Source organism: Thalia democratica, chromosome 6, assembly GCF_965202585.1.
Source record: "Thalia democratica chromosome 6, ktThaDemo2.hap1.1, whole genome shotgun sequence".
Lineage (NCBI taxonomy): Eukaryota > Metazoa > Chordata > Thaliacea > Salpida > Salpidae > Thalia > Thalia democratica.
In genome coordinates, this window is record NC_139170.1 from 48297246 (window position 1) to 48355767 (window position 58522).

General features: G+C 27.6%; 2 protein-coding genes across 3 annotated transcripts; both read left to right on the plus strand.

Moving 5' to 3' along the window:
* The first annotated feature begins 11850 nt into the window (after positions 1–11850).
* LOC145839562 (caspase-8-like) lies at positions 11851–13907 on the plus strand. The gene has a single exon (XM_082947168.1). The coding sequence runs from the start codon at positions 11874–11876 to the stop codon at positions 13623–13625; it is 1752 nt and encodes a 583-aa protein (XP_082803294.1). The 5' UTR covers positions 11851–11873; the 3' UTR covers positions 13626–13907.
* A 156-nt stretch (positions 13908–14063) lies between these two features.
* LOC145839512 (phospholipid-transporting ATPase ABCA1-like) lies at positions 14064–44824 on the plus strand. 2 transcript variants are annotated; one of them, XM_082947108.1, is made up of 46 exons: positions 14064–14201; positions 14980–15073; positions 15646–15799; positions 16344–16437; positions 16669–16815; positions 17233–17330; positions 17583–17674; positions 19206–19378; positions 19847–20020; positions 20367–20469; positions 22269–22377; positions 22960–23142; positions 24546–24660; positions 24942–25049; positions 26783–26892; positions 27091–27202; positions 27574–27755; positions 28199–28414; positions 28765–28995; positions 29484–29644; positions 30028–30132; positions 30481–30590; positions 31154–31292; positions 31652–31766; positions 33117–33250; positions 33739–33837; positions 34191–34226; positions 34780–34957; positions 35271–35423; positions 35680–35933; positions 36253–36370; positions 36721–36892; positions 37487–37650; positions 37867–38044; positions 39075–39236; positions 39600–39683; positions 40008–40146; positions 40484–40595; positions 41057–41272; positions 41499–41713; positions 42004–42200; positions 42515–42648; positions 43077–43139; positions 43561–43690; positions 43971–44084; positions 44497–44824. In XM_082947108.1, exons 1-46 carry the CDS (start codon positions 14133–14135, stop codon positions 44650–44652), a joined length of 6402 nt encoding a protein of 2133 aa, XP_082803234.1. In that variant the 5' UTR covers positions 14064–14132; the 3' UTR covers positions 44653–44824. The 2 variants fall into 2 exon arrangements, with proteins under 2 accessions (XP_082803234.1, XP_082803235.1); XM_082947109.1 differs by lacking the exon at positions 34191–34226.
* Positions 44825–58522: the final 13698 nt, after the last annotated feature.

Below are 58522 nucleotides of genomic sequence, written 5' to 3' on the forward strand. Positions count from 1 at the left end.
TTTTTTTTACAAAAATTAACATTGACTCTTATTTTAAAGCATAGAGTATGTTTTATAAGATAATTTTGATAGGAAAAAATTCTTTTAACTTTTGAGATATAACAAGTTTTGTTAAATATTTCAATACAACTGTATGGAATCAAAAAATTTCAAGTCGATTTTCTCAGAATTTTCAAAAGTTTACAAAAATTCTATCTCCACCTTCATTTTTAAAGCAACTTAATTCAAAATTTAAGGAAATGTACTTTTATCATAACAAACAACTTGTAAGAAGCGAATTTTTGAAAAAACGCCGTAAAAAATAATTATATCAAAATTTAAAAAATAAATAACTTTTTTTGTTAAATCTTTAAAAAATATTTTTCAAATCTGTTTCATACAAGTTGTTTAAAATTTATTAAAGATTAATCTGTAAAGGATTTAAAACAATTGCTCAAAATTTCGGGAAGACATAGATTTTTTGGATAAATAATCAATTGAACGCTTTCAAAAGTTACTTACAACTTTACAAGCGGTAAAAAGTAACAAGTGGCTTGTCTCTGATTATGTAAAAAATAACATTAGTTTTAAAAAAAAGTCTTTTATCCTCCTATGCCCTTAAGTTTAAAGCACGGTACTACTTTTTTTGTTGTCCCTTGTCTAAGAACTCATATTATGTACAAAAATTAAAGGTACTTAATGAACCCTATCGTGTATTGTAATAGTAAACTAATGTTTGGTTTGTATTCAATTTGCATGTCTAGTTAAATGTTTAAGTAAAAAAATGTTTTAAATTCAATTTAAGTGTTTAAAATTTTACTTATTAAATAAATACAAAATGACTAACTTAATCAACTTTATCTAATGCTAAGTAGCATATACTGTTGAGATTGTTTTTTGAATTACTATATACAGGGTTGCCAAATGTTTTTGGCAAACTTTCTCCAGGATATCAAAATTTCTTCCAGGTTTTAAAAATTACACGTTTTAGGGTCTACTTTTAGATTAAAAAAAAGTTTTGTAAAAAACTGTGTTAAATAGTATAACAACATTGAATAATATCTTAAAGCTCATTAAATGTTTTTATTAATAAAAAATATTTCTGATGATGACAAAAATTTTTAAGTCATATCGAAATTTTACTACTTAATATCTAAAAAGTGTTTAAAACTCCAGGTTTTTTATTTATTTTTTATTGAAAATTTCAGCTCATTAAATGTTTTTATTAATAAAAAATATTTCTGATGATGACAAAAATTTTTAAGTCAAATCGAAATTTTACTACTTAATATCTAAAAAGTGTTTAAAACTCCAGGTTTTTTATTTATTTTTTATTGAAAATTTCAGGTTTTTCCAGGTTATTTATTCAAAATTTCTTAAAATCCAGGTTTTTCCAGGTTTTAAGCCTAAATTGTCAAATCCCAGGTTTTTCCAGGACTCCATGTATTTTGGCAACCCTGTGTATAAGCCTTATACAAAACAGATTTTAAAACTTTACTTGTAATTATCTACTGAAAGTTGATGCTTGTTTTTCTGAAAGTTTATGCCTATGGCGAGTTCTGTATTTTATTTGATGTTTTTTGCTGGTTGTATGACATTGATGTGTGTACCAAAACTACTTTGTCTCCTACTATAGAAGGTAGCTAAACATATAACAAAAAGTACATAAAAACATCAAAATAGTGTTCTAAATTTCATATTTGTGTTGATTGTATAAAAAGTATTCTACCAACTTTTAACAATCATGCATTAACATTAATTCAAATTTTTTTTACTTCTATTTGTATCAGTGGTTCTGAAACTTTAATATTAAAGAGATCTTGCATGATTAAGACTTTCTGCTAGATTAACAATTAAAATAATAAAATATAAACTATTTCTAAAAGTTACAAGTGATTTTTAGATTATCTGTTAACTTTAAATCAAACTGTAACACTACTCTCAGTATTTTAAAACTGTATACAACATTTTAATAACAAAATACTTATTAACATACTTAACAGCTACATAAATAAGTTGTACACACTATACTTTGAAACTATGTCTACTCTTAAAAATCTTATATGACCTTTATGATAAACTTACTTATTATTGAAAAAAAAATTATATTAAGTTATTGAAAAATTTGACTACTGAAAAATTAACATACATAAAAGAGTAGTTATTAAACTTAATAAATATGATATATTCAGCACAGTTTACTTAAAGGCAAACATGTAAGCTTTAATTATAATTACGCTATAACTTGCCTCTTCAACATCATCTGTTTTTAGATCTGGTTTTTAGAAGAACATCATGGCCCGAAATTATTTGGGCTTAAGATGCATTTTTCTGACCTCTGTTGTGAAGAATATATAGTTTTAAAGTTATAAATTTCATATTTAAAATTATGACTGTAGCCTGCGTACACTTTTACATAAGGTGCGGCAAGCAATTTTTATTGGAAAAATTGGGCGCGACTTATAAAAGGCTGCCAAGCCCTGGCCTAGTGCATTAAATTTTGAGCACTAAATATACATTTTAAATTAAAATAATTTTTTATTACATAAGTCTTGTAACCAAAGTTTAAAAAAAAAAGTCTATCAATGTATTTATATTTACTATACACATATGATGAATTAACTAGTAAATAGAAATTTAAAAAATTGAAAAATTATTTTTAAAAACCAAATTAATTATTTTTTGAAGAATGAGTTTTGCATATAGTTAGCTTTTTCCATAGTTAGCCAACTATAATTATCTTTTTTAATACTTTACTTATTTACAAGCATAGAAGTTCATTTAGCCAAATTAGTGTTACAAAGCTAAGAAACAAACTTACAAAATATTAACCAATTGTGATTTCTTAATGTATACCATTACCTTAAAAGTAAAGAGAATAATTTTTCATTGAAAGTTTTTGTAAATGGTTAACAAGTAGGTATTTTAGAATAGGGACTTAAACATTATTTAAAAGCTCATAAAGGAACAATATTACTTGTTTTTTTACATTATTTTTATCTCAATTATAAGATACTTATTAAAGCTCAAAAAAATTAAAATCGGTTTTTGAGATATAAGAGATAAAATTTGGTGAGTTTAAATTGGTATTAGGAGCACAGTAAGTTCTCAACTGAGAGTGAATAAAGTAACTTAACGTCTTCTAAAAACTGCAAACATAGTCATATTTAGAAATTCAGCTTTTAGTATAGAGCAGGGTTTACCAAAATTTTTTCTTAAAGTCCCCTTAGAAGAAATAAAAAATGGCTCTGGCCCCCTCTGACAAGATTTCTCAAAAAATTACCTTTAAATACGCCTAAGACTTTTTTTTTACTCTTCAATCATCATCTCAAAAACAAGTAGTGTAAGTTTAGGCTTTTTGGCCCCTTTACTACTAAACCCCCACCCTTTAGCCCAACTTTAGAAACCCTGATATAGAGCTGATGTCAATATTTAAAAAGTACTTCTTTACCCTTTTATCCTTCTAATACAATCTTAGTTTATTGTATATTGAGCAGTGGTCTGTATTGCTAAAGCTTGTTAAATTTAAATTGCATAGCTTATTTATCTTGAGTATGTTATTTTCATTTTTATATAATGAATAAAAGAGTGTAAATCATGGTGGTTAATAGTAAAAATTAAAAAATCAAGACTACAGTAAAAATTGAAAACTTCAGTTTTAAATAGTAACAAAATTTAAAAAAGTTAATTAAAAAGAAAAAGAAAATTTATATGTTTAGAGGTTGACATTAAACTATAGATTTAAAATTATTTTTAGGACTTGAATGAGGAGAGGTTAATCAATTTTTTTACAACTTGATCTTTTTTTAGAGTTTTAACTAAACTACAAGTTGCTTTTACAGTTTTTTAATATTTAAAGTAGTTTATAAGATGTAAAGCAAACTAAAACCAAAGAGTACAAAAGATTTCTACAGGAGGGAAAACTAAAACAGTGAATAATTAAAATATACTAAAAATCTATCCCCTCAAATGTTTAACGAGATTATTGTTATTTTCCAATATTCCTTGTAATATTAATAAAAAATTATTAAAAGAAAATAAATTTAATTGGAAAACTAAAATTTGAGAAAAAAACAAAATTCTATTCTGTGCAACAAAAAAAATAAAAAATTCCTTACTACAGATTTTTCTAAATACAGAGTGGCCAGTTGTTTTTGAAAAATTTCTTCCGGATTTTCTGACTTTTTTTCAGGTTTTTTAAAGTACACGTTTTTTGGTCTAGTTTTAGTATAAATTAAGTTTAAGGTAAGAAACTGTATTAACCAGTATTTAAACATTAAAAAGACACTCTAAATGTGTTAAATAAGAAAAAAACATTTTGATGACAAAAAAAATTATATTTATATTATAGACCTTTAGTGTAAAATCAAAATTTTACATGTAAATATTGATTAAAATTCCTTTTTTTTCAGGATTTTTAGTGATTTTCGTACAAAATTCCAGGTTTTTCAGAGTAATTTATCCAATTCCAGGTTTAGTAGTCACCCTGGCAAGAAACACTTCAGAAAAATTTAAGGTATTAATTTCAAAAAAACAAGAAAATAGATTTTAAAACTTTAAATTTAAACAACTGTCTAATTTTATCACTGTTAGACTCAACAGAATAAGATCAAGTTGTAAAATAAGTATTAACCTCATCCCCCTAAGGCCTCAATTTGCACTGTTTTTAAGCTAATCAAAATGTAGTTTTAGAGAAAATTGGCCACTATTTTAATAATGTCTCTTTTAGCAATTTTCTTGTCCATTTTTAGTACTAATTAAATTAAAGGCAAAATAGTGTTGTAAATAGTAAACAAATATTGAAATGAAACAATAATTTTACTTTAAATATATTTGATTGGAAGTAAAATTCTAAGTAACACGAAAAAGTGTATTGTACACAATAGGTATTTAAAACCTTAATTAAATCATTTTACAGAGATAATTGTCTAAAACTTTTGGTATTACCAGGTTTTTAGTGATTTTTATTCCAGTTGTACAAGTTTCTTCAAAAAAATAACATATTCAGGAATTTTTGCCTTAACTTCCAAATTCAAAGTTATTCAGGATTCCAGATTAAATGGCACCTTATTGTTTGTAACCTTTAAAAAAGTTTAATTAAATAACTTATTTTTAAATTCTTAATCTTTATGAGCATCTCTCTTTTCATAACACCAGTTTTTACTAGACTTTTTTATTAAACAGTATATCAGTTTAAGAGGACAAGAATGGTTTATTTTGAGTGAATCTTACAAAATATAATAAAAATTACTATTTATAATTTTTTTCTGAATACTCATTACATAAACACATATAATCAATAATCATGAAATCAAAAATTTATTTTTATATGTTTTTACAAAGCATTAAAACTTGCATTTTAGGTTGCAATAATTAGTTAGTACATATTTATAAACAACTACAAAAATCTAAACCAGCCTCTATAAGAATAACCACAGCAGATCGATTTAAGTTTGATAAGTAATAGAAATAACACTTTGCATAATACTATTAGTAATACTTTAGTAGATTAACTGTTTAGTTTTTAGTAAAAATAAAGCACATATTAATTTCAAACAAATAATAGTTAAATACTATTTTTATAAAGATTATTTCACATGTTGTGAAAATAACTAAAAATTTTAAAAATCACTTACTTATTGGTTCTTAACTTCATTCCATAACCACCTGTTTATTGAATTCAACTGTTGAGAAAAGCATCACCATTGTTTACCCATGAATAAGTTGTTGAACAATGATTGCCTTGAGGAATCTAATTTGCATAAAACGAAATCTCAATCAATTTTTTACAAAAGTGTCTTTTAATCTTTTGAGTCACACAGCAAGCAGGTCTTTTAGCATTCAAGCTAAAAAAAATCTTAGACCTATTATGATAAACGTTTTTCTTTAAACATAACATTTTTTTCCACACTTAGTATAATTTTTTTAATAGTTATTTGTTAATTACTACTTTAAGATACGACTATTTTGACAAAAACTTAAGTGGCTGTACATATTTAAACTTTAATGTTAGTTTATAAAAAATGATGTTAGTTAATTTACACGCGTTTTAAAACTAAAAATAAACTGTAACAGAGATCAAAAATGTATTTACATTGAAAAATGTAAATTATGTTGTGAACAATGATTAAATCGAAAATATAACAAACTTTCTTACAATTATCTTTAATTTTATAAGACTTTTTTATCTTTGAAAAAGTATTTATTCAACAACTTTTGCACTAAATTTTAATGTATTCGTTGAACTCTCAGAATAAAACACAACTAAAATAAAAATATATGTGTTTTCTACTTAGATACAATGCTATAGAAATCAACCTAAAATTGTTTACATAAATTATTTGATTATTAAGCTGTACCAAATGAACGAAAATATACAGATTAAATATTGAATAAATTCTACCAAGAGTTTTATGATTTTATTAGATGTAAACGCAAATATCTTGTCACAATCTATAGGTTTGATATAAGGTATAAAGTTCAGGAATTAAAAATCGTTTTACTAATAAAATAAAACTAAGGGAACAATTCTTTTTGTAAGCCACTAACGTTTGTATTAACTCAATGAAAAACTTTATTTATTTATTAAACACTTATTACAATGGGAAAGTATCATAATCAACTTTGATAGCTACACAAGAATAAAAGAATATAGAGCTATTAACAGATATAATACTATGATACTTCTAGACTAATACTTAAGTTTCTCAAATACTTCTTTCTTACATATCCAATACTAAGCTTTCCTTGATTTTTGTCTTTTTCAATACCTAAATATAAAAAACCTAGAAATAATTTTCCTGCTTTTTGTTAAAAACTTAAGAGGAACAGCTCACTTTTAAAGCAACTAAGGTAAATTAACTAAATAAAAATTAAGCCCATTAAACTTAATAAGCATTTTATTACATTAGAAAGTTTCGAAATTTACTTTATTATTTTTCGCTCATTATTTTTTATCATTGTTAGCTCATTATAATTTTGATTAAGTTTGGGTATGCAACTCGATGACCGAGAGGTGTTTTTGCGTATCCAGCCAGGTCAATAAACCATAAAATTTTTGACCAATTTTTTTCATTTTTTTTCAATAAACTACTGGTATCTTTACAAGAATAATAAATTAAATAATGTAATAAAAATTGTGCTATAAGGTTTTTAACGTTTAAATTCTCAAATACCTCTTACATACTAATATTAATAATTTTTTTGTGATTTTTCTTTTGGTCTATTCATGAATATAGGAAAGTTCTATGTAAACAAGCGTATAAAAGAGTTTCATAATTTTTTATGAATAAAATAACACTCAATTTTTTTCATTTCAATATTTTTCGTCAAATTCTCTTCAGGGAAATTACAATTGAAACAATACAATAAAACACAACAAGTATGTATACAAAAATTTTACAAATTAATTAACAGATCAATTAAGTAAACGTATATGTAATCAACAAAAATTTAATCAACATAAACTTTTAAAATCAACACAAAATGGTCTTAACTAAATAAGGCTAAGGTGTAGTCAAATTCTTTCTTTTTGCATAAATTTGTTTTCTATAAATGTATTAAAACGGCTTCAAGTCTAATTGATTCCAATCTATTTGAACATTGTCGCATTACACTGAAATTAGATAATGCAAACTTTTTTCCACAACTTGGATTATTCACTAGGTGTTCTGTTATCGCAGATTTTTTATTGCATTTTTGACTGCAATACTCTTTTCTTCTTTTTTGTCTTTAATGTACGAAGTGATATACTTGGGAACATGTTCCTTTATTCTAGTTGTGAGGTGTCGAGAAGTTTGACCAATGTAGCTGCTGTCACAGCAGCATTTAACTTGAAAACTACTGTCATTAGGTCTTTTCCCGAACGTTGAAGTATTGGGTTTGACATGAATAGAACCCTTATATTCACGGCATGATATGTTTTACTTGTTATATCCTTTATTTTCTTCTCAATTAATTTCGATTTAACACCAATATATGGAAGTTTTAACAGTATTGGGCATTTATGTGGTCCATAAGGTTTGGCTAATAACTTTTGTATATATACTTGTTGTGTTTTATTGTATTGTTTCAATTGTAATTTTCCTGACGAGAATTTGACGAAATATATTGGAATGAATAATTTGAGTGTTCTTTTATTCATTAAAAATTATAAAATAAAGTCCGATGTTTAAATTACTAAAAAAATATCAGTCAACTTTGTTCTTTAAAACATAAAGATGAGTTAAAAATTTAAGTAATAAAAAATTATAGTTTTTAGAATTTTTTTTGAAATATAGTAAATAAAATCTAAAAAACTTTAATTTTATACTTGTAAAAAACAGTAACTAGTTTGTAACTTATTATAAATACTTTTAATTAGTTGCTATTAAAATAAAAATGAAGTTCTAAAGGTATAACATTTTATTTTTACTTCTACAGACATTATTTTTAACTAGAATTGTGGACTATAATAAGATAAAACTTCGGTTTAAGCAGTTAAGAAACCTTAATAAAACTATAAAGTATATATAAGTTTCATGTAAAATTATTTAAACAAAATATGGTTACTTAAAAGTTTTTCTAATGAATTTAGTTCAAAACCTATTTTTTTTCTTATTTAACTATTTTTAGTAAACATATTTTTGATTGAGTTTTAGTTTTGCCCTGTAAAACTTTTTCGACTAGATATTTAGTTAGGGAAACTCCCACAGGGGGAAACATGTTTTTTACTAGGAGAATTAAAAGCCAAACAATACCTAAATAAATTATTTTATTGCAACACTGTAAAAGTTTATTGAACCAATTCAGCTTTCGCATTTAATAGGATATTTTAAGATTTTTATAAATCTTGGATGATGTTAAACTTTTACAAGGTAAACCAAAAATCCAGCTTTGTTTTAAACAATCAATAATTAATGTTTTTAATACTTTGAAGTAAAGTAATATTAAGAAATACTTATTATACAAAAATTATACAAAAAGGTATTTAAGTTTGTTAAGCATATAATTAAAAAAAAAATTAACAAAACTTTATTTCAAAACATAGCAAATTTATTTTGTAACAAAAGATTTTAATGTTTTTAAAATAACGTTGAATAAACTTTGAAAATGGTAAAATATTTAAAAAATACTTAAAAAAAAAACAAAAAATTGTCAATATTAATTATAAAGGCTTTTATAATATATTTCTTACTCAATTTAATTAGTTGAAAAAAATATGCAGCGATAAAATAGAATTTTATACTGTTATTACTCATATATAAAAACCAAGTTCAATTCCAACAACAGAAGTTTCAGAAAAATAGTAATTAATTTTAATAAAAACTGAATACTGTATTTTGTTACAGGTGTTTGAATCAAAAATTTAGTTATTTTAAAAAACCTTAACAAGGTATACAAAGTGAATAAAGTCATTTTGCTTTAATAAAAACTTTACATTAAAAGTTCTTAAATATTTAAATATATATATAAAATTTAAAAATATGTGGTTAATTTTGATGTACTTTAAACAATAATATTAGGTGGAACACTTAGTTTTTTTAAGTATAAAAACATCAGTACTTTTTTTTATTTGCAAAAATAAGTACTTTAAAATAGTCAAGTAAGTAAATTAAATCATCTATAATTTTATGAAACCTTTTTTAAACAAAAATTAGTAAATTTAGTCAAAATTTAGATAACATTAAAACAAAGAAAATATTAATAAAACAAAAAAACAACTTCTCTAAAACAAATATCTGTTATACACGTTTCTAAAACCAACTACAACCAAGAGGATTATTCAGCTTATATAAAAAAAAAGATATTATAAAACTATTAAATTTTTTTATGCACAACATCACTGTGGCATGAATTTAAAAAAACTTATTAACTAAAACCATTAACTTATCAAAAAAACTTGGCAGTTGCTCACTGATAAAAGCTATTGTGCTCACTATTTTGCTAAGTATATATAAAATCAAAAAATTAACCTTATTATTGTTTATGTTGTCTATGTCTACTATTTCAAATAACAAAGAAGTTGATATTAGAAATTAAAATATGCAGTTTTTTCTGCACTTATCATAACTTTTGATGTGAACAGCAAAAATAAAATCTCACATGTAAAATACATAACTTTTGAAAAACTTATAGTCCTAGTCAAGACATAAAACTGTATTTGTGGTTAATGACTTGATAACTAATTTTTTTTACCAGGTACTTATATTAAACTTTTTGAGTGCTTTTTTGTTGTTCAAAGACTTGTAAGACTTATTTTTATGCTAATCATTTATATGTTATATCTGATTCTTGACAAATGTAAACTGTATTAATTTATTTGTAATTTAAACTTGAAGTGACCTTTTTAAAGTAAAATTAATTTAAACTTATAAACATCTTTATCAAGCTTTAGACTTTATCAATATTTAAAGTTTTATAGATATACAGTGTTGCTTAGGCTAACTTAAACTAGTTTGAACTTTTTTGAACAAATCAGAATAAATCAAAGTTTTTTTTTTGGTTTTGTAAAGTTATCCTTTTTTATTATTTTTAATTGTTTACATTATATGTCATTGTATTTATAGGTTATTTAACCAATAGACAAATTTTTTCAGTTATCAACACACTCTACATTTTAGAAATTTTTAAAACACACAGACTGACATTGCCTAATTAAAAAAAAACAAAGGCTAGTTTTTTATTGCTCAGAATTTTTGTTTCAATCAGTAGTATGTATGATATCTATTTATGTTTAAAAAAACAAAAAATCACTTAATTATAGATTTTGGTTATCTGGATATGTAACTAACTTATAATATGCTTATAATAATATGCTTATATGTTAATTAAATTAAATTAGTTTGATTTTCAAAACCACAAAAAAAAAACTTATGGACTGTAAGTTTACATTATACATAGTAATGTTTGAAACTGCAAAGCTGTTTTAGATTTTAATATATTGTTTACTAAAGATTTTCTTTAGATTAAGTGCTAGTTTAAAAACAAAAACTTAAGCTGTTTATAAAATGAATGGTAATGTTATTTTAATGACTTATTGTAAATTGTAATAATTTTAAATGAACTGTCAAAACAAATTTGGTGGTTACCACTTGTTGTTTACAAATGCTAATATGTTTGCGTATACAAGTATTATGCTTTGTCAACAAAGTCAGACCATTTGTAAATTATTTACCTAACTGCATAACAAATCTTGTGATGAAAAGTGTTGCAACATGAGATGGTAGAGAAATAATAAAAAATCATCTCCTTTTTTTTTAAACAAGGACTCTCAAAAGTTCTATTAATAGGTTTAACTTAAATTAAGTGACTATAAATTAGTTTTAGTTTTGAACTTTGTCTAACAATTAAATTATTTTTTTTTACTAGAAGTCTAGATTTAGTGTAAAATCCATTTAAAGCTAAGTCAAAGTTACTGTTTCAAAACTTTAAATGAATATATATTCAGATAATATAAAGAGTTAAAATGGGTTGAAAAAAAATCTGTTTTTATATCCTTTGTTTTAATGTAAGGGTAATTGAAAAAGTATTCAAATCTACTTTTTAATAAATAAATGTCTTAAATGTAGTATTAAAATTTATCTGTAATAAGTATTTTTTTTGTATTTTTTGTTGAAATATCATTAAAAATATTGTATATTGTTACAAGCAATATAAACTGTTGTACCTGAGGATCTGCTATAAAGAAGTGAAACCAAATAAGCGTTTGTTATCTGAACGTTTGTTTGTTATATTGTTATTATATTGTTACAAGCTAGAAATTTAAACAAGAAACCTAGTATATTTTCAAAGATTATTTTTAAAGTTAGAAAGTTGCTTAAAAATTCAAATTTAATAGCAAAAATAGACAAAATAAATTTAAGTTGCAATATTTTTTTATTTCAGGCTAGATAGATTAAAAGCCTTCCAATGTAATGAGTCACCATGACTTCAAGCTTCTGTTGCACCACATAAGCCAGAGCATCAGCCACCAAAATGTAAAACTGATGAGATTCCTGTGCAGTGATCTCATCCCCCAAGGCAGGGATTTATCTCAACCATCAGATTTCATCCAGTACCTGGAAGACCACGGCTACATTGACATTGATGACATGTCATTCCTGGCCGAAGTGCTGTACAGGGTGCACAGAAACGACCTGCTGAAGAAGCTTCCTGGTGTTAAGAACAGGCATGACTATGAAAGGAACTTCATGCACAACGGTGAAAGGTTGAACTTTTCACCGTACAGACTGGCTTGTTTCAAAGTTGCCACGCAGCTGACTTCATCGGAGCTTGCATCTTTGAGAAACTACTGCAAAAATGAGATGAGTGTTTACAACTTTGAGCGCTCAATAGACCCGGTAACATTCATCACAAGTCTGCAAGAAGAAGATCTTCTCTCCGACGATGACCTGGAGTTTTTCCATCAGGCTCTGGGCATTCTGACTAACAAGAACCACCAAAGAATCATTGATAGACTGAGAGGATCCAGCAATATCAGGTCATCACCGGTAGGTGACTTTCAGCATCTCACCATATCCCAGGCTTCCACTTCCAATCAGAACTATGTTAACGGGTACCGTTTTGTGGACACAGTTCAATCCACCCATGATGTAGAAGCCAATGAAGAAAATTGCAGGTTTTCAGTTCCTGTAACTGAAGCAGGATGCTTGCAAGAGTCTTCCAGCAGCTACAGTCAAGAACAAACAGCAGTCAGTGAAGCTACAACAGTCCCCATTCAAACTACTAGCCCATCACCCTACATACAAGCTGTGTCTAGTGATGAATCATTCATTGTTAGAAACATCAACCCAAACACTTTAGGCAGCCAAACTTTTGAAGACATGGTAGACAGTGATTCTTACACTATAGAAAAATACGGATACTGTGTCATCATAAACAATGAGAAGTTTGTGGATTTTAACTCTAAGGAAGAAGCAGCCAGATCTTTTAAGAATGAGAGCAGTCGTGTGCTGCCTAATGTTGGCCTGCAAAACAGAGAGGGAAGTAACAAAGACGTTGAAGCAATCTCAACTTTCTTCAATGGCCTAGGCTTCAAGGTGAGAGTGCATGAAAACTTGGACATAAAGGAGATGATCTCAGTTTTGGAGGAGTACTCAGAGTTTGACCACAGTGACAACGACTGCTTTGTCTGCTTCATAATGACTCATGGTCTTGAGGGCTGCGTCTACGGAGTCGATGGCAACTCAATTGGAATCCCAAACATAAGCAAGTTGTTCAAACCGGACAAGTGTCCATCACTGCTCAACAAGCCCAAGATCTTCTTCTTTCAAGCTTGCCAGGGAGAAAGCGTCATGGAGGGATCTTGCAAGACAACGTTGAAGGGAACCGACATTGAGCACGACTCCCCATCCTTCCACAACATCACAGACGTTCCACTGGAGGCGGACTTTCTCATTGCCCACTCAACCATGCCTGGTTATTTGGCCTACAGGAGCAAGTCGGAGGGGTCGTGGTTCATCAGCACGTTGATAGAGTGTTTGCAGAAGTACCACAAAGTTGAAGATTTATTGAGCATACTGATAAAAGTGAACAATCAGATGTCGAGGAGGCCTCTGAAGCAGATGCCCATGCCGGTTGCAACTTTGAGGAAGAAGATATTTTTGACTGGAAAATACAATGACTCTGAAAAAGTACTTGAAAGTGAGGTTTCTGCTGATGATTGAGTAACATAAGTTTTGACTATTGTTTTATTTTGCTATAATTGTTGCACTACCTAATACACAGTTAAATTTTATAGATCATTCAAATTTTTACATATATAAGATGTTTTTGCTAGTTTACTTTGTTTTTATTGCATATTTTAAATCAGTGTTAGTACTTTTAACAAAAAAAGGTTTATAAATTTTTAAAGTTTATTAATTTAGGCAGCCGTTAGTTGCGTCTATATTTAGTTTAAATGATTATTTTTTGTTCATAAAATGTTTGTTTTAAAATATTAATTAATATATACCACTAAAAATTTTTAGTTCAATTTTTTGTAATAAAGTGTAATATAAATTAGTTTTAAACTAACTTTATGCTTGAATTATGTAAAACAAGAATAATAAATATCATGTTATGCTTTAAATATTTGTATGTAATCAAAAGTTTTTTCTAATAGAGTTGAATTTTTGCTAATTTTAATTTAATAAGTAAAAAGTCCAAGAAACAAACAACAAAAAAGAAAATAAATGGGTAAGTTTTGGAAACAACTGAAGCTTCTTTTGTGGAAGAATTGGATTCTTAGAAAAAGGCACCCTGTAAGTTAAATGTACTCATCATTACTAAACTTTATTTTTAAAATTTATTACCGAAATCATAACACCTAATTTTTTGAAGTTATATAAATACCTGATATTTAAAAATAATTTTTATGCACGATTTTTACACGTGAAATTTTTGATTTAACTGTTTAAAATCATCTAACCTTTAAACTACTTCTAATAATTCTGTGTATTAAGAATTTACATTTTTAAACTATTATTTATTATTTTATTTATTCAACTAGTATTTAAAATGTTTTTATGGTCTAACTTTTAAACGTTTAGGAATACTTGAATGTATTTTGAAAACCAAGTTAAAAAAGCACTATAAATCAGTATATACTTTTGATAAATAATTTTAAGGTTTTATCTTTTGCAAGTCTAAAATTTACATATTTTCAAAGACATTTTGTTAAAAAAAAGATAGATATATATACAAAATATACTAAGTTTAAAAACGTTAACTAAAGTTATAAAGTAAAGGTATACATACGTAATACTAAATTATAGTGCTCTTTACAAAAAATACTACAAAAAATTAATACTTTAAAGACTAGAATGTATCTTTTGTTATTTGGATAACATTTTAATCACTAAAAGTAAATAAACTCTTAAAACTATGTGTTTAAGTTTTAAAATTATGAAGATACAAAAACTAGTTCAAATAATACGAACAAGTTTTATATTTTATAGATAAAAAACTAGTTAAGGTAGTACGACCAACATTTTTTCCAGATAAAATATTAGTTGAGTTATGCTTTTAACATTTTTTCAGATAAAAACTCTTATAGAGATAATATGGCCAACTTTTTTGTTCGCTGTTATGGTTGCCATAAGAAAAAGCGAAGAAGTTGCCAATGTTGATGAGTGTTAGTTTATTTAAATTTATTATTGTTTATTTAATGGATTTTATAAAAAAAAAATATTTTTTAAGAGTATTTAGTTTGATTAATTTTGTTTTATCTAGTTTTATATTTTCTTTAAGTTTTTCAGAGTGTTAAAGTTAGTGCTATATTCAAAATAAGTATTTTTAACTACTTGCTTGATTGAGTGTTTTTTATTGTGTTAAGGTAAATTTTACTTTTTTAAGTACTTTTATGTAATTTTAGAATTAACCGAGTAAAGTATTGTTTGAAAAACTATCCATATTAAATGTTTAAAACATCCCATAACTGGGTTCTTTTTAATGCATTTTTAAGTGATTATATTTGAAACTAAACTGTTTTGTTTACTTTAATTTTGTAACCACATAAAATCTCTCTACCTTTACTTATCAAAAGCTAAACATTTTGTCTGATACTTTGTTTTGTTAGTTTAAAAGTAAACGAGTAAAAATAATTGACTTTAAAATCAAACGAGTAAAAAAAGGGACTCCAAAATTCAGAAAAAGAAAAAAAATTGGCACAAAATATAATTTATCAAACTGATGCCCCCATTTCAGGTCACTATCCAGCGAGAGCGATGCCCAGCGCGGGGGTTTACCCTTGGATGAAATCGATCGTTTGCGACCTGTCGAACCCCTGCTTTCCCACCGAGGTACCTTCCGAAGTTCCCGGGCAAATTAACAACCCGCAGACGTCTGCCTACACCGATGGGTTTGAGATGTTTTTATTTTAATTTTTTTTTATTTACTGTGTTTAAAAGTTTGATAATATTTTTATTGTTTATTGCTTTTATCAATTGATCCAATAAGTTACTTTTTTTCTAAATTGCTGGGTAAGTTTAAAAGCACTTTTAGAATAATTCTTTACTTATATTAATTCTTTATTTTGTTATTTTTGACTGGCCTATCCACTTGTGTGATAGATGCTTGTATTTTTTTTAACAAAATTTAATCCTATATGTTCTAAAATATTTATATAAAAAAGTTATGATTCAGTTGATTTAAAGTAAACTTTTATTTGCTTGGTTAGTACGGAATTGTTATGTAAATAGGCATTTGTTCTGTATTATTTTTCCCGTATTTTTAAACTTCGACATTTACTTTTTTATTTCATTTATCTAAGTAAACCTCCATCTGCAATTTTAAGTGCTGGTTCAGTTAAAAATTATATATGTTGTTAGATTGTTCGTTTTATTTGCTCCTAATTATTGTTAAATTTACTCTATTCATAAATATCGTAAAACATTTATTTACAGATTAATTTCCTCTCTGTCTTTACTGTCAACTGATCCGTCTATGCTGGCTGATCTGAGCAAAATTCCAACAGTATTGGAAGAATTTCGCACAACGGTAAGTTTACTTGTTTCATTTGTAGTTGTTGTTTATTTCTGTGATTAACCTAGTTTCAACTGTTATTTATTTTTTTTATAGTTTAGTTAAAAATAAATTAAACTTGAGAGGTTGGTTATAAAAGAAAGTTCTAATAAAACATATAAACAAAACAAACACTTTAGAATGAAACAAAATATAGAAAAATATATTCTAATACATTGATTTGACAAAAATAAAAACAATTTACAGGGCACATTAGGCGCAGACGCGATCAGTTTGTTGGGTTCTTATTCGAGCATCACGGATCAAATAAGTCCCCTGATTGAAACTCTTTCAACTTGTTCTTCGGGATCCGCATCCGAGTGTCTGTTCGGATCCGGTCCTGACCCCTTCAGTGTGAGTTGTTGACTTAAATTTATTATGAAGTATTACTTGTTAGTATTAAGTATGTGCTTGTAAGTTTTCAGAACTGTTTTTTGTAAATTTTAAAGATTTTTCAAAACAAGTTAGTCGTGTGGTTTAGTGTAAAGTTGTAGGAACATTTTTAAGTTGGAAAGAATATCTTTTATTGCATTGTTTAAAAAAGAGTTTATTTAACACTATAAAATAAATTTAAACATTAATACTCTAGTTTTAGATAGTACGAAGCATTTAAGTGTACTTTGTTACCATATATTTATTTTAAATGAAAGCAATTTCAACTTAAAATATTAGCCATAAGGTTTATTTACTAAATGTTAAGGTAAGCTAAAAATGTTTAAGTTGTTTATTTATACAAAGAACTCTTTTAATTTGTTTATTTACAATTAACAGACGTTTTGTGGTCACCCGGCCAATTCTACTTATTCTTCTTTTACAAAAATGTTTACTAGTGAGAGTAGAGACAGTGTTTTGGATGTACTTCCTCCTATGTTAGTTGTTATATACTGAATTATGTTTTTTAGTAAATACTGTTAGTTGTTATATATTGAATTATGTTTTAAAAGATACATTTCATCTCAAGTAAATATCTGATGTGTTATTATTTGTATTTTAAAGATGCACACAAATGCAACACAATTTACATTTATAAACAATCACGCACAAATACTTCAATCTTAATACGTTAATCTTAGGTTTTCAAATCATCTTTTAGCAAATAAAAATTTCAATCAAAATTACAGCAATGGAAACTTTTGTACAAACTTGATTGGAAACCTATCCACGAATGAAGACACGAGGTTTTTTTGGGACACCTTTCAGCCTATCTTGTTAGGTTTGTACTTTTATTATTATTAGTTTATAGTCAAATAGATTTTAACTAAATAGTTTTTTTTGTAATATTTTCACGGTATAAATTTTGTTTAATTTAATTTAATTTTTTTAAATTTGAAGCGTTTTGATTATTTTTTTGAAATAAAAAGATCAAAGTTGTTATGTAACGATTTCGTTCTTATTTGTTTTCAAAGTTTAACGGAACAGTTTTGTTTGTTCAGATGACAATTAAAATAAATATATAAAGTTATAAAACTATTTGATTGCGATGTCCAACGCAATACAAAGCTCAAATATCTTTTATTATTTATTTGTATTTTAAAATGTTATATTATTATTTTTATCAAATCTGATACTTTTAACTTCTAAAAAAGTGCAAAGTAATTGGTGTAAACACTTTTTCGCATAAACAGTATACCTTTCAAAATAAATCTCACCTTAATCATAAATCACAATCTATTTTAAAATTTTACTTTAAATTAATTAATACAAACCCAAAACATATTGGATTAAATTTATTATTTTTTTTTTTCAAAACGTATTGGTTTCAATATTTTTTATTTATTTATTTACGCAGTAATTTATAATAACTCGGTAATTTAATTACGTTACATAACAATAAATTTCATCAAAGCTGTAATTAAACAAACATGCTATGACTAATACTAGGATGAAAAAGCACTTTTTTGTTAATCAAAAAGTATAAAAATAGCTTAAATAAGCTCTTATTTTTTTACGTTACAGTTGATAAATAATTTTTTTTTTTTAATGTTTAAAGACTATGTTTTTTTTTTTAATTAATAAAATTTACGAATAATTTCTCATCTCATTCACTGCACTTAACTTGAGAGTGAAAAACATACAATTTTTGCTTAAAAATAAATTTATACGAAGATATTAAATACAATAGAACAAAGGTGGCAGTATTTTACAAAAAGTTTGCTAAATTTACTAGAACATTTTTTTTTGAAGACACTTTTTAGAAAAAAGTTTTAATGGGTCGTTGTAATTTTAAAATATTTACTAAAAATTTGGAAAACTTTCTATGAGCAAACATGTGTAAATATTATATTACAATAAGCCATACTTTTAATAACATTGATTTAATTTGATTCATTTTACCAAGCAAACGACTTACAGGTGTAGCTCTATATAGATACACAGAATAACTAAAAAAGCCACAAATTGATTCGAATCTAAACATAAAATAAAAAATAGGTAAAGTAACGTTTGTGCAATTAAACAAAGCACCGAGCTCTCAAAGATTAAACCTTTTATTATTCAAAAACTATTGGTTTTATACATGAAGGTAAAATACGACATTCATTTTTATATACTTTTTAAACCTAAACTTTCAAAAGTGTGCAGCTAATGATATTTAAATAAATTATTTCAGTTACAATAAAAATAAAGTACCCACCTAGTTTACCCCACTCACCACACAGGTGACTTCTTACACGCTTTTTTATAGGTATTTCGCAAAGACAAACCTCTGAAACGCTTATCTGTAAGTGAAATAATATTTTTTTCAGGAAAAATAACGTACACGCCAGACACGCCGCTGACCAGGCAGATAATGAAGAAGGCAAACTCCTCCTTTGAAGCGATCAGCAGCCTCGCCAAGTTCGGGACCACCTGGTCACGAGAGCTCGCCCCCAAGTTGACAGAGTTCGTTGAATCGGACCTTGTCACGTCACAATTCAAAGTTTGTTTTTTATTCGACTTTGAGCTGATTGTCTGATACGGCAGCCAACCAAGTATAATTCGTAAGAAGTAAAATGCGGTATTTAAGTCTACTGTTACATGTAAAAATACAAGTTTCTTTATTAATATAGAATAAAATAAATTGTTAGGTATAAAAATTAAATTTAAAAACATCATTTATTAAACCTTGCTAATTTTGTAGTGTATTTAGCGGTATTATGCTATTGCAATAATACGAGTATGGTTTTACAAAAAGTATGCTATTAGTTAAGAAAACTTGATTAGCTTTTCTTTGTTTCATTAACAAATTTAAGTAAACAAATTTAATTAGATGTTGATTGTACTTTAGTTTTCATTACCAAAAATAATGCATAACAAAAATATTTTATGATGTTTAAAAAAACGAAAATCAAACACTAACTCTGAACCTTAAAAAAAAAACAACCACAAACACTACAATAAAAAACAGGATATGTTGGACTTGTTGCTAGACAACGACTCCATTAGACCTTTTTTGCGATCAGGCGTGCAACGCAGTCAGCTGGAACGGTTGCGGGAAATGTTGACCAATGAGGGCAGTGCTGAAGGGTTTCTGGCTTCAACTTACGCCAACATCAACCAACTGGTGCTCTTTGTCACCAAGGTGAGTTTTGAGTCACAAAGGTGGATGTAATAGTTCTTTTAATGAAAAAATAAAAAAGGGCTTTTTTACACTAAAAATTTTCATAGTGTTTTATCATTTTTTGTTTGAATAAAAATTTAATAAAAGGAAATTAAAATACACGTACAAAAATATTTAGAGCCTTTAGTTTCTTATTTATTTTCGCTACCAAAAAATAAGGTGTTTTAAAATTTTTGAGTCTGGTACGTGTTGTTCACTATGTATATTAATAGTTTGAATATCTACACTTTACTAATTCTATAAAAGTAACGATTTATAGATAACAGGCTTTTTTTTTTGTTTAGTTTACTTACATGTTAATTTTCAGATTTTAAGCTGTTTGGAGTTGGATAAGTTTGAAGGACACAAAACAGAATATGACATGGTCAATAGAAGTATGGCATTGGTTGATCAGAATGAACTGTGGGCCGGTAAGATTATTATATATATTATCATATTGTTTTATTTTACCTTAATACCTTGTGGGCTGGTTAGGTTTAGTTGTAAAGTTTTATACATGTTTTCATATTGTATTAATTATAAAATAATAAATTTGTTGGTAATTGTTTTTTAGAAATTTTTTGTTGTTTTTTTTTAAGAATCTTTTGATTTAAACTATTTAAGTTGTATAAAGATTTAATTTAGTTTTTCCACTTAAAAGAGATTTAAATAAATTTTGTTTAAATAAAGTGATGTTTTTTAATTTATAAAAGCTTCAAAAAAAGTCTTTTTGTTTACTAAAAACTTTTAACAATAAAACTTTATACAGTAAAAAACAAGTATATCTCTGTTGTTAAATGATGTTGTCTACGAATACAGTACAAGTGTTGAAAACTTACAACATACACAACTTAATTACATATATTTTCTTCTAAAAATTTAATTTATTCTAAGTTGAACTTCCTATATAAAGTCAAATTATATTTGTCTTGTAACGGTTACTCTATAAAAATTGACTTTTAAAGTTTAATAAACAACAAAGTTTATTGTCTTGTTTACTTTGGAAATGTTAACGTAAATTAAACTTCTGCGAAGCATTTAATGACAAGTTTCAAACTGTAAGGAAATAATACTGTTAAGAAACGATTTATCCAAATAAAATAAATCACAAGTTCTTCTAAAACTTAAAATAAACAAAATTTTATTACATCGTGTTTTATTTACTCTAGGAAGATCCACGGTAAATTTAGCTTCTGAAATATTTTGTACTTAGTTGCAAAGTTTACTGAAATATTTACTTAGCAAGATGTTTAGTCATCACCGTCATTTTGTTTGCTTTCCAGTTACATAACCAACGAAAAGTATCTCTCATCAAACAAAATGTTTTCGAACTTTTGAAATTTTCTTATCTCTGAAACAATATATTTGTGTAAACTTGTTACGACACTGTTGTATAATGTTTGTTTTACCTAGTTTTCCAGTAAACTTGTTGGAAACAACAATTCTTTGCAAAGCTTATAAAATATATGTGATATAATCAAAGCACACACACACAATTTACATACTGTTGTTTAAATGAATTATCATTGTTCAAACTCTCTTTTTATTTGGAAAATAAAGTTGAAGTTATAGCTTAGATTTTTATAACAAAAAAAAAATTTAATAATGGTAATGTAGTTTTATAAATTTTTAATGGGTACAACATTTTTAAATATAAAACGACTACAGTTTGTAATAAACTTAGTAAAGAAAATTTTTTAAAGTTCAAATTTGTTCAATATTTCCCTATTGTTTTTTTGTGCAGATGTTAGAATCTTTTATTATTAATATTTATTAACAATGAATTAACAGTGGTCCTACTAACTAAATTGTTTTAAGACAATTCAAAACTAATACCCAAGCTCTAAGTAATAATTTTAAAATTACATTAAGCAAATATGTAACACGGAAAGTATTCGAATGTGATTTTTACTTTCATACTTTTTTTTGTTAAAATCTTTATAACAGGGATAGTATTTTAATTAAAAATATTTTTACTCACATATTTACTACTTTTATAATCTTCATCATTGTGTAGTATTCAAATTATACAAAATTTAAACACAGGTTACATATATTTTAGAAATATAGTCAAACAATTACACAACAGGGGTAGTATTCAACTGAATGATTTAATATTACATTTTCATAAATATGTATTCAATTTGCAGTGAAACAAATATATAACAGGGTTATATGTGTTTTATTTACACTCCCACACATGATTATATTCTGAACTTTTTTATTACAGGGGTGGTTTTCGAGTTGGATGATTCGGACACAAGCCTTCCTCCTCTCATAAAATACAAGATCCGTCAAGACGCGACAACCGTCACCAAAACCAACTCCATACAGGGATTGTTAGTTTGCAGTACTATTAGTTTTAAAAGTTGAAGTTAGTTTAGAAAATGATTTTTTTTAGACTTTGAAGTTTCTTTGTTAGATTATTAAAAAGAAAGTCAAAATATTTTTATTAAAAAGTTTTAATAACGTAAGAGTCAATGAAGTTTAATCAAAAAATTCAAATAAATTTTTCTATTTTTAAACAATTGGAGTTTTGTTAAAATTTAATGTATTTAGACATTTAGAAAAGTTTAAAGTTAATTAACACTAAAGATAAGTTACACTTAGTTCATAAAATTATTTCTTTATTATCAGAAATTATTATTTTTTCTTAATCTTAAAGGTTTTTATGTAAATAAGATTCACTAAATTTCCACTTCACTACCATCTTTTTAAACAGATTAAGAAATCTTATCAAAAATTTACCCAGTATTCGCAAACCCGTGCAGCTTTACTATTAATAAATTGACTATTTTGTAAAAAAAAAAGAAAAATGTTGTTTGTAGATTTTATTGAAATACTTTTACAAACTTTAACTAGGAAAAAATACTATAATTGTTATTTTTTTTAAACCTACCCCTTTTGACCGACCCCTTCAGTTTTTGGAAGCCTGGGTCGCGGGCAAACGACCCAAGGATCAGGTACTACACCTCGGGCTTCCTGTTCGTGCAAGACTTGGTCGAAAGAGCCATCAACCGTGTCTGGATGGGGGATTCCCATAAAGTGAAACTTCCGGGCGTTTACATGCAGCAGATGCCCTACCCCTGCTACCGGAGCGACAGGTGAGAATGCGGCCGTTTTCGACGGCGAAATTCGGCGGGAAAATAAAAGCGGGTTTCGCGCGTAAATTATTCTGAATTGTCGGTGGTGCATATTGAATTAATAAATTAATATTGTGTTAAATTACTACGAAAATATTAAATAAAATATGCATCACCGCCAACTCAGATAGTTGAACAAATCAACAAAGACTTCCACAGGTTCCAAAAGATCCCTCCCAGTAGCCCCCTAAAAAAACCCCACTCAGGTAACAACTAACCCACCAACTAAAACAAATTATAACCCACCCCGTTGATCCAACACAGTTTCTGGGAACCTGGAAGCTTCAGCGACCAGCAGCAGTATTACCAGACAGGATTCCTCATGGTGCAGGATCTGGTGGACAGGGCTGTGACGTCACAATACGCCGACGAGCTGGGCGTTGCCGATGACTACCACGGGGTGTGGATGCAGGAGTTCCCCTACCCCTGCTACTCGCTCGACGAGTGAGTGTGACGTAACAGAGAGTGGTCGATGACGCAATTGTCGATGAACTAATTCTTTATGTTTTAGCCAACCAGACGATGAGAGTTGATTTGAACATGAAAACAGATTAATTCCAATAATTTATCAAGAAAATTCTAAAAGTTAATTAAATTAAATCGCAGTTAATTCGGCTAAACTAGTTGAAATATTGTTAATTTTTGTTTTTTTAATTGTTGTTTAATACTTTATTAATCTTGAAAAAATGAAAGTACATAGGCAATAAATTACTTTAATATAAGCTAATATAAAATTGAATATGGATAATTCAAAGATTTGATATTGTTTATGGATTATTTTTTTTAAATCTATAATTGTTATATCAATTTGGTTTTGTTTCTAATTATTATGAATTAAAAATTAGTTTGAAAAGTTTATAGAACGTTCTTTTTGATAAATACTGAACTAGATTAATATTTATTAAAAAAGTAATTTGCTTAGATCACTTAACTTTATTTTTTTTGATTTTTAGAATTTATCATTAATTTTGTAATTAAAGGTAATTAACATTTTACTTTTAATAAACTTAATAAAATAAATATAAACTACTTTTTCACTTGTAGAAACATTTCTCATGTATTTTTTTGAAAAAAAAAGTTTTATTAAAAGTATTTATGAGTTTGATTTTGTTCACTTTTACTTATAAAAAACACTTGTTTTATGTAATTAAACAGTTTGGCTAATTAACTTGTAAACACTTAATTTTTGCAAAATAATTTTTTTTAAGTTCTAAAAACACTTTCTTTAAAGAAATAACACTGGTTTTACTTCTATAAGAAGCTAAATGTTCTTAAATAGTAGTGAAAAAAGTTAATCTGTTTATAAATTCACTTTTTAAACAAAATATGCTTTTATAAGAGTCTAACTATGTAAATACATTCAGGTTTTTGGAATACCTTACGCAGTTACTGTCCCTTCTAATGACACTTGCTTGGGTTTATTCTGTTTGCATTATTGTTAAAAATATAGTCTATGAAAAAGAACAACGTCTAAAAGAAGTTAGTTGTTAATTATAGATGAAGAAAGTTGTGTTTCGAGTAAAATATCATAGAATTTTTCTTTTAAGGATAAATGAATAGAAAAGACTGCTTATTAAAGTAATATTAAATAGTTATTTAATAGTATATAAAAAATATGTACAAATTTTAAAAAATCAGTTTAAACTTTTTGTTTAACAAATATATTTAAAAGCTAATATTTTGTATAATATACAATGAAATATAAGTTTCTTTTTTAAACTTATGTAAATGTTAAATTTTAAAAACTGATTTTTTTAAAGGTAATGAAAATGATGGGCTTATCAAACAGTGTACATTGGGTCGCTTGGTTCATAAATGCTTTCACACTTATGTTTATATCATCTATATTATTGGTGATTATACTTAAAGTAAGTAATATACATACCTTCTATGTTACTGATTATTATATTAAAAGTAAGTATTGTTTACACCTTCTATATTACTTGCGATTATACTGAAAGTACAATTATTTGTTTGTTAGTTTTTTAATTGTTGTATTTAAAGTAAGAGTCTTTTTATATCATCAGTAGATTTTGTTGTATTAAAGATTTATTTATAATAAATTTATAATCTAATTTGGCAAATTGAATTTTTATAAACCGCAGTTTTAAAAATTCATGAAAACTAAGTTAATTAGTTGTTAGTATTAACTTAAAAATTCTCAATTATGTATTTAAACAAAACAAATTTAGTTATACTAAGTTTACTAACAGTCTCACTTGATTAAATTAAGTTTGCATTTGTTCATATGTGTTAACTATAATATAGCAATGTGAAATGTTGATCACTACTTTACAATGTTTTGAAATTTGTCAATTCTTTTTTATACAATGTGCGGAATAAAGTTTAGTTTTCTATCAAAACGCTTAAAAGGAAATAGATAACTTTTTAAAGTTGAGTAAAAGAACTGTTTTTCGAATATTATTGGGAACAAACCTGTATATTGTAAGGTATTGTATGAAACAAATATTAGTTTGACGTATAAGCTTCCTTTTAACGTACTTAGTATCATATGTTTCTATTTGTTTGGTTTTATTTTCCAGTAAGTATGAACTTTAATGTGTGTTTAGTATATATTTACACAGTTTAATCATCTTTATTTTAGAATAGTTAAAATAAAATCATAAGAAAATAGCACGGTATCAAGTAGCTAAAAAAACAAATAAACAAAGTTATTTATATACAAAAAATAAAAAAGTAATTTACTTTTGGTTTTGCTAATATGACTTTCGTTTTAAAGATTGTTTTGAAACAGCAATTTTTCTAGTATTTTTTTTCAATTTTTTTTATTTGAATAAAAACAAACTAGTACAAATTCAAGTGTGGTAAAACATACCACATATCCTTTAATATCATGTGTTGAATAATCAATAATAAAAAAAAAAGTTACTTTCTAATAAGTTTACTTAAATTTGTTTAATTATTATAAAAAACTGCACCATTTTGATAAAATTTATTATAACAACATCACTTATGTACTGCGGAATATACATGTGGTATTAATCATTTGACAATTTTATTATTGATGAACTGATTTTTCTACATTTTTAAATATTAGAGTATAATTTTGTCAGCATTCATCAAGAAAATTAAAACTTATAACAAGTAACTTAAAGTATAAATTCAAAAAAACTTGATTATATTACATATGCAAATTTATATTTGTTAGAATTTTTAAACAATGTCAACCAGTAAGTGATAAAAATAACTAAACTTTTAACCATCTTTAAAATGCTGTTATAGTTAAACAGACTTTATTTTTATATTAATAATTAGATTTAATAAACTGAACAAAAGAAGCCTTTATCCAAAAGTTCAGCGCTATTTAGTTTTGATACTTATTTATAAACAAAATTACTTCTTAACTCAGTTTTATTTTATTATTTTGCAATTCTTGTTATTTTTTATTGGTGGTTTATATTAATAATACATTTTTATATATTAGATTTTGTAAATACTAATGTATAATTATTCTCACTGCTTGTTAGCTGACTCTAAATCCAAATTTCTTCATGCTAATAAATTAAATAAATCAATTATATAAGTGAATAAACTTGCTCAAATATTAACAAAATTAAATAAAGTTTTATACAATTTACAGTGTGGCGGAGTAACACCGAATTCAAACGTCTTCATACTGATTTTGTGGTTGTCAGCATTCGCGTTTGCCACCATTGCTCAATGTTTCCTCATATCTTGCTTCTTCTCTAAGTTTATTTTATATAAATTGTGTGATGAAGAGAGTCTTATTATTTTTGTTTTGATTTTAATAGGCTATTGGCTAACCAATCATTTAAACTTTTAAACAAAACTAAAATAGTTTACTGATTTTATCAAACTACCCTCAGTAATTACCTCTTATTTTTTCATAGTTATTAATTATAATTTGATCTCATTTTATTATTTCAGAGCAAATTTGGCAGCAGCCTGTGCAGGAATAATATATTTTGTTTTGTACCTTCCATACAATTTGGTGTTCACGTTCAACAGTATTATGACGCAACCTGAAAAAATCACTGCTGTTAGTTATTCAACAAAGATTTACTTAAATATAGTAATAGGTATAAGAGAAAAAAACTCTTTCATTTACTTAAAATAAAAAACAGTATAAAATATCAATAATGAGACTTTATTTTCTTAATTTTTAAATAATGAAAATATTAAATTTATTCAAAAAATAAAAAAATAAAATTATATAAAAGTTCATTTAAACTTTTGAAGAAATAAATATTTCTAAATAAAGTTCCATGCTAAATTTCTTAGTATACCCTGTTATAATTTCATTTATTCATTTAAACTGCCTCAACTCACAATGACGTGTCTAATAAAAATAAGTAACATGTTGCATTTAAAGTGAGTATGAAACAAATTTAGTCTATTATTACGTCACAGTGCCTGTTGTCATCGGTGGCGTTCGGTTACGGGGCGGGGTACGTGTCTAAGTACGAGCAGGGTGGGACCGGTATCCAGTTCGACAATTGGGCGTCCAGTCCCGACCCCGAGGACGAGATGACGTTCCTCATCAGCTGGGTGATGATGCTGGCGGATGGAGCTATCTATCTGATCCTCATGTGGTGAGTTGTGATGTCATAATTGATGTTTAAGTGAGTTTATGGTTGGTAGATGGATCTAGTTGTTTGATACTCAATCAAATAATTGTACAATGTGGTTTGTGTTAAGCCATAACATACAAATTAATGTTGTGTTATATATACGGTGAGCGGTATACCTCGTCTTAATGTGTTAAGTATGACGTCATTATTTTTTTTTCTGATTTTACTTAATTTAACATAATTTTCAAACCTATTTATTAAACCTCAGTCACACACTAGTGATTGATATGTTCGTTTATGTTAAACTGTGTGCGAACATACTAGTTTTATTACTAATAATTGTTATGTACTTCATAAGTTTCTGAAACCCACAGTACCTTCACTAGCAGACAAACACACTTTTCTAGGGTCAAATTTTACTTTAATATTTTCGCAGGTAAAATTTTACTGTGATATTTTCGCAGGTACGTCGAAAACGTGTTCCCGGGTGAGTTCGGAGTCCCGCGACCCTGGTACTTCTTCGTGCAGAAGTCGTACTGGATGGGAGAAACATCAGAAGATCAGGATCACCATTTCGACGATCTGGAGGAGAGTTTGGAGGATGACAAGATAAAAGTTGAGGAGGAGCCGAAAGGCTATCCGCTGGGTGTCAGTATTGACAAGTTGAGCAAAACTTACGGGTTAGATATTACAGTTTGTTTTAAAATTAACATTGTTTATTAGTACAGAGTTTCGTTCATTTGTGTTTTTTTTAATTGGTAAAGTTTTGTATAACTTAAAACGTTAAAAAAATAAATTTATGATAAGTTAATAGAAATGATAAAATTAAAAACATTAAATATCACAAAATTTCAACCCAAGCAAAGAAGTAATTTGGTTCTTTGTGTTGATCGTTTTGAATAATTCAACATTTAGTTTTTATGACATTAAATCAGTTAGTTGCAGTTTACGATAAAAATTACACATTTTATTATTTTTGATAATCTGCAACAATAAAATCTAATTTATTTCTTATAATTGATCCACACAGCAACGGCAAGCAGGCGTTGGACAATTTGTCAGTGAAGTTCTACGAGGGACAGATCACCTCTTTCCTGGGCCACAACGGGGCCGGCAAGACGACCACAATGTCCATTCTTACCGGACTGTTTCCCGCCACTAAGGGGGGCGCGAGAGTTTACGGGGACGACATCAGGACCAACATGGACGGAATTAGGAACAAATTGGGGTTCTGCCCCCAGCATAACGTGCTTTTCGGAGAGTTGGTTTTATTTTATTGAAATTCATTTTTAATTAACGTAAAAAACAAACTTGGGTTTTGCCCACAACATAATTTTCTATTTAGAGTTTTTTTGATATTTTTTTATTTCCAATTAGCATAGGAAACAAATTAGAATACTACCGTCAGGCATAGTGTGTTGTTCAGAGAGTTGGTCAAGTTGATATTAAAATCTTAACATTTATTGACTTTCAAACCTAAACAAATGTTTACCATACCTTTTACCATTGCCTTTTAAGTTTTGCAAGTACAATGTATGCATAGTTACTTTTAGTTCTACTAATACTAAAGTGTTCTATCGTTTTAAGACACACCAACTTATTATAAACCACCCACATTTATTTGCATTTTTTTTCAGCCTTAAAGTATTATAACACATACAACTTTATCAGTATTTTATATATTTTTGATATTAAATTTGTTCAAGTTTTGCAGCACATGCAATTGTATAATATTTTTGTTTTTATCAGCCTCACAGTACTGGAGCACATGCAATTGTACGCGGGGTTGAAAGCAGCCAACGGCAAGTCACGTGACAAATATAAGGACGCGGATAAGCGAGAGATCGAACAGATGATCGAGGACGTCGGGTTGCCGGATAAGCGAAACGAGATGTCCAGAAACTTATCCGGTTTGTTTTAATTGATTGAGCATGTAATGTGAAAAAAAATTGAAAGCGTTTGTGAGGGATGAAAGAAGTTTACCAGTGCAAAATTAAATTCTTTTGTTTCCTTTATTTCAATTTAAATTATGACTCATTTGAAAATTATATCTATACTTGTTATAATATAAACTATCATCTACTCTCGTTTAGATTTTTTATTTAATCCTAAATAATTTTTGTATGTTCCTAATATTTTTGAGTATAACAAATGTTTTATCCACAAGAAGGTATGAAGAGAAAGTTATTAGTAGCAGTCATACATACTAACTTAATTATAAGTTATCTACCATAAAATTAACAATAGTATGATTTATTTACTTAATTTAACATCTCAATTTTCTAACCACTAGGTGGTATGAAGAGGAAGTTATCAGTAGCGGTCGCTTTCGTAGGAGGGTCTAAATGCGTGATTTTGGACGAACCTACCGCCGGTGTGGACCCTTACGCTAGGAGGGGTGAGATATACGTTTTATTTAATTAGTTTGTTATTTAATGTTTTACGGTAGATGAATTGTTTGTAAGATTTTGTGCGTGTAATGGAACTTGTAATATAAATTCAAACTTTAGAAGTGTGCATAGTATTTATATGTACTGATGTAAATTTGATATCTATAGTGTTAGGCTTATGGGAACTTTTATGTTTAAAATATAATGAAAAAATATAGTGTTTGTATGTATTATGTGTAAGTTATGCACTATTTTATGTATGGAATAGGTTTATATAACTTATTGTCGAAATTGAAGACTGGACTTAGTGTATTAGTATTTTTTTTTAATTTATTATTATTTAATTTTTATTTTAGGTATATGGGACTTATTGTTGAAATTGAAGCCCGGACGGACCATTGTCCTTAGTACGCATCATATGGACGAAGCTGATTTGTTGGGTGACAGAATTGCTATTATTTCACAAGTAAATAAATTTATTAGTGTATTTAATTAGTTTGTAGAGAGAAAAAACTGCTATTATTTCATATTAGTTCAGTGAAATCATTAATATATTAACGTATTAATGTATTTGATTAAGATTTAACTGATGATCTCGTTTGATTTAGTTCAAACGAGTGAAACATTGTTTCGTTAATAAAATTTGAAGATTTGAATTAATAAATATATCACACTTAATTAAAGTTTTTAGTGTTTTAATTGCTGCTATTTTACAAGTATATAAAATCATTAAGTTTATCTAATCATTCTCAAACTTTCTATTAACACATAATTAATAACAGACTGAGAAACACTGTAAATCAATAAAGTTAAAGTGTTTTAGGTGTCTTTCTGAAAACTTCTTTCTAGGGCTATTAAAACACAACTACTGTAAAATGTTATAAACTGTTTTCTTTATATCTTTAATATTTTATAACCGTTTATAAACAGTATTTGATTACTTAGATGAAAAAATGTTTTTCAAACACCTGAAGTATTTTATTATTTAATTATGAAAACAGTTTAAATTTATTATACTTATTATAATAGGGAAAACTGAAATGTTGCGGCTCGCCATTGTTTCTGAAAAGTTGTTACGGAGTCGGTTATTACATCACACTGGTGAAAAACAATAAAAAGTTGTCGGTTGCGAGTAAGATGGTGGAAGAGAAAGAAAAAGTTTCAGATGGTTAGTATACATAACTTTTATATAACCATTTCTTAAATTTGTCTGTAAGCATGTATGAAGAGTTCACCTGGAATTTTTCTGTTATTTAACAACGAAACCAGTTACAGAACAAAGAAAAAGTAACAGTGTTTATGAGGTTATTTTGGGAAAATATAAATTGTAATCTTTTTTATAATAAATTAAAAGGTAAATAACTTTATAAAATTCTTATAAATAAAATATCTTTATCGAAAAAAAAAAGTGATTTGTCTCATTCAATAAAAAAAAAAACAAGCAGGAAATACTCTGGAGGACTGATCAAGCTCGTACAACCTGTAATATTGAAAAAAAAAAGTTTATAAAAATGTAATTGATAACAGAATTAGAAGGAGGGTTGATGCAACTCGTGCAATCTGTAGTTCCAGTCGCCAAATTTCACGAGGAAACCCAAAGAGAGCTCACATTCATCCTTCCATACAAATCAATCGGAGAAAAGTATGCTTTGTACTTTTTTTATCTTTAAATTTTTCATTTTTACAATGTCTTAAAAACATTAGACAAAAAGTCAGGGTTGCCAAAAGACTTGAAATTTTGAGAAAAACCTGTATTTTCGAATAAAAATCACTAAAAAGTTTGGAAAACCTAGAGTTTTAAGAATTTGTAAATCTAAGAAATGAAATTTCGATTCGATACAAAAATCTTTCATATAAAATAGAATTATCTTCAATTTTTTTCATTTAAAAACATATTTTAACTAGCTTAATACTATCTTTTAATGCTTCTATTCTGTTTAAAACAGTTGGTTACCTAAAATTTTATTTTACACTAAAAGTGCCCCAAAAAACTTGTTTTTTAAAAAGCCTGAAATAAATTTCGAAACCTGAAAACAATTTTATAAAACCTTTGTCAACCCTGAAAAGTGCTTCGATTGGCAGAAGGATTTTAGAGTAAGTATATTTAATTAGTATATTTAAGTTATTTAGATTTAAGTAGATTTAATTTGTTAATACTTTCAACTTGAATTTGGTTTTTGAAGTTTTTTAGTTGTTTTATGTACCTAAATAAGTATTATATGTTTTGGTTTTAAGAAAACAAATAGAGAGATCTCAACTGCTGGAGGAGAAGTAATATATTTATTCTTTCAAAAATTTATTTTGCAAACTAAGTTTCGGTCAAAGACCTCGTCAGTGCTTAAATAAATCTTATTCAAATAGAATTCTATTTGAATAAGATTTATTTAAGCACTGACGAGGTCTTTGACCGAAACTTAGTTTGCAAAGTAAATTTTTGAAAGAATAAATATATGTACCTAAATAAGTCATGAATAAGAGTCCTGCATAAAGAAAAATCATTTGTTATAACTTTGTGTAATATGCTTTGGCTTAATTGAAACAAAGCTGTGGCAATTTATTAGATGAGCGTAATAGAAACATTTCTTGATAGACTTTTACTATATATACAATGCTTTTTACCTAAAGATTAAAAAATGCTTTATCTATTACAAGTTTTTCTAAAACTAATTTTAGCAATTTTATTTAAAAAACGAAGGTCATATTCTATATTTAAAAGTTTTTAGTTGTTGTTTCTAGTTTCTTACTAAACTTTTAACTTTATCTGTTAGAATACGCAGTTTTTATAGAGTTGACTTATTTAGGTACATATTGACTAAAAAATTTTATAATCAGCTGCAAGTTGATTAACATGCAAAAACTTGCATCAAACAAAACAGTTGTTTATCATAACTTCTATTGTCGAAATTCAACAACTTGGAATCTGAATTTAACTAAATGTTTCTTTTTGAATAGTTACAAGCTGATTTACCATCAATTAAATAATTTCATTCAGGTTTTCCTCACTGTTGTCTAAATTGGACGATCTTGGCATCGGATACGGAGTCACAGACACGAGCTTGGAGGAAATATTCCTCAACGTGGCGGAAAATCCCCAAGAGGAGGACAATGATGTTAAATCTAGCGGCTGTTAGTAATTAAATGTTTTTAATTGATATAAAAAAATATGGCTTAGCAACAAAAACATAAACCTTTACTGTTTAACACCACTTTTAAGTATTTTTGTTAAGTAAGATACAAAGTAAAGTAAAATGCTTCTAAAAAACATAATTAAATAAAGTATATATACAATCACTCATTAAAATAAAACCTAGTGCAAGTTTTTTAATTAATACAACTTTTTTTTACGGCAAGTAAAGCTTTATTGTACTTCAGAACTTTAATGGTGTGTGACGTAATAGTAAAATGGTGTAATAGTAAACGACAAATCATTGGCTTGTAGTTAAAAAGTGACTATGGTATTGAAATAAGTAGAAACAAACATGAATTTGTCATTTTAGTTACTTACTGAATCTTGCTTTGTGCATGCACAGGTTACAGTTGCTCTTCACAAACAACTGTTGAAACTCTAGTCACTAATTTTAACAATTTTGTAGTTTTAATTTGTTTCCATTCAGGTTGCAGCTGCCTCCCCACCATCAACAGGAAGAAGCGCCGAGTCGGATCAACATCGAACATCAGCTCGTCTCAGTCCGATTCCGCGTCTACTTCTTCAGGTTTTGTGACGTCATAACTAAAACATTGTGGCGTAGTTAGTTCAAATGAGCGTATTTTTTTTATAATTAGTTGCAAATGTTAATTGTTTTTATGAAAAAATATATTGAAGAAGTCAAATTAAATTTGTTTAAACGGAATGGCAGTGTTTTATACAATTTTGAAGCAAAACTAAAAAAAAAACTTTAATGCTTAATTACATTTAGAAAACTGTTTTAATTTCGAGATATAAATTTTGCTGTAATTAATTTAAATGCAATAAATTTTTTTTTAATTTTTGCTTAAATTAAAGCTGTAATAAAAAATGCAATCAATTACAAGTTAATTATAACATTGCATGTTTGTGTTTTTACAGAGCAAGTTTTGGAAGAGAGTCCTCTAATAAGAGATGGTTTGTGTGTTTTGTCGTAATAACAAAATTTACATAAATAGTTTTAAACCTTAAAGTTTGCTAAGTTTCACTAAATTGCATGCTATATATAAAAGTTATAATGTTTTATTAGTATAGTTTAAAAAAAATATAACGAAAAATATTTTAGCTTTCTAATCATTTTTGTAATTACAACCATTGTATCAAAACACGATTATCTATTTAAATTTATGTTTGAAAGAAAAGTTAAGTAATTAATATCATAATATAAGAAATATTTAAAATTAGTATTGATTATGAATTTATATTAAGTATAGTAGCGAAAAGCTTTAAAAAAACTAAAATAAAAAAGCTAATTTTCAGACTTTACTCAATAAAAACTAGTTTTCTAAGTTGTACAAATTAATATATGTGCTTTTAATTAGCTTGTTTTGTTTGTTTGCTTTTAAATTTTTTTAAATTATAAAAGCTTGATAAGTATTTTACATAACGTACTGCAATTTTTATGTATTTTTTGTAAATTTTCATAACAAGCTTCTATTCACTTCACTGAAAACATATTTTCAATTTGTAGGAGTGACCAACCCTGTATTTGCGAAAGAAAATGGTTTACCGCTTGATGATGATATACATCAAGGCATGCACGCCGCTTTCGATTCGTCGAAAAGCGCGGGAAGTTACATGTTGGCGGGAAAACAACTTCTATACCAGCAGTTCAAAGCCTTACTTACCAAGAGATTCCAGTATGCTAGGTAATAATTTTTATTGTTTTTTATTTAACCAATTGTCTTATGTCACAATCATTTAAATTTCGATCAACATATACTAGATAAATTGCATTATATTATCAAATGTTTATTGTCTTCCTTCAAATTACGTTTTTCTGTTGTAGCCTTTAAGTTTTATTTGGTAGTTTCTTAACTTTACTTATTTAAGTTTTACTAAAAAAATTTCTTATTTCTAAGCAGTAAAAGTGTGAGTAAGATAAACCTAAACTTAATTTCAACTATTTTGCAATTACAATTGTTATAAAAACACTAACAACTAAAAGCAAAACTCACTCAGGCGCAACCGGAAAGGAATAATCTCTCAAATAGTTGTTCCCGCGGTTTTTGTCGCCCTCTCTCTCGTGTTCACTCTGATAGTCCCGGATGTGGCTGATCAGAAACCGTTAGAACTTCAACCCTGGATGTACGGCGACACCAACTCTTTTTTCAGGTATTTAAAAGTTGTATCTGTTGTTTTCTATTATTAATATCCGTTTTATCCTTACCGTTTTATCCTATCGTTTGTCATAAAAGTTCAATTTTTTTAAAGACAAACAGTTTTCCATGAAATTGCTTTATTTAAAAACATATAAATTATATGAAAAGCTAATTATGCAGTAGTTTTATATAGCTTTATAGTTTGTATGTTAGAATATTAGTTTTAAGTACACAAAAAAATAAAAAACTAATAATATCTATTTCCATAGCAACGACGACCCAACAAGCGTGTTCACGTCACGCATGACCGACGCCATCACCTCGAAACCGGGCCTTGGCAACCGGTGCGTCCCCGACTACGACCCGACCAACTACAACAAGGACCCGGTTACCTGCCCCTCCGTGGACTCGTCCCTGATGGACTGGAACTTGGACGCGAGCGTGAAGGGACTGTCCAAGCTGGACGGGGACCGGGACACCTCTGTGTGCCTGTGTTCGGACCAGGCTAACATTTTGCTGGCCGGTGAGTTGCTGGCTTTGTTTGGTGAAAAAGTTAAAATATAGTTAACCTGGAAAAAGAAAGTATAAAGTTTCAAACTTGAATTAGTTAAGTTTCCTTAAGATACTAGTTTCCTTAAGGTTCAAACTACGTTTTGATTTTAACAATATATCTATTTTTTAGACACATTAATTTATCAAAAAACGCAAAGTATCTTTTTTAATACGTATATATATTTTTTAACTAAATTTATTTAAAAGTGTTTACTAGTTAAACAAGCAACAAAACATGTAACAGTTTTTCTTTCAAAAAACGTACTTTTAAAAATTTAAACTTAAAACAGAATGCGTTAATGGTACCAATGGTTCGCCGACGAGCAAACAAGTTGGTTGGACTTCGGACACCATCTACAACATGACCACCAGAAACGCTTCCGATTGGCTCGTTAAAACAGTTGACCAGTTAGTTCTGTTGTTTGATTGGTTAAAATTTTACTCATTTATTTCTTTCATTAGGTTAGTTAAAACACCTGGATCAGTTAGTTCTTTTATCTGTTAAAACAGTAGATGATTTAATTCTTTTATTTCATTGGTTAACACTTTAACCGATTTGTTACTTACATGGTTATTTTGTTTATGTATAATTTTTTATAGCTTTAGATTTTTTTATAGTTGTAGAGTTTTTTATAAGCACCAGTTGTTTCTACGATAAAATTTACTTTTGTACATATATAGTTTTATTCACATAAATATTAAAAAATGGACTTGTATACCTGATACAATATCATGTTGATAATAACATCTGTTTTCAGGTTTATCCAGGAAAGATACGGGGGAATATCATTGGGTGAAACCTACCATCCGATGTTGAACAAATCCCAATTGCAAGATGTTATAAAGATGGTTGAAGGTGTTTTGAATGAAACTTACACTGGAAGCTTGATCACTCAGTACGACGATTTCATCAAGACTGAAAACTCCAAAGTGAGAATTTGTTTGTATTCTGAAATAACATAAATGTAGTTTACTTTTCGAATTTTTAATAACTGCGGACATTCGATTATAGAAGAGCTTATTATGATTAAAAAAATTAATTAAAGTATTTTGAAAAACGGTTGTTGTTTTTTCTAGTTCTCCAGAAACATTTCCAGTTGGAGTAATTAAACACCTACAAGCATAACAGATAATAGTAGCAAACTTATTATTTTTCCCTTTTTTAAACTGTTGATGTTAAAGAATTGAGGAAATTATTATTTTTCAAACTTGCTCAGCATATTTTTAATTTAAATCACAAAAACTTATTTTCTTACCTGTCGAGTATATTAAACAAACACAAGTTACAAACATCCACAAATTAATATTCATTTGTATTTGTTAACGGTTTAAATTTGACGTTTTACCAAGTAATGGTTCGACAACAGTGGTTACCAAATCGAAATTATTAGTTACGAATTTGTAGAAGTATGTTTTGATTTTTTAAATATTTGCAAGGTATGGTTCGACAACAGTGGTTACCAAATCGAAATTATTAGTTACAAATTTGTATAAGTATGTTTTATTTTTTTTAATATTTGCAAGGTATGGTTCGACAACAGTGGTTATCACGTGATGCCGACTTGGCTCAACGTGCTCTCCAACGCCGCCTTGCGGGCAATAGTGCCAACTAGCGGTGAAAATTACGGAATCGTCGTCATAAACCATCCGTTGAATTTGACCGAAGCGAACGTTGACCTCGCTGCGCTGTTAGTATATTGACAATGTTTAAATATTTTTATGTTAAAGCTGTTTGAGTAGATGTGTAACACTTGCTATAATTAAGACCGTTTGGTAATAAATGCGAGTTAATTTTTGTCTAAAATTATGCATAAAGAGTTTTAACTTTTAAAACAGTTTGCTATGTTTAAAAGTTTGCTACGAAACCAGATCTTCTTTTTTTTGAAATCAAATATTTTCAACAGCACGCAGTCAATTACCAACACCCTAGTGGCCATCTCAATAGTGTTCGCCCTTTCCTTCGTGCCAGCTTCGTTTGTGCTCTTCCTCATCGAGGAAAGAGTCTCGAAAGCAAAACATCTTCAGTTCATAAGCGGAGTGAATCCCGCGAGTTACTGGGTTGCAACCTTCCTGTGGGATATGGTCAGTTTTATTTCAGTTAACTACAACTTTGATGATCAGAGTATGAATCAGGGTTATAATTTTTCAACTAAGGAAAGCACAGGTAGTCTTTGTATATAAAAAATTGACAGTAGACTCCGACTTTCACTAATAAAATTTTCCTATGGGATTCAGTGACTTTGATGTTTTGGTAGTGTTTTTCAGACTTATTTCCATTTTACTGTAAACTTGGGAAGGTCCTAAGTTCTTACTTTATTAAAGCGATTGTGTTTAAAAAAAAAATGTTAAATTTCCTAACACGTTAAAATGGAAAAATATATTTCTGAGTATCATAGGTAGTACGGTAGATAATGATTTTATGTAAAACTACTCGAGTTAATAGATGGCCTCTATAACAGCTCTCTGTATTATTAGAAAAACTTAAAGTTTCACGTAATATTAATAGTCTGTATTTCGTTACTTATTGAAGTATAAAAATATAAGTTGATTACACAGTACCTTTGTAACAACTTTGATGTATTTGTTGAAACATACTAATTATTGAAAATGTTAACATTTAAACTACACAAAACTAACTTTCATAACAGTTCCATAATAAGCTTTTTTATTGCTTATATTATTTTACCCCTTATAACATTTTATCTTTATAAATATTTTACAAATTTTTACAGATAAACTACACAGTCCCAGAGTTTATAACAGTGTTTATTTATTTGTTCATTTATGTTTACTTACATAGATAATTATTTATATTGTTTTACTTTTTACACATATATAATTATTTATTAATTTTTACAGCTAAACTACACAGTCCAAACGTTTATAACAGTGTTTATTTATTTGTTCATTTATGTTTACTTACATTGATAATTATTTATATTGTTTTACTTTTTACACATATATAATTATTTATTAATTTTTACAGCTAAACTACACAGTCCCAGCGTTTATAACAGTGCTTATATATTTGTTCATTTATGTTTGCTTACATAAATAATTATTTATATTGTTTTACTTTTTACACAAATAAATATTTTACAAATTTTCACAGCTAAACTACACAGTCCCAGCGTTCATAACAGTGCTCATATTCTTGTGCTTTCAAACCGACGCATACGTGTCTAGTGACAATCTACCAGTGCTTATTTGCTTGCTGTTGTTATACGGGTTTGCCATAACCCCCATGATGTACCCTGCAGCATTTTATTTCGATGTAAGTTTTTAATATTTTTATATATTCTAAATTTTTTTAAAGTTATTATTTATATTAATTGTACATTATGCTGTCTTCTATTTCGGTATTCGTTTTTAGTTAATTTATTGGAAGTAACTAAATTTAAATTTTAGAATCTGTTTTTTTTCGTTCATCTTTTAATTGAAATTAAACGAGAATAAAAAAATGTATAAAGTATCTTAATCGTTTTTTTAATATAAGCTCTATAAAAATCTTAAATATTTAAGTGCTCATGTTAAAAGTGCAGCATGAAAACCTTTCATTAAGAAAAAGTTATCTTTAGTATTACATTACTATAGTGTATGTAAAAACTTGTAAAAATTGTATATATATATAATATAGGTACCAAGCACAGCGTATGTTGTTCTAACTTGCGCAAATCTGTTCATTGGAATCAATACCAGTATTGCCACATTTGTATTAGAGGTTTGTTTTAAGTGTTTGTTATTAAACAACTAAAGTTATTTAGATCTTACTAAGTTTCCACTCATGTTAAAGTTGTTTTTGTTTTAGAGCTGTATTAAAGTATGATAATATTTTTAAATTTAAATTAATATAAGCACTTTTAAATAATCATGATTTGTAACATTCTAAGTTACAAATAGTGCAAAAGTGTGGAATTTTCTGAAGTACTATTTCACAACAATTTTTAGATACCCTAGCATGTTTTTATATAGTTATGTATGTGTACGAAACAATTAATTAAGCTCCTTCGAATAAAATAATAAATTAATATTGTAACAAACACAGGCTTTGGACAATGAGCATTTGGAATATGTGAACACTTATTTGAAGAAGGCCTTCCTAGTATTCCCACAATACTGCCTGGGCAGAGGTCTGATTGACATGGCATTGAATCAAGCTTATGCTGATGCCTATGCTCAATTCGGTTCGTTTTTAATTATACGGTTTAATTGCTGAATAAAATAAAGATTAATAATTTTCCTAGATATAAGTTATTTTTTTAAGTTTAAAATTTTTCAAAGAATAATTTTTGTTGTTAAAATGTGAATTTACAGGCTTCAAAAGCTTAAGAAAAAATTTGGATAAATTTATTTTATAAAAGAAACGTTTTTTAAACGTTTTTAGGTTATTATAAATTAAGACAGGTATCGACAAGTTTAAGTTTTTAAGTTTGAAAATGATCATAAGTTTAAATAAATTTTTTGCTAAAAAAGTTTATTCTAAAGTTTATTGTTTTTATAAAACAATTAATATTAACGCAGGTATCGATAAGTTTAAAGACCCGTTTTCAATTGATTTAGTCGGAAGAAATTTGTTAGCACTCGCTGTAGAAGGAGTTTTCTTTTTTATACTGGCATTGCTATTCCAATACAGGTACTTTGAAAAACTTATTTATTATGTTGTTATAATAGCCGTTATAAAATATTATATTGTATTTAAAATTTTACCTTTTGTACTGGCCTAATTCTTTCAGTACGGGTATTTTTTGAAAAACTACTTGGTAATTACTACTACTTTGGTTTGAAATTTAACTTTGACTCAAACAATAACGTGTTTTGTTTTCTTCTTTACTTTAAGTGTTTGGTTTGTTTAGCAAGAATTTCCAATTAATTTCTACACAAGGTAAAAATGTACTAACATATTTTCAAATTGTTAGCATATTCATTTATTTTAAGCTATCTCTTTTTATTTGCTGTCTGCTAAAATTACTTTTTTTTTAATCTTTTCATTTTATAAAAGTGATTTAGCTCAATTTTATTTTAATTTCTTAATTTAATTAACAATAAGACATCTAAAATATAAATTTTGTCCAAAAATAATATCAACTTTTTCAGATTCTTCCTTCCACGCAACGATCGATTTGGGGGAAATTTCGCCAAACAAACTTCGGAGAGGGAAATTTTGGCGGGAAGTTTGGAGGATGACGACGTCATCAATGAGAAGAGGAGAGTGATGGCGTCACAAGATGGCGACGAAGTGCTGCAAATAAAAAAACTGACGAAGATTTACACCAAGAGAGGAAGCAAGGAACCGCTGGTTGCCGTCGACAGGTTTGGTGTTTTATAAGTTTTTTATTATTTTGTAATATTTAAGTATGTGAAAATTTAAAATTTTCTTTTTTGTCTAGAAGTATTTCATTTATTTTTTTTGTATAATCTTTTAATTTGTGCAATATTTAAATAACTATTCTATTTTATTTCTTAAACAACACTACACTTAAGTTTAAATTTAATTTTTTTGTATTAAAATTAAAACAAAAAAATTTCTCCCCAACAGCATGACAGTAGGTGTGCCGAAGGGTGAATGCTTCGGACTACTCGGTGTGAACGGCGCCGGCAAGACCACCACTTTCCAGATGCTCACCGGGGACACCACCCCCTCTGCCGGCGACAGTTATGTGTGCGGACACAGTGTGACGTCACAGTTGGACGACGTAATGAAGAACATCGGTTACTGCCCCCAGTTCGAAGCGTTGAGTCACATGCTCACCGGTGAGAGTTTTCGTTTTTTAATCAAAAACATATAAAACTTTTTTAAAGTGTTTTAAATGAAATTTTTACTTTTTGAAGAGTATATAATTTTTGTTATACATTATTAAAAATAAGTTTATATATACAAAATAAGTTGAAATAGTTGTTTAATATTTTAAAGAAGCAAGTTAATCTTTTTTAATGAATTTTGTTTTTAGTTAAATTTTAAGTTAATCGGTAGCCGCATTAAATCATGCGGGTTCTACCACTTTTTTATTACTTTTGTTTTAAATTTATGTATTTTTTTTCAGGTTACGAGCACATGCAGTTGTACGCTCGGTTGAGGGGGGTTCCGCCGGAGGAGGTAGAGAGAGTGTGCGATTGGGCGACCCAGAACTTCGGGTTGGCCCACTACAAGGACAAGCAGGCGGGAACGTACAGCGGGGGTAACAAGAGAAAATTGTCCGCTGCCATCGCGTTCATCGGCAAACCTTCTATTGTCTTCCTTGTTTGTTTTATTTATTACTTTTAACTAATACTCTTTAAATTATTATTTTCTTTTGTTAAACTTGAACTAGTTTAGTGTTTGTGTAAAAAAAATCGCGTTCAAACTTTACACTGAACATTAAAGAATAAACATTTTTTTCAATAAGGAGTACCCTAATTAAAAGCTTCATAGTTTATTTACATACAGTGTTGTGCTAATTTAACAAAGAAAAATGCAATCAAGTTCGTACAAATTTCAAACGTCAAAGCACCGAACAATTATAAAAACAAAAATAAAATAATTAAAAGATCAGCAACACAATAATTTCTTGGTAGGACGAACCGACGGCTGGCATGGATCCCCTGTCAAGGAGGTTTTTGTGGTCACGCATTGGTGAAGCCGTGAAGGGTGGTCAGTGCGTCGTTATGACGTCACACTCCATGGAGGAATGCGAGGCGTTGTGCGGAAGGTTTGTGAATAATATATATATATATATATAATAAATTGATAATTAATTATATATACAACTAATATCTACAACTTCTATCTATTTTTTTATATCTATCTATTTTTCTATGATAATTGTTACTACGTCACAATTATCATAAAAAATTTCAAAATCTAAATTTCTGTTTACTATTATAATAAACTGTAACTTAATGAGGAGTACATGAAACTTTATATTTCATGTATGAAACAGCTGTATAAATTGTAGATTTTATAAAACTTTTTATAAAACCTTTAATATATATATATATATACATATAATAAATTGATAGTTAATTAGTTATTAAAAGGTCGGCAATTGTTATGTAAAGTTATTACTAATTACAAGGTTAATATATTAAAAGGTTGAGAATATTATATGTACTGCGATTAAATATATTCAATTTACAGGTTGGCAATTATGGTGAATGGAAGGTTTAGGTGTATAGGAACTACACAGCACTTGAAGAACAAGTTCGTCTTATATATATATATATATATATATATATATATATAAACTTACATTTACATATTGAAACCGTAGAAATTTTTCTTTGAAAATAAGTTTAATTAGTAGATTTCTAAATAGTAAAAGTAAAGTTTTAGTTGAATGAAATCTGTTACAATTAGAATAAAATATTCAAGCTATGATAAGCTAGATGGTTTTTTTGATATAAAATATTTTAAATTTAGATTAATTTTTAGTATAACTAAATAGTTTTTTATATTTGAAAAGTTAGAATAACTAAAAGCTTAAGCTTACATTTAGCTTTCAAGACATTTTCAAGTTTTTATTGTGTTTTCGTAATTTTTACAAAGTTTTTAATTATTTTAATAATTTGAAAAACATTTTTTTTTTGTAAATTTCAATAATTAATTACTGTTAAACACAAAGGTATGGAAAGGGCTACACGTTTTCGATAAAAGTTAGAAGTGAAATCGGTAGTTTGAAGGAAATAAAACAGTTTGTATCAAAATGCCTTCCACAGGCTTATGTGAAAGAAATTCACTCAAATATGATCATTGTTTGTTTATTTTACTATCATTTATTTTATGTACCTTAAGTATTTATTAAATTTCAAAAAACTTTTAAGTTTGGTTTTTTGTTTTGTAGAAATTAGGTTTTTAAAACTATGTTTTAGCTTAATTTACAGCTGAAAAAAAATGAAGTAAATTTTGTTACACGTATAAGTTTTATCAAGTTTGAATATTTTGAAGTCCAAACTCAGCCTGGTGACCAAATACTAGTATTAGCTGCATCTAATTTGTAAACTTTTAATTTTCAGAGTTAAATGACTTTTTCAGTATCAAATTCCATTGGAGGGTATGAAGTTAGCTGGTCTGTTTGATTTGATTGAAAAGAATAAAAACAAACTGGCAATAGAAGAATATTCAATCAGTCAAACTACTTTAGACGAGGTAAGACACGAAAGAATAACTAAATGTTATAATTACAAATTTTAAAGCTTAAACGTATTATTTATTTGTATTTTGTTAATTTTAAAACTTAAAATTACAACTTACTACAACTATCTCTTTAGTCAAATCCTAACAATAAAATACAAAAAGTAGAATTTTGTTTTACTACGGATAAATTTCATTCTTGTTTAAGTTTTCAACTGAACTTAAGTAAAGAAAAAAAAATTAATCTTTCTCACTTCAAAATCTACATTTTAAGTTACCTACTAATTTTCTCTGTTAAAGAATACTATAATTTAGTATGACGTAACAATATTTAACTAATATAATTTATAGTATACCTGCTAATTGTTATCTTTACTTTTGAAAGATTTACTTTCTCTTTGATAAAAAATCAATTATGACGTAACAGGTGTTTGTCGGGTTCGCTAAGACGCAAACCGACGGGGAGGAGATAGTTGACGTCACAGAGGACAATTCTTCATCCTCTATGACGTCATCAAGCAACGACGAGTCGCCGCAAATTGAAATGAAAAACATGAAGAAGCCGCTTTGTGAGGTCATGTGAAAAAAACAAAACGGAAAAATTTTCTGTTTTTAAAATCATGTTTTTCTGACTAAAAAGTTCAGTTTTTTTTTGTTTTATAAAAAATATATTTAGATTATTAAAATCATGTAGTTCTTACTCGAAGAATTTGGAATTTAAATTTTTTCTTATAAAAAAAAAAAAATAAATAAAAAAAAGCAACAAATAATAAGTACATCAATAAGCAGTTATGTAATTAAGCTTAAGCTTATTTTATTTTATTAATATCATATCTTCTTAACTAAAAACTATGGTGATATGTTTAATAAATACGTAACTGCATGCATACGTATACATATTTACAACTTTCATTATAATAAATTTTTATCGCTTTTTAAACCACTTAATACTTTTTTTAGTCCATCAAACTTTTTTATTTGTTTTTTTAAAGCTTTATTTGTAATAGTTACTTATTGCTTTTTTGCTTATTTCAATGATATGTTTTTTTTATCCTTAACCATGTTACAATTTTTTCTACCACTTTATATTACTGCTGTGAATTATTTTAATTTATTTAATCTGCCCAATCAATACTTACTTACGAGCAGTCTGCCATTTAATAATAAAAAAGATAATTGAGATTTTAATCGACAGTGTTTTGCAATCACATTCGTTTTAGTATTTTTTTTTAGTTCTTTTATTTCTAGTTTCTAGTGAACTTTTTCCCGTGAGTTTTAGACAATTTTTTTAAATGTTTTTGTACACAATAAAACGATTCTATCATATGTTGTTAGAATTAGTATTTTTTGTAATATAGGATAGTTTAGCTAATTTGTTTAGAATTAAAACATGTTTAATTATAGTATAATGAATAATTACCAAAGTCTTATAAGATACATTTCAAACTAATTCCCGTCGGAACTTTATTACGGATTTTAATTGTTTTATAACACAGTTCATACCGCTGAAATCATCAGAGGTCTTGGTTTTATCAAAAATATCGTCAATCTACAAACCTCAGCCTTCCAGCTCGTGGTCTAATGGTCCGAGTATCAAATATTAACTTGTGCTTGTCTCACACTAATGAGAGTCCAGGCTTAGGCTTTTGTTGATGTTTTCTTTACATTTTTATAATTTCCTATAGTATATCTTTTTAAATAGTGAGCACTTTGACCTTTTTGGACCTGTATTGATTTCCAGCTGGTTGTTTTTATAACAACCGTTTCTCTAGTAGAAATATTGTAGTTCAACCAAAGCGGACTTTTAGACGTTTCATACGCCTCAAGTCCTAGCTTGGCTCTGACTTCAGTAAGAATAGGTGAGGACTAAACAAACGCTAATACATTTAATAAAAGTTGCCTTGCAAACAAACCATCGAGCTCTGACTTGCATGCGTGTGAGTGTTATTTTTTATCGCTTGTTGTTAAACATTGTAAAATAAATTTAATGTGCCGAATCTACACTTTTAGTATTAACAGTAAAAAGTAATTAATTAAGTGTAATATTAATCTAATTAGTGTATCGTATTTCGTTTCTCTATAAAACTGTAGCGAAGTATACGTTGAAATCATTAAGATTAAATTAAGGATTTACTTTCTAGTCTAATTTAATATTATATATTAAGCAAATATTAGAATCTTCGTAAACTAAGTTAAGTAAGTACGATAGTTAATATTAAAAGTTGTATAAAACGTTTTATTAAGAATATCTCAAAACAACTAGTTAAAAGTAGATACGATCTAGTTGGTTACAAATAAGATATTCTATTTATAGTAAGCTATGAGTACTACCAGTAAAAAGCCCAAGGCGCTCTCGGCCAATAGCCTTACAAAGCTAGTTAATAAGCACGCTACGCGTGCCCAACCGGCCGAGAAGATATCAGGTACTAGTAGCAAACTCATAAAGGTAATCCCGAGCTTGATGCAGTTCCTGACCAACACGATGTTTTATCAAAACCAACTGTAACAGCAGAGGATTATAACCTTGATAATTTTCGATAAAGGTTGTTCTTACATCAGGTCCTACACCAAATATTTTGAGCGCTTTTTTTCGCTCAACAAACTATAATACAGTTTCATATAATAGTTCATTTTATAATATCACAAATTAGCTAATAAAAACTAACAACATAATTGTAATAATTTAAAAGATAAAATTTTAAGTACTTTGATCAAATAATTTGTACTTTGTAAAACCTGGAAATTTTTTTGAAAAAACGAGTGGCAACTCTGTGCTGAACAATGATAACTTGCCGATCACACGATGCTTAGTTGTTACTTAGTTACGCGAACTTGGACATTAACTGACTTAACGCGTTATAACAATATCGGTAACGGTTACTTAAATGTTGAGAATTGACTTAGCAAAGTTATTTAGCTAAGTCGACTTATGAAACGCGAACTAACTTAGACTATCATTTAAGCTTAGCCTAATTGATTAGTAAGATTGTCAGAATGCTTAAACTAATAGTATATAAAGAAATCGAGTCTTAGAAATAAAAAGCTATATTACGATGAATAGAAAATGCGATAACAAATACAACAAACTGTACAAATAAACTACTTCAATTCAAAAGTTCATATAAAAAACAGTCGCCATCGTACAAGTGTGCGATGCGAACACAACACTGGCAAGAAGAATGTTATCGCTAAGACACTAAAAACTAACTCACTAAAACAAGCGCGTTAATGAATTTAAGCGGTTTGAATATTTTGAGAGAAAAGAAAGTAAGAAAACTGCTTTCGACTGAGAAGAACACTGTTGAAGTGTTACAATAACCAATTATGATTTGTACTTAAATTTATATTCAAATCTATTAATTTTTAGTTATAAGTAAAAATATATAGAAATAGGGCAAGTTTAATGTACCTAAAAGACAACGAAAGAAAAAGCTTATTTTAAGTAGAGTCTAAGCCTTAAACTTTTGAAAGTAAAAAATAATTTATAAGAATATGAAGTACTACTTTTTACCCTAAAGTTATCAATATTCAAACATAAATGTCCATAAGTTAAATTTCAGTAGTCTACTTTTAGTTGCAAATAAAGATTTTATTTTAGAAGTTGGGGACTCTCGTGCAAGCGACGCCCTTACATCTTCCGGGCATGTGAGCAGCTTTCTCCCATTGCTCCTTCTCCATATCGTACGCCACCAAGTGCTCGCTGTCGTCCTGAAAAACGAAAATTTTCCCGCCGATCGCGTGGGCTTCCACCGACTTCGACCAAAACACCCGGATGGACTCGGGAGGCGGCTTGAGAGCGACGAACATCCGGGTCACGGGATCAAAACACTCGCCGGCGGGCGATGAGGGCAAGCGGTTGCGGCACCCGCCAACCACGAAGATCTTATCGCCGCGAACCACCGAACCGTGACCGTTTCTTCCTTCGATCATCGTCGCACCAAAATCGGACCACCGATCGGTGTGAAAGTCGTAACTTTCCAGCGTCCTCCCGCCGCTTCCGCCCGACACCAGAACCTTCCCCTCGTACAAGACGCACGAGGGCAGCAGACGCACCTCGCGCATGTCGCTGATTGGCCACTGCTTCAGTTCCGCCATCGGATCCCCCGATGAGAAAAATGTGGCCCAGGAGGGCGGTGGCGCAAAAATGATGCCTTTCTCCAGGCACGTAAGCGACCAGGCTCCAAGTTTTAGTTTCAAAAGAATACTTACTGACCGACCGGATGAACGTGCCATAGTAATATTTGTTGTAGCGGCCGCCTAGGACAAAAAGTTCCCCTTTCGAAAAACTGCTCGGTGGCAGTAACGGTTGATTTTCATTGGTGGATCCTTATGTTTTTTGGGCGCTTCGTTGCTCGCGTCAAACTTGATTATGCTTTTCAGCGACCTCCTACGGCGAAAATCGGCGCTGTCGAGCGAACCACCGCTCACGAGGACCGAGAAATTTTCTTGCAGGCAGCTTCTGCTCGTGAAGTACCTTTTCTCCCGATAAAAGTTTTCCTTGTTCGTAAGAAACCGTTCTATCAACGCCGCGCAATCGCCAACTTCGCGCAAAGAAGAAGACTCGGCCAGAATGCGCCGGATGGCGTGATCCGATATGAGCGGCAGTCTGACGCTCATCAGAAGATCTTCACCGAATTTGGCGCGCTCACTCAAACAGCGGGTCATCCACGCATCAACGCATTTGAACACCTCAACTTCGGACGTTATTTCCAGTTGAGGGTTTCTTATTATTTTTATGAAAAACTCAAAGTCTAGATCTAGAAATTCTTTGCTGTCAGCTATCATGCTGAAACACCTGACTATGTACGAAACATTTACCTTGTGGAAATTAGGTAAATAAAAAATGCTACTTAGCATGTAGTTAAACACAGCATTTTTTATGTTTTGTTTTGTTTTTTTGAACTTTTTAGTTATTTTGTCTTCGTCTTTGTTGTTCAGAAAAATTTTGTTCTTAAATTAAAACGGAGATTCCATACCTTTTGTCTCCTTCCACATTTTTTAGTGCTTCTGTAAAAAAATTACACAAATTATATTAATTAAGAATATTTTACATCAAAATTTAAACAAAACTGTAAATTAAGTTATTATGAAAGTTTCTTTAATAAATCATATAATAAGGAGATAATAAAATACACACATTCTAGTTTTCAGCTGAAAAAAATGTACATTTTAAGAAAATCACAAAATACTTTGTTTGAAATTTTACCTGCTTCGAAGTAGTTTTCACCGAACTTTTTTTAAATAATTAAAATGGTCGAAAAATTACCCTTATGCAGTAATTTTTAATACAGATTATAACAAAAAAAAATTTTTACTATATTATTTTATATGTTTATAGGCATATCATATTTTTTCTTAATAAATTAGTTTTAGAGCTAAATTACGCATAGTTTACGCTGTCAAAAAACTACTATATGTTTTTGTTTTTATTAGAAGAAAAAATTAGTGGTTATAACTTTACTTATAGCTATAAAAACATAATTTTATACTCAATTTTAGTTGATGTTGAAAGATTTGTATTTATATTTTTTGTATTTTAGTATTAAATTAACACAGCTTACTTTCTTCAAACTTATTGTGTAACTACGATATACTGTTGCCACTTAAATATGTGTACTTAAAACGTTTAAGGTGGTAGTTTATACTTTTTTTCTTGTAATTGTTATAAAATTTTTCAATTTGAATATTTACACAAGTTGTTATATAAAAAAGTTACTGTTTTGGAACTTATTTAAGGGTAGTATACACTACTTACTTAGAAATTATTTTATTGAGGTAAGTTTTAGTCGTCTATAACTTGAGAATCATTTAAGTTAAAAACTCAAAATACTAGTTTTTACACATTAAATAACGTTTAGGAATCTTTTCAATGCGTTTAAAATATTGTTTGTTTTAGAATTAGTTGAGCTTTAAGTTATTTCTGCTTTTATGACGTTATAATTATATAAAAAAATAGTAAAATGCAGATTAAAAGAGTTGTTTACTGTATTTTTCAAAATTGCTTCTAAATATGAACTACAAACTTATATAAATTTTTTAGTTTGTGTTTCAATCATATGTTGTTTTAAAACTAACAGCTAAACAGTCATCATTAGCTCTTTAAAATTTTCAATCAATGTTACACAAAAATTCATCTAAATCAACTCAAACTTATAACTAACTATTCTAAATTTCCAAAGTTTGTTTAAACTGAAAACTTTATAGAATGTTTTTTGACAGCACCCGATTATTAAGCGAACATAATTATCTGAACAGTAAGGCGTTTATACATACGCCGAACTTTTAGTTTTTAGCTGGAAAATGGTTTAAATAAAACAAAAACATCATGCGCAAAATTTTAGCTGGTTTAAGAAAGTTTTTATATAGACTTTATTATATACTTTCTCAATGCAAACTGTTGGGATCAAAAAAATTCGACATTAGAGTTTTTAGCTGATTTTTTTTTCACATGTGGCTGATTATTAAATAAACACATTGCGCATAAATTTAGACGATTTAAAGAAAGTTTTATGAAGGCGCTTCTTGACTTTATGTAGTTCCTAACACTTTTTGTAAGTTTTCATGAATATTTGGTTCTTTTTTTTCGAAAAATCGAGAAGCGCCTCAATAAAAATTTCTTTAGACTGTTTTAAATTGTGCACAATGTGTTTATGTGATAATTGGCTACAGGTAAGTTAAAATCAGCTAAAAACTTTAAGGTCGAATTTTTTGGTTCCATACAGTTTGCATTGGGTTAGTTTTCGAAAAACCTAAAATAGGCTCTATAAAATCTATTTTTTAATTCGGCTAAAATTTTGTACATAATTGTCAAGTGAAGTGTAAGTAAAAATTCCAGCTGAAACTCAAAGATCGCCAAGTTTTTAATTATCTTAATTAATAGTCACCTCTCGCAAATCTTAGCACATTGTGTCCACAGCAAAAAAGAGTAACTAAACGGAGAAGGTAACTAAAAGAGAGGTAAAAATATATCAATTATATTGACTGTTTTCTAATAATACATTTAGTTAAATGCATTTTTAGGACTTAATCACTCTTTTAGTTTAAAAAAAAAGTTTTTATTCTAGTTAAACATATAATGAAAAAGTTTTTTAAATAAAAACTATTCATGTATATACAACATTTTTCTGTTTTACTTTTTTTTGGCCAATAAAAATTAAACTTGTCTTTCATGGAATTAGAGAAGATCGTTATCGTATCAGCTGTGGACACAATGTGCGTTGATTCGCGAGAGGTGACTGTACTTCAAAATTTTTAAATACTATTTTAAATTAACGAAAAGAGCACATTTCAAAAAACAATTTTTTCATTCAAAATTAGCCAGTCAAAAATATTTCAAAAATCCTTTTATATAATTTCAAGGGTTTCATTTCGAATAAGATTACTTTTAATAAAATATAGTATTATTTTTATATGTTTAACGTTAGAAAAAATGTGGTTTTCAATTTATTATCTTCTATCAAGTAAAAATATAAGAAGTAGTAAAATATTTATTCACGTCTCTATTAGTTTGTTTTCAAAAATAAATTTTTTGACTTAATTTTGATTTTCGGCTAAATTAATTTACATAGAACTTTTTGACTCAAAATTTTATTTACATATCATTTAATATATTTTTCTAATAATAAGACTAGCTAAATAATAATTTTGATTTGTACTTATTTTTTTTGCTTAATTTTTAAAAAATCTGTAATATTACTGTAATTTAAACAGATTTCGTAACACAGTTTAGCTTCACAATGTAAGGCAAAACTTTCACGTTGTCAATAATAAAAGAACTTAGATTTAGTTTTTAGATTATCTTTCTAAAAAATACAACATAAGATTACATTCAAGTTTTAAGCATTCTACTTTAGTAGCCTTTATTTTAAATTGGTAAGAATTTAGACATTTTTATGTAGCCGAGAAATTTTTAAACAGTTGTATAAACTTCTTTATTGTATACTAAAAGCTACTACAGAAAAAAATATATTATGAAGCAAAAAAAAACAACTGCAACCTCACGGAAAAGACACGCCCCTGCTAAGTAATATTTTAAGTTGAACAAGAAACTTTTATGGTCTCAATCTCATACTGACTCCAATTTAAATTAACATTCATACAACTGTGAGTGATATTGATAAATTTTTCTAATTTTCCTTCTTAATTGTAAAATAAGATTTTTGTATTATGTGTTGTATACTTAAAGTTTGTTGAAATATGGAACCAGCTTAAGTCAGCATTAAAAAAAACTTTAAAAAAAAGCTTAAAACTGGCCTTAGTAGCCTGATTGTGTAGCAATCACTTAAACATGGTTGCCACTGATCAAGCTGAGAAAAATTTCCTGACTTTTTCCTGACTTTTTACCAAAATTTTCCTGACTTTTCTCAATCAGTTTTACTTATATTAATTGTTCACTTAGTTTAATAAAATATTACCCAAACTATTTAATATAAAATCCTTAAATTAAAAATCAATTAAAAAAGAATATACTTAAGTAACTGTGTAAAAAAGAAATAAAAAAGTAAACTATATATCTGTTGTATAAAATATTTCCTCTTATCATTTAGTATAAAATTTGTAACAAATAAATATACTCTTATTTACTTTAAAAACTTAAGTTACTCTACAAAAAATACAAATAATAAGTAACCTTGGCATATACCTCTCTTAACTTATTTTATAAATTTAAACAACTTTGAAAAAATTATAAAGAGGTAAAGTATACACATTAACTTGTTATATAAAATACTAAATTAACTGCTTAGTTATAAAGAACTCAATTATTTAAATAAAAAACACATTGATTCTAAAATTATGCTAGATAAACTTTTGTGTATATATCACAGTTTCACTATGGAAGTGCCCTTGCTACAGATCAACAATACTAAAAAGCTTACAAAATCTGCTTGTTCAAGTAGGGTACTTGTTCAATATGTTAATAGAAAAATTTTGCAGTTTCTAAAAGATATTTTACTAATTTATACCAGGTGAAGGCATCGGAAATAAAATTAAAAATTTTTGTAAATTTTTGGATAATTTTTCTGACTTTAATGTACTTTTAATTAATTTTTACCATTTGAAGGCTTTGGAAAACAAGGAATTTTGTAAATTTAAACTGACAAAATTTGATTTTTTTTTTAATCAAATTTCCTGACTTTTTTTCAAAACCCCCCATTTTTTCCTGACTTTTGTCAATTTTTTAAATTTTTCCTGACTTTTCCTGACCGAGTGGCAACCCTGCTTAAATGTTTTTAGAAAAATTAGATTTAACAATTAATAAACACAATTGCTGTATTTAAATTTAAAGAATGGACCAACCATATTTATTAGTTTTTTAGCCTTTTAAGTCTTTTTTGAGCTTGAATTATCAAAGATCTTTAGGGGCTACGATATTTAGAAAATTTGTACTTATAAATTAAACAAATAATTGTTTTTTAAAACCAAAGTTATAATGAAACGACCATTTAGTAAGAAAACTTTTGTTTAAAATTTTATTTATTCATTTTGTTTTGAAGCAGTTATTTTCAAGCTAAAAAAATTACTTTGCGGACAAGAGACATATTTGGTATGCCATAACAAGCCTTAAAGGTATATTTTGTCTGCTACTAAATCAACTTATTATTATAGCCAGAAACACTAAACAAATATATGTCAAGAGTTTTATAGTAGAATACATAAGTATTCTATTCATAAACGTAAAAAAAACAGTTTTGGTTTCACTTACCAAGCACATTAACAACTATAAGGTAAAGTTAATGAGCAAAATTTAAACTGATTTAAGTGGTAATAATTTGTTCAATAATTATTATCAAAGATTGATAAAACACAATTGTATATGAGTATAATAACTGGCAATCATAGAATAAGACAAACAAACAGTCGTTAAGAAACAATATAAAAGTAATGACAACAACTTTATACAGTAAAAAGTTTAAGCGAAATAAAAAATGATCATTTTGAGTAGTTCATATAATAAACAGTTTTGTTATTTTTTGATTTTTAAACTTTAGTTCAAAATTTTAAATAGTATGAACAATTCCTTAAAGTATTGTTAATAAAACGTTGTTGATTAAACGGGTAGTTGTCAGAAAATCACAGCGTCACTTTAGCACGGGGTGACACTTTAGCACGGGGTGACACTTTAGCACGGCGTTACTTTAGCACAGAACGACACTGTGCTAAAGTGTCACCTGTGCTTTTCTGACCCGTTCCCTAATTAAACGTTACCTTTAAAGTAAAAAGTACACGATTCGAAACTTAATTAAAGTTTAAATTTTACCATGAATTCAATCTTAATACTTAATATTTTTTTTGTTTTTAAGTAAAAGTTATTTTTCAACTAAAAGTTTTTATAAAATGAATTCAAGAAAAGTTTAAAATCTATTAACTACATTTTTATTTAAGCAATGTTTACTTTGAATATGTATTAACTAGAAGAAAAAAGAAAGCTAAATACAGCTTTTATTATTACTCTTGTTGTTATATTGATTTTGAAATTTAACTAAAATTCTACCATAAATTCAATCTTAATATTAAAGTTTAATTTGTTTTGTTTTTAAGTAAAAACTTTGAGTAAAAATTTGTTTTTACTTAATTGTTTAAATGCTTCTTTCAATGACTATTAAATACCTTTTTAGATTTATTTAAGCGATGACGAGGTCTTTGACCGAAACTTAGTTTGTAAAATAAAATCTTGAAAGAATATATTCATAGTTTAAATAAGTTAGATTTGTATAAAATTGTGGTTTGCATGTCTTATATTATGACTTAAAATTGTTTTTAGGTAGAGGATGTAAACAATTAACTTAAAATCTTTAAACAAAAAGTTACTTTATTTCATATTTACAAAACAGCTAGAAACTTGTGTCAAATAGTTCTAACAAAAACTTTTTTTCAATGTCAATTTTAAAACACATAAAATTTTATAAAAGAAAGATAAGCTTTAAACTTAAATGGGTATCACCACGCTTAAAGAAAGAAGTGTTTGTTAAAAGATGAGCTACTTTGTTAGCAACTTGAACAGACCTGCAAAGACTTATAAAATAGCTTGTAGACTTCTAAAAGTAGAAATACTTTGCGAAATAAATCTTTTTGTTAAAAAAATTTTAAACACTTTTTTTGTCAATAGTTTTGTTTTCTAGTTCTACTTGTTATGCACTGCTTAACCAAATTTTGCCAAAGATGACCTACTACTGATTTTATTGATTACTTGCTTTTATTTTTGTTTTAAGTTATGTATCTCAAAAGTTAAAGTGATTTTTATGCTCTGAGAAAATTAAATACTTTTTTGCTTCTAATAAATTTTGTTTTACCAGAATTTACTTAAAGTTAAATGCTGTACAGAACAGGGATTGTCAAACTATTAAATCTGAGCTATCAAACAAAAATATATGGCAAAAAAGTTAATTTTTAGCTAAAAACTTTATCTTTCATAAAATAAACAAAATTAAATTCCGGTAAAACTTAAAATTTAGTTTCTTAACTTATAAATTAGTATTTACTTGTTGCTTTTTATGGCTTATTTTATCATACTTTTGCTTTAAAATACTTTTTTTTCAAATTTTACAGTATGTACTGCCCAAGAGTAGCTTATACTGTAGAAAAAGTGACTATGACTTATAAAAGGCTTCCTACCCCTAGCATAGGACAAGGTATATTTAGAGTTTGTTTTAGGTCAATGTGAAAAACTAAAAAATATGATGGTTTACAAAAATCTAGAAATGAAAACTAGATAAAGAAACCTGATAAATTATAAACCAGTTTTACAAACTAATAACAATATAATTGTTTTTTCACCAATAATGAAGCTACCTTTGTATAGGGTTGCAACTATTTTAAGCTAAATAGCCAGTCAGAGACGCAAAAAAACTCAAACTTAACTTATTTCAAACAAGCCTGTATTGACCTGAGTTAGCCCAAGTAAGCCTGAGTTTGTGACTACTCTGTTTGTACTAAAACACTTACTGAGAGATAAGAAGTTTTAAATAAATATTTAAAAACACTACAAAGCAATGTAACACCTTGACGAAAAATCCGTACAACTGCCTGAGCATCTAAATTTACAGTTGAGATCACAAATAATTTGTTTATACCGGCTAACTTTATTTTCTTTGCTCCTTTCCTCGACCGCCAGCTATCATCTGATGCAACTCGTTTGCTTTTAAAAGACATTTTAAATAAGTGTATAATCTGGAAATAGTGCTTATGTATTAATCTGTTATTTTAACCTAATATTTACTAGCTTAAAAAGTCTTATAAACTTTTAATAACTCTTTTTAGAAATATATACATATTAAGTTAAATAAGAGTTTTTGTTGACTACTTACATAGTAAAAAAGCACGGTCATCAACAAAAATTTAACAACTTTAAATGTTTTGTTTATATAAGTATGTCTGTCGATCATAGGTTTTCATCTTGCAACGATCAACTCATAGAGTTTTCAAAACCGACATTAGACCCCTACGAATTATTAACAAATTATCTTGACACAAATTTCTGATTACCTAAGCCATGTCCTTAGTAGCAAACATTTAGAAAAATTTATATTTGTATTTAAACTGCTTTGTTCTTTAAGTCTTCGTCTTTGTGTATACAATTATAGAATACTTCATATGTTCTAAATTTTCAATTAAGCTTTACTTAGTATCAAAATAAATATTTTTAATATTATTAGCATAGATATTTTAAATAAAACAATATACATTAGAAATTAATTATATATTTATTTTTGTTGTAAAATAATTTAGTAAAAAAACAGACTAATGTTTATCAGAAACCTAACAGATCAAGACTTATATAATCATTTAAATAAGTATTAGGAATGATAATAATAAATTTGAATAGTTTTTAAAATAAGCAATTTACCAGTTATTTACTAAACACATATTTTTAAAATGTTCAAAACCACAGCTTTTTACAATTGTCTAATCATTGTTTTGTTTATTTCAAATGTATAATAGTTACTAAAATATAGACAAGGTTCCCACCAGAATTTTAAAAAATGTACATATGAAAATCCATAAAATATAGCATATTTATAGGGAAATTATCAAAGCAATATACTTGATAAATAGTGTTAGAGAACAACTATATTAAGCTATTGTTCATATGCTTCTTTAACTTAATTTTAACATCGGTTTACATGTAAATATTACAATACTTTTATCATTAAAGTTATTAAGTTTACGTTTATTATATAATAGAGTCTAATGTTTCACAGTCTTTATGTCTAAATTATATAGCTTATAGCAAATGATGAAAACTTAATGCTATGGGTAGTATTAGACTAGTACAGGAGTAGTATTACAGTAGATCAGGGACGTAGCTAGCTCAAAAAAGTTACGAATCTACAAAAATTAAAACATCTGAAATGACGGCAGATAACGTCCTAGCGGGATCACAGCAACTTAGACTACCTCTAATGTTATTGAATTCAATCTGAAACTATGCATTCATGTTAACACATCAAAAATGGAATGTTGAAGTACGAGTGATAACTGTATACAAGGCGATTTATTTTGCTCCACACCCCTATGACTCTTTATGTCATACCACTTGTGTAAGCCCAGAAAACATTTATTAAAAACAAGTATAAAAAAATCACAATTTAACTCAAAAACATTTAAAAATTATACAATTAACGTAGTCAATAGTAACAACAAGTTATGCAAATTTTTGTAACTTAAAATTGTATGATTTTGATTTTTGAAGCTACAGCTTCCATTAGCATCAATTTTGCAATGTATTTTTTTGACAAATTAAAGCTTTAATGCGCTAAATGATACAATTTGGATGTAATTAATTCGTTTAATTTTTACGACAGTAAAAGTGCTAGAGATTACATACATGTCGAAATTATCTCTCAGGAGTGCATAACTAAGTTTAAATGAATACTTTAAGCTAAGAAAGCAGAGTCTTTTTAAGCTGAAATAAAAGCAAGTTTTTTCGCATTTAAGTATACGTTTCTGTAGATTTGCAGAAACGTACCAAGCCACGTGCCTGCAGTAGATCAATATAATAGTTGAGATATAAGAAGCATTTTGATAAGTTTTAAATGGCCTAATTTATTTTATATTGTAAATTAAAAGGATAAAAAAACTTTAGTTTTTTGCTTCTTAATAACAATATGGTAGGTAAGTACACTAAAAAGTATTAAAACAACAAATTTTAAATGATACTTTATCAACTACAATAATCTTTTGATTATGCATCACCTGAGACAACCTTAACCTAAAATATAAATAAAACTAAAAACTACTTGATTTTTACAATAACTAATAAATAAACATATATCCTAATAGCATATATCCAACCAACAAAGAATTAAACTTACTGTCTTTACAGTTTGTCAACACAGCTTTTCTAATGCTTATTGAAGCTACTGTACTAAATCTAACACTTTTGTCTTTTTAATTATTTATAGCTTTAACTTCTTCTAAAAACTAGTGTGGTTAGTTTAAATACAACTTTTTTA

Excerpts from the sequence above, each read along its gene's own strand:
- LOC145839562 (XM_082947168.1), top strand. The coding sequence starts at position 11,874 with ATGAGTCACCATGACTTCAAGCTTCTGTTGCACCACATAAGCCAGAGC.
- LOC145839512 (XM_082947108.1), top strand. The coding sequence starts at position 14,133 with ATGGGTAAGTTTTGGAAACAACTGAAGCTTCTTTTGTGGAAGAATTGG. Across the intron at positions 26,893-27,090 it reads ATATCTTGCTTCTTCTCTAA|AGCAAATTTGGCAGCAGCCT; the intron begins GTTTATTTTATA and ends TTATTATTTCAG. Across the intron at positions 40,596-41,056 it reads GCATTGCTATTCCAATACAG|ATTCTTCCTTCCACGCAACG; the intron begins GTACTTTGAAAA and ends CAACTTTTTCAG.